Here is a 65,717-nt window from a genome sequence, read left to right as displayed (position 1 = left end):
GCATGCCCATTTTTCCTGCTTCCGATGCATCAGTTTTTAAGTGACTGTTCACTTGCCTAATTTATAATGGCACTGCGTTCTTTATTCTTAGTTATTTCTATCTACTGAATTAAGCAGAAAAGACCCATTAGTCCAGCTGTCACAACGTGACCCTAGTCAAAGTTTCTTAGATCCTTAGGCTTGCCCATTTTTTTGACATTAAGGTATTACTTACATAATAAAATAATAAATGGGCATTAAACATTTTCATAAAGAGGGAAATTTCTGGACTTGTAAAACATTTGCAAGCCAGAGTCATACAAGCATTAATGCACTGTAAATGTTATCTAGAGGTTATATAAGGAATTATCTAAAAAGTAAAAGCAAACATCTTAATGTCAAAATATGCTCCAAATTATGCATTCCAAAGGAGGTGGCCAAAAAAAATAAAACGCACAAAACCCAGATAAGATATTCCTTACATTAGGAACTATGTTCCGTATACAAAGGAAGATCATTCTACAGGTTTATGTTTCACAGTAAATGTTGCACATGCGTGAGGCATTCTGTTCATATTGCAACACACCATTCTTTGGAAGAGTTAACACAGTCAAAGGCATTTATAAATATTTAAATACAAATAAAAGAAATCAAATTATCTGTACAGTTTTTCAAATAAAATTGGTTCAGTACATTCAATATTCTTAAGTCCTAAGATAAATGTCTTAGGAATGTCCTTATAAAACAAAGCAAAAAAGGTTTCTAATTGAAATGCATTTGCTACTAAAAATTTGGAACTATATATTATTTCATATCAATTTAATACAAACTTAAATAAGTTAAGTGCCTGTAACAGTACTACTCCAAAACAATTCCACTGGACTTGCATAAAGCTATCATGCCTGCACACACACTCAGATATACATGATACATATGTATGTACACTCACCTAAAGGATTATTAGGAACACCATACTAATACAGTGTTTGACCCCCTTTCGCCTTCAGAACTGCCTTAATTCTACGTGGCATTGATTCAACAAGGTGCTGAAAGCATTCTTTAGAAATGTTGGCCCATATTAATAGGATAGCATCTTGTAGTTGATGGAGATTTGTGGGATGCACATCCAGGGCACGAAGCTCCCGTTCCACCACATCCCAAAGATGCTCTATTGGGTTGAGATCTGGTGACTGTGGGGGCCATTTTAGTACAGTGAACTCATTGTCATGTTCAAGAAACCAATTTGAAATGATTCGAGCTTTGTGACATGGTGCATTATCCTGCTGGAAGTAGCCATCAGAAGATGGGTACATGGTGGTCATAAAGGGATGGACATGGTCAGAAACAATGCTCAGGTAGGCCGTGGCATTTAAACGATGCCCAATTGGCACTAAGGGGCCTAAAGTGTGCCAAGAAAACATCCCCCACACCATTACACCACCACCACCAGCCTGCACAGTGGTAACAAGGCATGATGGATCCATGTTCTCATTCTGTTTACGCCAAATTCTGACTCTACCATTTGAATGTAGACAAATGTAAGGTACTCCATGTAGGGAGCAGAAATATAAAGTACAGGTATTTTATGGGACCTACTGAATTAAAGGTAGCTGATTATGAGAAAGACCTTGGTGTGTATGTTGATGCTTCCATGTCTCATTCTCGCCAGTGCGGGGAAGCAATAAAAAAGGCCAATAGGATGTTGGGGTATATCTCCAGGTGTGTGGAGTTTAAGTCAAGGGAGGTAATGCTAAGATTATACAATTCCTTGGTGAGACCTCACCTAGAATATTGTGTACAGGTTTGGTCACCATATCTTAAAAAGGACATAGCGGCCTTAGAAAAGGTGCAGCGTAGGGCCTCAAGAATGATTCCTGGTCTTAGAGGAATGTCATACGAGGAAAGGTTATTTGAGCTAAATCTGTTCAGCCTCAAGCAAAGGAGACTGAGGGGGGACATGATCCAGGTCTATAAGATTCTAACAGGTTTGGGTGCTGTTCAACCGAATAGTTACTTCAGCATTAGTTCAAATAAAAGAACTCGTGGCCATAGGTGGAAAGTAGCGGGAGAACATTTCAAACTGGATTTAAGGAAGCACTTCTTTACACAGCGTGTAGTCAGAGTATGGAATAGTCTTCCTGATAACGTAGTGCAAGCTGAATCCTTGGGTTCCTTTAAATCAGAGCTAGATAAGATTTTAACAACTCTGAGCTATTAGTTAAGTTCTCCCCAAGCGAGCTCGATGGGCCGAATGGCCTCCTCTCGTTTGTATAGTTCTTATGTTCTTATGTCTCAACAGAAATCGAGACTCATCAGACCAGGCAACATTTTTCCAGTCTTCAACTGTCCAATTTTGGTGAGCTCGTGCAAATTGTAGCCTCTTTTTCCTATTTGTAGTGGAGATGAGTGGTACCCGGTGGGGTCTTCTGCTGTTGTAGCCCATCCGCCTCAAGGTTGTGCGTGTTGTGGCTTCACAAATGCTTTGCTGCATACCTCGGTTGTAACGAGTGGTTATTTCAGTCAAAGTTGCTCTTCTATCAGCTTGATTCAGTCGGCCCATTCTCCTCTGACCTCTAGCATCAACAAGGCATTTTCGCCCACAGGACTGCCGCATACTGGATGTTTTTCCCTTTGCACACCATTCTTTGTAAACCCTAGAAATGGTTGTGCGTGCAAATCCCAGTAACTGAGCAGATTGTGAAATACTCAGACCGGCCCGTCTGGCACCAACAACCATGCCACGCTCAAAATTGCTTCACCTTTCTTTCCCATTCTGACATTCAGTTTGGAGTTCAGGAGATTGTCTTGACCAGGACCACACCCCTAAATGCATTGAAGCAACTGCCATGTGATTGGTTGATTAGATAATTGCATTAATGCGAAATTGAACAGGTGTTCCTAATAATCCTTTAGGTGATTGTATATTGTTGATTGTTGACAATTTAGCCAAATACCGATCCCTGCCGTCATTTGTAAGTTTTTCTCTGTAAGGAATTTTCTCATTCTGCTTTTTCTTCTCCATTCTTCCTAGTGTTTGCGTCCGCGAATACCTTCAAAATGGCAAATGGGGGCGTGTCAGACAGTGCAGACACGTGACTGACAAAGACCGATTGCAAATTTTATTCACCAATAAAAAGCGATTCACTTTAAATGGGTTTCTACAAAATATGTTAAAGCATTAAAACTAGGACAAAATTCTCAACTAACACTAGGACTACAAAAAACAGAAATATGTACAAATACAAGTACATTTTGACCCATTGCACCAAAGTCCAACCACATTTTAGGCGCACAAAAAAGGTAAAATTGTGCACCTAGCACTTTTTAGGTGCACAAATTTGTGTGCGCCTGCATTTTTCAAAGGACAAGCCCTGCAACAAGGCATTTTCGCCCACAGAACTGCCACATACTGGATGTTTTTCCCTTTGCACACCATTCTTTGTAAACCCTAGAAATGGTTGTGTGTGAAAATCCCAGTAACTGAGCAGATTGTGAAATACTCAGACCGGCCCGTCTGGCACCAACAACAATGCCACGCTCAAAATTGCTTAAATCACCTTTCTTTCCCATTCTGACATTCAGTTTGGAGTTCAGGAGATTGTCTTGACCAGGACCACACCCCTAAATGCATTGAAGCAACTGCCATGTGATTGGTTGATTAGATAATTGCATTAATGAGAAATTGAACAGGTGTTCCTAATAATCCTTTAGGCGAGTATGTGTGTATGTATGCATGTATACACACAGACACAGGTTTACAATTATATCTTTGTGGGGACTCTCCATTCATTCCTATGGGGAAAACCCTAATTCCAACATGATGACCTTAACCTGTACAAAGCCCTAACTTTAACCTTAAGCAACCAAACAAAATGTGACACTTTTGGCATTTTTAACTTTTTGATTACATTCTCAGATCTTTGTGGGGACCATCTCACCATATATCGAAAAATGACTGAAGCAGGATGGAAAGCATTCAGGTTTACTTGTAAAGCAGCACTTTTTACATTATTCATTTGTGGAGACACAATCATCACTTGTGGCTTATGATACTAAATTATTAACATTTAATAAATTATTAACAAGAACTGGCCAACTAAAGTGCAGAGGTTAATCTTTTCTCCATAGTGGACACTACAAACAGAGGAAGCATCAAGTGAAAATAGCAGCTGATTACTTCAGCCAGGTGAGGCTAGTCTCCAGATGCTTTGCTCATTTCAGTGGCTAATTAATCTAGTTCCTACATAAGTGCTTTATCACAGTGGTCTGTTCCAGGGCTTACATCAGTATAAATCAAGTACAGTGGTACCCCGGTTCTCGAACTTAATCCGTTCCGGACTCCAGATCGAATCCTAAAAAATTCGAGTTCTGATCGAATTTTTCCCATAAGAAATAATGGAAAACCAATTAATTGGTTCCCGGCCCCCCAAAATTACATCTAAATATGTTTTTTTTTTTTATAAAGCATTTAAACACAAAATGAACAGGATAAAACAAGAGCATTTTTTTCTTAATGGCTTCCAAAACGATAAAGATCTTATCCCAACATTACCCCTGTCCTGCCCCAATCATCTGCTCCTTCCGTGTGCCACGGTCAGAAACATTTACCTCGTGTGGAATCCCCATGTGATCAGCTGTTTCTGGTTGTTGTCATTAGTCCTCTGTATTAAGTCCATGTTTCAGTTTGTTTCCCCAGTCCGGTGATTGAGCGCGTTCGACTTGCTTACAGCGCTGGCTTAAAGCAACGCATTCTGATCCTGACGCAATGCATTACGGTTAGATGCATTGCGACCTCTCACCCGGCTGCACAAACTGGAACCACCTCCGTGACAACACACCTTTGCCCTTATTGGCTGAAGAGTTTAGTTACACGCATGATGTTTGTATCCCAGGCAGTTCCGATGTGTAATCTGTTATTTTTCCCCGAATATCACGTAAAGCACTGAGAACTGGTTTTCAGTTAATTTATCTGGTAAAATAAAGTTTAAATAAATGACATAAATGCTCTAATAGTACACGGAAGTTAGTGCAGGGTATATACAGAAATCCAGAGGTTAAATTTAACACTTTTTAATACCTTTTTTGATGCTTTCTCAATATTTTTTAAAACCCGCACGGCATTGAGTTGCAACCGTTTTTAAACAAGTTTCAAACTGATTTAAAGAAACATGGGTCAACAGAATAAATTTAGTGACTGTGATTTTGAAAACATCTTGCATTTAACTTCTTCAGTCACAAGTCCATATCTTTATCCACTAGGCTATTCATGGCAAGTGCCTTAATTGTTTGGCTTTTTCTTCAATGAGTTTGTCGATTTGCACCAGTTGACTAACTGCTCTCATCCATGCATTCCTGATTTATGAGTTGTGCATCGCATATGCGAAAAGAGAGCGCTGACTGTCATTATCATAAATTTATCACGATGATTTAAACTCTTGGTGTGTTAACCTTGTAGTTGCCTGCAGGCATCTTACGTTAGCAAGATAAGTTTGGTGATAATGCAGCTAGTGAATTACTTACATAAAAACCTACTAGTTGGGGTTGCAATAAGTTATCGTATTGACCAGTAAACGACAAGAAACATAAATAACACAATCAACAAAAATCTGCTGCCAAGTCAATCAGTACTTGTACTGATCGCTTGCTCCATTTTGATCGCGGTTCCCGAAGAGAACTCTATCGGCAATCTATGGCTCATCCTGCTAGTTCCGGATGTAGAGGGTTGAATATCGGATCGTATTTTAAACCACTGAAATTGTCCGATCCCCGGCTGACAAAACTGGCTTTCGGGACATGGAATGTCACCTCTCTGGTGGGGAAGGAGCCTGAGCTTGTGCGTGAGGTTGAGAGGTATCGACTAGATATAGTCGGGCTCACCTCAACGCATAGCTTGGGTTCTGGAACCAATCTCCTGGAGAGGGGCTGGACGCTCTTTTACTCTGGAGTTGCGGCGGGTGAGCGACGCCGGGCTGGGGTGGGGCTATTGGTGGCCCCACAGCTCGGTGCATTAACACCGGAGTTTACCCCGGTGAACGAGAGGGCTGTTTCCCTGCGCCTTCGGGTCGGGGATAGGTCTCTGACTGTCATCTGCGCTTATGCGCCGAATGTCAGTTCGGAGTACCCGGCCTTCTTGGATTCCCTTAGCGGTATGCTATTTGGCGTGCCGCGGGGGGATTCCATCGTTTTGCTGGGGGACTTCAACGCTCACGTGGGCAATGACAGTGTGACCTGGAAGGGGGTGATTGGGAGGAACGGCCTCCCTGATCTGAATCCGAGTGGTGTTCTGTTATTGGACTTCTGTGCAATGCATGGTTTGTCCATAACGAACACCATGTTCGAGCATAAGGGTGTCCATAAGTGGACATGGTACGAACATGCCCGGGGCTACAGGTCGATGATCGATTTTATAATCGTATCAACTGATCTGCGGCCCTCCGTCTTGGACACTCGGGTAAAGAGAGGGGCAGAGCTGTCAACTGATCACCACCTGGTGATGAGTTGGCTCAGGTGGCGGGGGAGGAAGCCGGTCAGACCTGGTAGGCCCAAGCGCATAGTGAGGGTCTGCTGGGAACGTCTGGCAGAGGCTCCTGTTCGCTGGAGCTTTACTCGTGCCTCCGGCAGAATTCCGACTGCATGCCGGGGGAGGTAGGGGACATCGAGTCTGAATGGACACTGTTCCGGACCTCCATTGTGGAAGCGGCCGTACGGAGCTGTGGCTGCAGGGTGGTCGGTGCCTGTCGTGGCGGTAACCCCCGTACCCGATGGTGGACACCAGAGGTGAGGGGGGCCGTGAAGCTGAAGAAGGAGGCTTACCGGGAATTATTAGCCCGGGGGTCTCCGGAGGCAGCTGACGGGTACCGGCGGGCCAGGCGGAACGCGGCTCGGGCGGTCGCAGAAGCAAATACCCGGGCGTGGGAGGAGTTCGGTGAGGCCATGGAAAGTGACTTTCGGTCGGCCTCAAAAAGGTTCTGGCAAACCATACGGAGTATCAGGAGGGGGAAGCAGCTCCTGGTTCCTACTATTTATAGTGGGGGGGGGGGGCTGTTGACCTCACCTGGGGACATCATCCGGAGGTGGAAGGAATACTTTGAGGACCTCCTCAACCCTGCCTCAGATACATCTACGCATACTGCCTTTGAGACATCTGAGGGCACAGAGCCCGAGGGTGCTTGCCCATCACTGTGGCCGGGGTGGTTAAACAACTCCGTGGTGGCCGGGCCCCGGGGGTGGACGAGATCCGCCCGGAGTACCTGAAGGCTCTAGATGTTGTGGGGCTGTCGTGGCTGACACGCCTTCTCAACAGTGCGTGGAGGTCAGGGGCAGTGCCGCTGGATTGGCAGACCGGGGTGGTGGTCCCCTTATTTAAGAAAGGGGACCGGAGGGTGTGTTCCAACTACAGGGGGATCACACTTCTCAGCCTCCCTGGGAAAGTCTATTCCGGGGTACTGGAGAGGAGGGTGAGATCGATAGTCGAATCTCAGATTCAGGAGGAACAATGCGGTTTTCGTCCTGGTCGTGGAATGCTGGACCAGCTTTATACCCTTGCAAGGGTACTGGAGGGGGCCTGGGAGTTTGCCTATCCAGTCTACATGTGTTTTGTGGATTTGGAAAAGGCTTACGACCGGGTTCCCCGAGGTGCTCTGTGGGGGGTGCTTCGAGAGTATGGGGTCCGGGGTCCACTGTTGTGGGCGATCCAGTCCCTGTACGAACGGAGCAGAAGCTTGGTCCGCATTGCCGGCAATAAGTCGGACATGTTCCAGGTGCGTGTTGGGCTCCGCCAGGGCTGCCCTTTGTCATCGGTCCTGTTTATCATATTTATGGACAGGATTTCTAGGCGCAGCCAAGGCGTCGAGGGTGTCCAGTTTGGTGACCTCAGGATTGCCTCGCTGCTTTTTGCAGACGATGTCGTCCTGCTGGCTTCATCTGCTGGGGATCTCCAGCAGGCACTGGGGCGGTTCGCAGCCGAGTGCGAAGCGGCAGGGATGAGGATTAGCACCTCCAAGTCCGAGACCATGGTTGTCAGCCGGAAACGGGTGGTTTGCCCTCTTCGGGTTGGGGAAGACGTACTGCCTCAAGTGGAGGAGTTTAAGAATCTCGGGGTCTTGTTCACGAGTGAGGGTAGGCGAGATCGGGAGCTGGATAGACGGATCGGAGCGGCGTCTGCAGTTCTGCAGGCGCTTAACCGGTCCGTCGTGGCTAAGAAAGAACTGAGCCAAAAAGCCAAGCTCTCGATCTATTGGTCCATCTTTGTCCCTACCCTCACCTATGGTCATGAGCTATGGGTAATGACCGAAAGAACGAGATCGCGAATACAAGCGGCCGAAATGAGGTTTCTCCGCAGGGTGTCTGGGCTCTCCCTTAGGGATAGGGTGAGAAGTTCGGATATCCGGGAGGGCCTCAGAGTAGAACCGCTGCTTCTTCACGTCGAAAGGAGCCAGTTGAGGAGGTTTGGACATCTGGTGCGGATGCCTCCTGGGCGGCTACCCGGAGAGGTTTTCCGTGCATGTCCTACAGGGAGGAGGCCCCGGGGCAGGCCCAGGACTCGCAGGAGGGATTATATCTCTCGGCTGGCCTGGGAACGCCTCGGTGTCCCCCCCGAGGAGCTGGTGGGGTTAGCTGGGGAGAGGGAGGTCTGGGTGCCTCTACTGAAGCTGCTACCCACGCGACCCGAACCCCGGACAAGCGGCAGATGATGGATGGATGGCACAAGAGGAACAAAAGGGGATATTATGGGTTAGCTAGTGTGAGTGGAGGGAATTGTGTAATGTTAAAACTCACAACTAGTCGGAGGCCCTTCCTCTCAGGAAGGTTTACCTCTAAAAGACTGAGGAGAGAGTTAACGTTTGTTGACATCTCCTACTGGAAGTTACCTAGGTTTGTTATTGTTATGTATTTTGAGTTTGTTTCTGTGAAGCCGTTGACAGGGGAATGTGTTATTGTTGACCTGCAGGAGAACTGCAGAGCGAACACTCATAACTATAAATGGAGAGTAATCGACAGGGAGTAAAGATTATATCTTTAAATGTTAACGGTCTTGGTTACCCAGTCAAAAGAGCAAAAATTATGACAAAGATTAAAAAAGAGAAGATTCAAATTAGCTTCCTACAAGAAACACACCTTTCGCGAGCAGAACATGAAAAGTTAAAGAAATTTGGATTCAAAAATACTTATTATAGCTCACATACCAATAGTCGTAAAAGAGGGGTTGCCATTCTTATGTCTAATTCGATAAAATTTGAATGCCGAAAGGAAATAAAAGATAAGGAGGGACGTTATGTTATTATAAAGGGATTGCTAGAACAGGAAGTTGTCACTTTGGTAAATGTATATGCCCCCCCCAGAAAGTGATAAACAATTTTTTAAATCACTCTTGGATCTTATAGCGGTAGAAACAGAGGGGGTGTGTATATGTGGAGGGGACTTTAATCTCATCATGGATCATGATTTGGACACAGCAAGTACAAAGAAACACAAAAAATCACTGACAAAATTAGTTAAAAACATTATGCAAGAAACAGGACTAATAGATATATGGCGGGAACGGAATCCTCTGCGGAGAGACTATAGTCATTACTCAGCAACTTATAAAGTCTACTCAAGGATTGATTATTTTTATATACAGGAGGAACATAGAGACAAAATTCAAAGCTGCCAAATTGGGGTGTCTGATGTATCTGACCATAGTGCAGTTTATTTAAAAATAAAACTGAACAATGAACGGAAAGACACAACGTGGAGAATGAATATAGGGATACTGAATAATAAAAATGTTGTAGCCCAAATTAAGAAGGAAATACAAAATTATTTAAAGGAAAATGCCAATGGGGAGGTGGACCCAGCTATAGTTTGGGATGCATTAAAAGCAGTCATAAGAGGGAAATTGATATCGATCACAAGTAGTCTTAAGAAAGAAAAGGTGAAAGAATACAAAACACTTATAAATGAACTTAGACAATTGGAGCAAAGGGAAAAAAGAAAAATGGATCAAAGAACACAAAAGCAAATGATTACAATTAGAAAGAAAATTAATGACTTACTCCAACAAGAAAATGAACTAAAAGCAAGATACTTAAAACAAAATTATTATGACTCAGGCCCTAAATCAGTCAGATTGCTAGCAAGGCGTATTAGAAAGCAACAAGTACAATCCAGTATTACTAAAATGAGGGATCCAAAAACGAATCAAATGAAATACAGATCAAGAGAAATAGAAAACATCTTTAAAGATTACTATAAAGAACTTTATACCCAAACGTCAGCTTCTAGTCAAGATGCAATCAAAATTTATCTTGAAACCTTAGATCTACCATCAATTGGCACTGACCAAAACAAGTGTATAACAAACCAAATAACTGAGAAGGAGATCCAAACAGCAATAGGGAAATTAAAAACAAATAAAACTCCGGGAAGTGATGGATTCCCTTCAGAATGGTATAAAAAGCTTGCAAACGATTTCCTGCCGCTATTTCATACTACTTTCAATTGGATTCTTGCAAATAACATAACTCCCCCCTCCTGGCAGGAGGCGATAATTACAGTAATACCTAAGCCATCAAAAGAGAAAGAATTTTGCCAAAATTATAGACCGATATCGATTTTAAATACAGACTACAAACTATATACCTCCATTATATCAAATAGAATTAAATCACTTATACCCGATCTGGTAGATGAGGATCAATCTGGCTTTGTGGTGGGTAGACAAACACGACAATATTAGAAGAACGTTGCATATTATACACAGAATACATAAAAATAATATACCTTCAGCATTGATAAGCCTTGATGCAGAAAAGGCATTTGACAGGGAAAATGAAGACCTAGCGTCTGGAGAAATTCGGCTTTAACGCTAAATTAATTGATTGCTTTAAATCAATTTATAAATCACCCACGGCTCATGTCAAAGTGAATGGATCCTTATCAGAAAGATTTGAACTGGAGAGAGGAACAAGACAAGGTTGTTGCCTTAGTCCTTCGTTATTTGCGTTATATATAGAACCTCTGGCACAGATGATCAGGCAGGATACCACAATAACAGGAATAAACATAAAAGAACGAAAACATGTAATAAGTCTCTTCGCAGCTGATGTTTTAGTTTACCTAGACAATCCAGCTAAAACTTTTACACACCTAATGGAAATTCTAGAACAGTTTGGCTCTTACTCCGGTTATAAACTGAATTTACAAAAGACTCAGGTTCTTATGTTTAATTGCTCCCCAACCACAAATCTTAAAGAATTTAAAATAAAATGGGGAGCTAAGACATTAACCTACCTAGGAATAAAAATACCTAAAAACTTAATAAATTTATATAAATATAATTATGAAGAACTAGATCTACTCAGGGGGCGGCATGGTGGTGCAGTGGTTAGCGCTGTTGCCTCGCACCTCTGGGACCTGGGTTCGAGTCTCCGCCTGGGTCGCATGTGCGTGGAGTTTGCATGTTCTCCCCGTGTCGTCGTGGGGTTTCCTCCGGGTACTCCGGTTTCCCCCCACAGTCCAAAGACATGCTGAGGCTAATTGGCGTTGCTAAATTGCCCTTAGGTGTGCATGTGTGGGTGGCTGGTGTGTGAGTGTGCCCTGCGATGGGCTGGCCCCCCATCCAGGGTTGTTCCCTGCCTCGTGCCCGTTGCTTCCGGGATAGGCTCCGGACCCCCCGCGACCCAGTAGGATAAGCGGGTTGGAGGATGGATGGATGGATAGATCTACTCATAAGAAAAGACATTGACAGATGGTCCACGTATCCAATGGGGTTGTATGATAGGATCAATGTGATAAAAATGAATATTCTACCTCGTCTTTTATTTCTGTTTCGGTCCCTTCCAATTAACATTCCGAATTCACAATTTGTTAGATGGGATAAACTTATCTCTAGATTTGTTTGGGAGGGTAAAAAACCTAGGATACGTTACTCAACCCTACCTAAAGAAAAAGGGGGAAGGTCTCTTCCTAACTTAAAGGAATACTATAATGCAGCGCAGGTGTGTCCACTAATTCAATGGTGCAACCCGGGGTATGTAACTCATTGGAAAAATATTGAATTATCCAGTAATAAATACCCCATTCAAACACTGATAGGGGAAAAAAAGATTTTGCCCTGTATAGAAAAAGAAAACCTAGAATTAGACCCCATTACATATTTTACCTTAGAAAATTGGCAAACCACTTGCAAACGACTAGACGTGGGAAAGGAACTTGGCTTATTGAGATGGGTTGGATGGGATGATGAATTTGATTCAGGAAGATTAGATAACACTTTTAAGCAGTGGGCAGGAAGGGGTATGGCAGCTTCATGCAAAATAATAAAGAATGGGGAAATGATTAGCTTTCAGGACATGAAAGACACATACCATTTAAGGAATCAGGATCTATTTAGATATCTACAAATGAGAGACTATTATAATAAAGAAATCAAGAAGGGAGAGGAGGACATTAATCCAATTATTAAAGTGTTTATGCAGGCATATAATAGGGTCTTACCTAGAATAATGTCTACTTTGTATAAAAGTTTGTTACAATCGAATAATCACTTCACCCTCTATGTGAGGACCAAATGGGAGAAGGAGCTGGGTGAAAAAATCCCAGAGGACATGTGGGATCACATGTGGAAAGACCAGCTTAATACAACACATTCACAAGAATGGAGGCAGTTTATTTGGAAAAATCAAATTAGATTCTTTATTACACCTAAAATTACAAGTAAACGAACAAAGATAGATCAGCAATGCTGGAGATTATGTGGTCACACAAACCCAGACCATACACATATTTTTTGGAATTGTAGAAACATTCGTCCTTTCTGGAGTGGATTCCATTCAGCGCTTTGCAAGGTCTTAGGATACCAGATTCCATCAACTTGTAAAGTGTTGTACTTAGGTCATATTCATGGAGTGGTGGTTAAGGGGGACCATTATTTGACTAGAATCCTGCTTGCTGCTGGAAAGAAAGCCATCACTAGGAAATGGCTTAGGGTAGACACCCCTACACAGGACCAATGGGAGGGGATAGTGGATGAAATAAAAGACATGGAAAGACTAACTTACAGGATAAGAATGAAGGAAGAAATGTTTGAGGACGACTGGGATAAGTGGCTGAAGAGAGGGATGATTGATTGAATGGTTTTGGACAGATTGCTCTCTTTCCTTTACTTTTTCTTAACTGCAGGCCCTGTCTTTGTTTTTGTTGTATGCTGTTTATGTTGTCTGTTTGATGAAAATAAAAATAAAAAGTTATAAAAAAAAATTAAAAAAAAAAACACAAATGGACAATTTGTAGTTAAAAAAAAAAATCTAAAATTTAATACCTCGTAAATTTGCGTGTAATACCTTTTAATACTTTTTAATGGCTTTAATTTTTGCTTATGTGATTTACTAACTTGTAATACTTTTTAAAACCCCGCGGATACCCTGTAGTGGTTTGTTTATTGTTAGTTACTGTAATGTTGCGCTGCTTTATTTGGTTAATCGTCGAGTCTGTGAAGAAGGCATTCAAGTAAGAATTGCATTGTAGTATGACTCATTTCCTGGCGCGTACAATTTATATTAGGTCAGCGTTCACGGTTCGACTTCTGATATTCTGATCGAGTTCTAGGTCAAACTGGTTTGTTCGACTTTCAAGAAATTCGAGTTCTAGTGAGTTCGAGAACCGAGGTACGACTGTACATAAGGGGTATTCTTTCATACACACGCGCACACAAGCACAAAAACCTTAGCAATCAAAATAAGGAAGAACAGTCAGAGGTACCTTGAGTTCTTAACCACAACATAGTTGAGTTCATGGCAATAAATGAAGAAAATTAATGCATCCCAAGAAGGGTGTCTTGCAACTGGGAGTACCCAAGGGATATGATTAATGATGAGCTTTTGATTTTGCATTATCAGTCAATGATTTTATTTACACGGCCCACAACGTTTATAATTAATTATTCAACCAATCAGAGGCCTGTGAAGGGACCAACTTGAGTAGAGCTCAAGCTGGACTTGACAAAATACCAGTAAAGTAATTCACCAGCCAGATAACTGAGGACATGACATGTGTTAATTGCAAATAAAATTTGGTTTAATAATCAAAAAAGTATATTAAATAAATAAGTGGAAGTTCCACTGCAGTTAGTGTACATTAGTCATTTGACCCCCCCCCCAAAAAAAAAATCATTCACAGACAGCAAACTGGTAAAGACATCAGATATGCAGTTGCACATTTTGAATTAATATTTCCTCCAAAAGTAAAGTGGTTGTCATTATGGTGAAAGTAAGTGCTAGGTATATTCATGGGTGGAAATGTGTTTCTAATCATATATTTATCCAATTTCTAAAATAAAGTACAGATGTCCAATTGCTGTTACTAAGAAAGCAAGGATGCTGTGCTGAGTTTCTAGAGGACATTTTTACTGGAGATGCACATGCGTCTTATGCATGACTTTTCAAAAAATTGGTGTGACCTCAGCTTCTACAACGAGCTCCTTGACTTAAGAACCAAACAACACATAATTACAAAGCGCAAAGCTACAATTGGATTGGGGGCATCATTCCACTCTCTTCCTTCAAGATTGCTCTAAAATCTGAAAATCCTCTAAGGAAAATTACCAAATGATAAGTCTCTCTTCTTACAGCAAAACCCTGGCCTGTATTTGAAAATGTGGGAATTTTCAAGGCTGCATACCTATTTATGGTGGGAAGAGAAAAGGCCTGAACAACAATCTCTTCTCAGTAGATAACTGAGCTGGGGTCTACTAAGAAAAATGAGTATGTTTAGGTGGACAAACTTGATTAAAGAAACACCCCAACCACACTGCTCCTCCCAGTTATTCCTCCTCAGTTATCTCACTAATAATCTCTTACTTCACCCATACTTCTCTTAAAAACATTCCCCTCATAAAGGCCCATCCATATCCGCTTCTTACAGAAAATGCATCTGCTACCACTGTCAGACATCCTTGCTTTTTATTCCGGAATTTTCAGAGCCATGACTTCTGGCTTGATCTTGAAGTACTGGTTAAACCGCAGTGCTGCATACCTGCATGACAGGGCGAATGAAGACATGAGTATGATTTAATGATTTTCAAACCATGTTCCCCAAATATATAGCCAAAAATCATAATAGTGTTAAGATCAAACACCCCAAAACTAGATAAAATGTTTTTAAATCTTAACTGTATTACATGCAACCCACAACAAACAATTTGTGGTATCACTTTTACAATAAGGCTCCCTATTGCCACTTACAAATGGAAGTAACTCATTAATAAAAAAAAAAAAAAGGTGTATTTTAACTTGTTTATAATTGTCTATTAATGATTTATATGGTGATACAACCTAATTAATAACCTGATTAGTCTTACTGTAAAGTGGTACTCAATTTGTATGGTGTATATTTTTTTTCTGCTCAATTGTTTCATTTTATTCTCTGGCCCTGGACCATTTAAATGCTTTTGTTTATTACAGAAATAAATAGTAATATAATTAAACTAACTACCTCAGAAGCAAAACCGACGTTTTAGACCAGGGGTGTCAAACTCCAGTCATGGGGGGCTGGAGGCCTGTGTAGCTTAGTTCTTTCCTGTTCTACCACAAATGATTCAACTCAAAAGCTGTGTGGTAATTAGCACAAGGAGTTGAATCAGGTGTGTTAAACAAGGAGAAACCAAACCCTGTGCAGGGCTCCGGCCCACCAGGACTGGAGTTTGACACCCCTGTTTTAGACAATGAGGCTTTATAAGTCTTTCTTGAAAGCAACATTGATATGTTACGTCAATGAGTCTGTGAGAATGATCCAGACTGTATCTAACGACAAATCCATATACATTTTCCGCTTTGGCTTTCCTCTTTAATCAAAACAACTTTGTAAATAACAAAATATGTTTAACTAATACATGAGGTGTAAATGTTACTATTATTAGTACCATGGACTGACAGTTTAGAATACATTGCTGATAAAAAAAATGCAATCAATTGCCTAGCCGAGACAAGCTAATATGCTACACCATAGGCTGTGATGTATTATTCTAAACCACTAGTCAATGCCACCAAAACCCACACATTGACACCATTATGTGTAGAATGGTTACCAATTAGGCAAGTATCCTGGTCACTTAGTTTCACTGGGGACCCCTGACCTAGCGTCTGTATGAAACAATGTGCACTAAAATACAGGACAAATCATACCCAGTGTTAATGGTTCAAAATGGAGTCTTTTAGGTGTTTTCACACTTAAGTTCTGTAACTTGGTTCTTGGTCATCTCAGCTGGTGACTATTATAGCTTCCAGCCACTTTCATATGTCGCTTTCACACTGCACAACAGGAACTGTGACCTTTATACTAAATAAGCATGGGAGATGCAAAAAGCTTGCAGGATAAACTTCATACTAGGGCTGGGCGATATCATATCGATATTATATCGCGCATGCGCAATAATCACTAGGGCTTCAGATGACAGGCGTAACATTTGGCCATGCGCCAGCTTTTCAGTGCTATACGGACATTTATTTAAGCAGTTCAGTAGTATGGCTAAAATATTAATGAGGCTTTGTATGACGTCCAAAAGTCATTATAAGCATAAATACGGCATATCCTTATGTTTAATAAATGAGTCAGACTTTGAACTGCAAAAAGTACCACCACACTGCCGACATCTTTTTACAGTATGTTGTTTATCCGCAAGATCTCCTCTTTTAAAAGATGTTGTGGCTGCTCTTCTTCACCGCGACTTCAGTGCATATTGCACTGAGTTATACCAAACCGTAGTATAGCAAAACAGTATTATGTGGGGTGCTCGCATTTGAATTTAAGAAACAAAGTTTATACAGATTACTAACTTTTGGGTATCACAAAAAGCATTTCATTAATATTTAAGCCATACTACTAATCCTCTTACCAAATTATGGGCATAAATTAATGTCCGTATAGCACCGAAAAGCTGGCGTCCGGCCAAATGCTTCGTCTGTCATCTGACCAGGGCGGTGATTATTGCGCATGCGCGATATAATATGGATATGATATCGCCCAGCCCTACTTCATACGTACATAAATTCATATGAAATTACATTGCTACCCCAAAACAATGGAGGATGAACAAATCGTTTTGTTATTTGTTAGTTACTGGGGTAATCATTGGGACATGGTCATTTTTGTTACATGACAACATTTTAGTTATACAACATTTTTATAATTCTTATTAAATCTGGCCAGCAGATCGAGCTTTCGTTTTCCACAGATTAAAATACTATATACACGTAACTTTTTTCTGCTAATAAGTGCTGCCAAGTTTCACCGTTGGCACTGGTGATATTAGACAAAAGTGTATTGGTTATTGATCGAATTTTTGGACCAGAAATATGGAGATAAGCAAAATATTTATTAAATGTTTAAATGACGTAATTGAGGTACAAAAATAATTCCATTGGTTTTTTTGCTCTGCTATGTCTATCTCTTTTCCCCACATCTCCATGTACCTTCCAATTAATGTCGGTGCTTGTGGTCAACGAAACAGCAAGTTCATTGCTATAAGCATCTACCCAGTAGTTAGAATAGTTAGTGTTCAAACAAAAAGTACCTGCTATGAAACAGGGACTAAAAAAAGAACTGCCTCCAAGAAACTACAATCAGACAAAGTTCCTGTGGTGTGAACACAAGAAAAACTCCTGGTTTGGGAAAAGGATCTAGTTCCTGAAAAAACTTCCTGTGGTGTGAAAGCGCCCAAAGATTTGCATTTCACAATCTGGAAACGAATTCAGTGTCAGTCAACTGAGGATGAAATATTCTTCGTTGTTTTTGTCTTTGCACCCTTCTCCATCTGTTCCACTCTTGCAGAAGCACAAGTACATGTATTGTACATGCACCTATGTTTTAACTATTTTTAATTGAAAATTATTTTTTACATAAAGTTTTTAGTGTTTTTTTTTTTTTTTTTTTTTTTTACACCGATTCACCTACTAGGCGTGTTGACACTTGAATCTAGCCTAATGGTAGTATATTTGTATATACTAATACATTAATTCAATATAATTATATAATTATTTACATGCATGCTGGATTGAATCATTTATTTCTAGGTGTATTATAAATGCAAAAAGCTTTGTTTTCTAAAAAAAAAAAAATTTAAAAATGCAATATTGCATTTGGCTATATAGAGGTACTTGACTTGATACAACCCACCAGAGCATGTAGCTGGAAATGTGCTTAGAAGCACTTAAGTCACTGGTAGAATGTGCATATGGGTCAATTATACATGACACACCCATATGATGGTGTTTCTCCACCCATAGTGCGCATCTGACTGACGGAAGCCTATGCTGATTGTACATTTGGCCGTGGATGCTATTGGCTGCGGTCGGCACATGCATACAACAGTGACATTCCCGCAGACTGGGGACCTGTTTCAGAAAGCAGGATTTCTTGCTTAGTTGAATAACTTGTCTGATGTAAGGTAGGCTGGGCTAAATGTAAGTGAAGGAAGATAAAGTCTATTTAAACTGGGGTATCTTAAATCCAACAAGTTATAAAGTTAAGTAAGAAATCCTTCTTTCTGAAACAGGCATCAGGAGAGGGCAGATGCATTGCAAAAAACAGAAATACAAGTAGACTAGTGAAACAGGTAAACTTTTTTGAAAGGCTTGGGTGGTATTAAGGTAATACAGCAAACCATGGCATTTTGAAATCCTTCAGACAAAATTAGCCGGGACCTGACCCCCAACTTGGTTTTATCACCAAGATTTTAAAATGCCAGAATAGTGCTGCTTTTGACAATACTGTTTATTGTGGTATAATGTCTAGAGAGAACAAAAAAATAGATAAGTGGGTACCCTCTGCACCTCCTCATACATCTGCACATCATAACTGTTACAACAAGTATTCTTCCTCTGCGTTTTCTTGGTTTACCTCTTATCACTCAACCCTGCACTGACCAAAAGCGCATGTGGAAAAGTCAAGTGGGAACTGGCCTTAAATGAAAGAAGCTCATGTAGTAGTTCTGAGTTCACCAGTATGTTCTTTCTTTTTAATGATGAACCAAAGAGTTGACGTTGACCCAGGGAATACAATGTTTATTGCTGCCACTAAACAGTGTCACTACAATTTTGGTGCCATTTGCCTTAAGTCTCAAAGATCCAGATCTTCATCCATACAATGTTTGCAAAGTTTGAAAAAAATCTGTGAAAATGTTTTGAGTCATTCATGCTAATAAAATAAATGTCTGTGGCAGCTGTGGCAGTCTGATCCCAAAACCACATGTATTCCCTGTCTGGGGAATACAGTTAAACACAGAAGGCAAGACCCTTACCCAAGGAAGTCAAAATCAATAGTGGAATACTTGGCCTGGATGACAGCCCAAAATCCCCAAAAGAAATGAGATGCCTGCAAAGAGAGAATAAAAAAAAATCAATAAATTTAAATTTTCAGTTGCCTTCATTCTGTTATTGAAAAGAAAAATGGGACACACTAGCCCGGTAATATTTTCTATTTTCTCTTTGCCAAAGTATTTCTGCAAACAAAGTAATTAATACCAAATACTAATTGATTTCCTTCAATTCCTTGAACCATCTTGCAAAAACACTCAGTGGAAACAATTTTAATACTCAACTAACAAAAAGCAACTTGATAAAAAAACCAGTAAATATAAATAGCCAACTTAAAACATGAGGACACCTGGTATGAATGGCAGTGATATGAAATCTGTATATATAGAAGACAGATCACACAAAAATTTACGATATCAAAGAAGCATATGAGATGCCCTAATGACTAATCAGACATATTAGATCTTTATTGGCAATCATGCACTCACCAAGGCAAATTTGTTAACTTGGACAAAGAGTGTTTCCAGCTCACAGTCTGTCACTGCCTCCCGCTTCTTGGTAAAGTGCTTATAGGCATGCAAGTAAGTGTTCAACCACTCCAGCTGCATTTCCCTGTTGGGGTACAGGCGATAATCCAGCTTGCTCATACCTGACATGGGGAAGACATCCACATATTGGATGCATATTGCATGTGGTCAGTGACTGAATATAAAAATTCATAGTATTCATAATGTAAAATATTGCTATCTGTAGTTTATTTTCACATACCTGCAAACTCATTGAAATGGTTCCCAATGTCAAATGCCTGATAGTTGTAACTTGAGTATTCATAGTCTATAAACCTAACATGACCTTAAATGAAAGAAGCAATCACTATCACCTTCGTGGCACAATTATACAGTAGTATGAAAACAAAAGAGATTTAAGATGAATTTGCTTACCTTCCTTAGCATTGTGAATTATATTTTTGCACAGTAGGTCATTGTGACAGAGAACAACAGGGGACCCCAACTGAGAAAGGTGCTCTTTCATCCAGGCCATTTCCTGTTCCAGTACAGCTTTATCTGGCAATTCCTGTTTAATTCTACATGACACAGAAAAATATATAATTTATGCTTAAAGTGGCACAAATAAAAAGTGTCATTAGAATGCTCACATCTGTTTTTCCAAAAATGTTGGGAGTGTTGAACTATCTCTGCATGTTCAATAGTTTCAAAGGGGGCTCTAGGTCTATCCAAGTGTTGCTCTACACTAGCTGAAACCATCTGGAAAATTTACTAATCAATCAATATATAAAATCATTGCAAGCTTTACATCACAAGGGTATGAGGGGAAAATGTTCTAAATGTATTTATTTTTATTTATTTCCTTAGCTAAACTTTATTTTTCAACAGAAACAAATCTATGTTCTATAGTGTTATAAATTTTGTGCTGTATATGAATTTAATACCTGCAGAATCCCCTGTGCAAAGGGACCCATTGTGGTCTTGAGCATAGAGGACACTGAAATGACTAAAGCTGCATGTGACCAAGTATTTTTTATTAAAATATCTCTTCAGATTTGATGACACATTTTGAAAGTGCAGCTGAAAAATTGGAAACATTTTGGCACATAATAATAGTTACCTGGTGTTTGAAGTGTGCTCTATGAACTCAGTAGCCACGAGGGAGAAATACTTGCGCATCTTTATCCATAGGTTAGGTTTTGGGATGCAGCCATTGTGGGCATGAATGGCATGGATGCGAGCCATCTCTGCTGCAATCAACCTATCAAGAGGTAAAGGAGGTACATAATGCTTAACCCCTACCTTCACCTGTAATGTATCATTATGCCCAACATATCAGCTGAATCATCATCCTGAAGAAGCACACTTTTTTAGCCATAACCCAGGTTCACCTCTTTCTTGGGCTGAGTGAAAACACTCTGGGCTACAACAAGTGATGTCCCAAGCCTTGTCAAATATCAGAATCAGGGCCAATCCAGGACTTTTTTTAATTGATCCATATAAGCTACCAAAACCTGATCCAAATCTGGATCTATTTACTTTCCCACATCCGTATAATTTACATTAGTTGTGCAGATGGACTGCAAGAGCCTGACTGGGACGTATGTTCTGCGAAAAAAATAAAAGAAAAATGCAAATCATAAAATGAAAATACAATCTCCACTTTGCCATTTAGTTTTCAAAGTCTATGGACAAAAATGAATGCATGAAACTTTGAGCAATTGTAGACATTGATTGAATAAGAAGCCACATTTCCAAATGAAACGTGGAGGTCTTATTCATCTTGGGTAAGGCAAATATGAAATGCATAGTACACAGCAGGGACGCCACTCTCCAGAAATTAGCCTGGGCCAGGTCTTATAGGCTACCTAACTGGAAACATGGCAGTCTGCATGAGGCTAATTTCAGTGATTCCTTACAATGGCATACCTGCATAACTGTGAGCTACAGTTTAAAAATTCAATTCATATTTTCAAAATGTCAATCATAAACTGTGTAGCATGTGCCACTGTGAACACTCTAAGAAAGTTGGGAATAACTTAAGCCATAAAATAAGAAGCTATGAATAAGAAGCTAGATGAGTAGCTAACTAAGGTCACATGTGACTTTAGTTCGGATAACATGGGCGATCATGTGTAAGGAACACCAGGACAACAGAATTGGCAAACGCACCGAGAAAGCGCAACAGTGATCTATAACTCTGCCCACTGCTCCATTCCAATTAACATACACTCACCTAAAGGATTATTAGGAACACCATACTAATACGGCACTTGACCCCCTTTCGCCTTCAGAACTGCCTTAATTCTACGTGGCATTGATTCAACAAGGTGCTGAAAGCATTCTTTAGAAATGTTGGCCCATATTGATAGGATAGCATCTTGCAGTTGATGGAGATTTGTGGGATGCACATCCAGGGCACGAAGCTCCCGTTCCACCACATCCCAAAGATGCTCTATTGGGTTGAGATCTGGTGACTGTGGGGGCCATTTTAGTACAGTGAACTCATTATCATGTTCAAGAAACCAATTTGAAATGATTCGAGCTTTGTGACATGGTGCATTATTCTGCTGGAAGTAGCCATCAGAGGATGGGTACATGGTGGTCATAAAGGGATGGACATGGTCAGAAACAATGCTCAGGTAGGCCATGGCATTTAAACGATGCCCAATTGGCACTAAGGGGCCTAAAGTGTGCCAAGGAAACATCCCCCACACCATTACACCACCACCACCAGCCTGCACAGTGGTAACAAGGCATGATGGATCCATGTTCTCATTCTGTTTATGCCAAATTCTGACTCTACCATTTGAATGTCTCAACAGAAATCGAGACTCATCAAACCAGGCAACATTTTTCCAGTCTTCAACTGTCCAATTTTGGTGAGCTCGTGCAAATTGTAGCCTCTTTTTCCTATTTGTAGTGGAGATGAGTGGTACCCAGTGGGGTCTTCTGCTGTTGTAGCCCATCCGCCTCAAGGTTGTGCCTGTTGTGGCTTCACAAATGCTTTGCTGCATACCTCGGTTGTAACGAGTGGTTATTTCAGTCAAAGTTGCTCTTCTATCAGCTTGAATCAGTCGGCCCATTCTCCTCTGACCTCTAGCATCAACAAGGCATTTTTGCCCACAGGACTGCCGCATACTGGATGTTTTTCCCTTTGCACACCATTCTTTGTAAACCCTAGAAATGGTTGTGCATGAAAATCCCAGTAACTGAGCAGATTGTGAAATACTCAGACCGGCCCGTCTGGCGCCAACAACCATGCCATGCTCAAAATTGCTTAAATCACCTCTCTTTCCCATTCTGACATTAAGTTTGGAGTTCAGGAGATTGTCTTGACCAGGACCACACCCCTAAATGCATTGAAGCAACTGCCATGTGATTGGTTGATTAGATAATTGCATTAATGAGAAATTGAACAGGTGTTCCTAATAATCCTTTAGGTGAGTGTACATTTGCATGTTGTGAACTGGAAAATGAAAAGACAAAAAGGTTTTTCAAATTTATTTTTTAATTTTTCACATCTAACTCATACATGAGTGGAAAATTAAAACACAAATGGTGTTATTTCAATTTAATTTTCATTTTGGCAGGATTTGTTGTGCATAGAATTTGAAAACGGCAAAGTGGAGACTGTACTTTCACATTTAATTGCTTTAATTTTCTTTTCTTTTTTTTTTGCAGAAAATACTTCCCATAGCCTGAGGCACATGGCTGGAAACTACAAACTATCGAGATGCAAGTCATGTGGAAATTCATTAAACTGGAAAGTCAAAGTAGCCCAACAGCTACCTGCAAAGTTTGCAATGCCATCCTTTCGAGAGGAGGTAGCAACAGACTGTTGTTTCATATGACAAATCTAATGAAATACTTGCATAAACATCATAGGGAAGAATATTGCGAAATCACAAGGCTTATTCAGATGAAGGTACTGACACCTACTGTATGTGCATGTAGTTTAAAATATTTATAAGATGGAATCAGTATTCTGAGTCGGCAGATATAAATATTGAATAGATCGGACTGGATAAAGGCACCAGAAAAGTGGACTGGGACATCCCTAGTTACAACCACCTCACACCCATTATTAATAATACTATTTTAGTTTCAGTTCTACATATAAAATGTGCAGAGTGTGCAATTTTTTTTTTTTTAAATCAAAATTATTTTTGCTCATATGTGCAAGAAGTGGAAAATTGAAAACTATACACCCCATGCTTCCATAATGCTATCACAAAAACATAAAAAGAGAAAAACAGTAAAAAGTCAGCTGTACATCAGGATTTAACAATATCAGAGTGTTCATTTTAGGATGTAATCCCCCTATTCAAAAGCCAAGAAGTTTAATGGTACCTCTGTACCCTGCCGTCTTACCGGAGTAGCACAGGGTCCCTCACATCCTGCGTCCCCAGCGCATCTCCCTCCATGAATTCATAACAAATGCCATTCTGGAAAGTGCAGTATAGGCGGGGAGCACAGCCATTGGCATGAAGCACCTGGAAACTCTTCAGTTCATTGTCTCTGTCCACTATAAGCTCAGTCTTGTTGCCATAGACCCGTACGAGGACCATGTCCTCTGGGGATTCTTCCAAGAAGCAGCCAACAAGCTTATTGGTGGTCCCATCGGTAAAGAGCTGGAAAACAATAGTAGTCTGGGCGTAATTGAGCAAAACACAAATCTGCATCAAAAATGCCATCAGAACAATACCAGGGAGCTGCAAAGCATGACAATCACAGTTTACACGTGGTCTTGAACTAGGGGGAACACTGAATAGAGCTAATGAGTTAAGGCCAGTGTTTTATTTCAAATTCCAATTCAATTCTGACAGCCTTCAAACGATAGCCTCTTGACTGCCTCCCCATCCAGCACATCTTATCACCAGCATGATGAGTTTCACTCCCTTCATCCTCACATTTAGCTGATGTGCAAACTACTTCTCCCCTTCCCCCCTCACCTGTGCCCTCATCCATCACTACCAGACTGGCTGATCACAGTCGGTGAGACTACAAGTCTGCATCAAAGATGGCTGTCAGCAGCATATGGCTAGCCCGAAAAAACTATTGCTTCACCCTGCCTGTTCACTCTCTAAGAACATGATGAAGGACTTTGTTGCTGTGAACAATAAGCTGGACATAACATCAGGAAGACAAAGAAGATCCATTGTACTGGTAAGGCCCTCTGTCCAATAATAATACAGGGAGAAGATGGAGAGGTGGTGCCTATCTACAAATACCTAGAAGTGGATCTCAATAATAAACTGGACAGAGCAAAAACCACAGAAGCACTCTATAAGAAAGGACAGGTCAGGTTACTTCCAGAGGAGGCTTGGGTGTACTAATATCTGTAACAGACTTGCCTAGCCATATTTTACCACTAATTGGTAGCGAGTGCCATTTTCCTAGATACTTAGACTTTATCACCAGACTAAATTCAAAAAAGGGCAAAAGTCCACACCTGTTCTCAATAAAATCTTACCTATGTATTGTGTTTAGATCAGCTAATGTTTATATAAACAAACTGCTGATTAACAAAAATGCCTTAGATTTCATCATAAGGCACTGAAATAGGTGGTTAGGGTCAACATAAAATTCCATGCATGCAAAAGCTTGCTGTTCCTTATAAACACCCTTCCCCCTCCCAAAAAACAATTGTATTTTAACTGCAATCTGAGACTTCCTCCAAATGGGATAATAACTCCCATATACTCAAACCAATAAACTATTTCTTGTAAGGAACACAAATATTTTCATGCCAAGAATGCAAAAATGAGGCAGTCACCATGTAGGCAGGTCCACGAACCCAGCCTCAATTAGACAATACCTTCTTTGTTGGCTTTTTATTTATAATTTTAATACTAAAACTGAACAAATACAATATGGTTAAGCTTTTCACACATTTATTCAGAAAAGTAGATATTACATGTAATCTTTGAACAACTCTTTATGTATTCAAAACAATTTTACTCAATTAACAAGTACAGTATTCTCAAGATGACAATAAATATTACATTTTCCTTCATCATTTAAATCATATGGAAAAAATGTTGGAAAAATATTCAACAACAGGTATTTTTCAGCCAAGCTGGTATGTTTCATCATTTATATATTTTTAAAACATTTCTAAAATCAAAGCTGAGACAGAGAGGGATGGGAGTGTGACCTTCCAGGAGAAACTATTTTGGAATGGTACTATCTAAGCTTAGCATTTACAGTGGCTTTTTCCTTTGCCGAATCACACCTTCTTGAGCTGTGGTGTAACAGACTGTCCCTGTCTCTCATGCAGGTAACTTTAATCCTGCTGAAATACAGATAGTCCTATTGTAATATGACACAGAGCTCTAATGTAGACTGGCCGCGCTCTGCAACAGTGGCTCAGCCCCCATTTACAGCACAGGAATCATGGAAGCTGATCAAGCAAAGGCTCTAAACACTAACGTGACAGACAAAAGCAGTACTGTTTATACATACAAATGCCACTTTAAGAAACCTGAGCTATTTACATCTGCACTGCAAAATTCATACTTATTATTCATTTAATGATTGCTCATGTGAATTTAAAATTAATTTTTAATTGTGTGAATTAAAAGTCTTTGCAAGAAATTTTGGGAACTTACCTCTTCAGTTAGAGCAGGGGTACTCAATCTTATCCGCAAAGGGCCGGTGTGTATGCAGGTTTTTGGAATAACCTGTAGGACAGCTGTTCAAACCCAGGTGTGAAGACTTTTTCAGCCAATCGGTCCTCTAATTAGTAATCTAATCAGGGAGTTGCAGCGAAATCCCGCATACACACCGGCCCTTTGCGGATAAGATTGGGTACCCCTGAGTTAGAGGTATAGGGAAGTGAATAATGATGGCAAAATAGAAATGAATAATAGAAAATATAACAAAAATGTATATTTGAGAGAGTTTACACTTAAAAGGTCAGAATATTAGGCTAGATGTTAACCATTTTCAGTAACTACTGAAATTGCATCTCACAACAGACGAATTGTATCTAGCTAGGTCAGTCTAGAATACAATATATATTTTTTTACAAGTAAAGCACAGGTTCAGGACAGGGCATGTTCACATATTTAGCCAAATTAGCCTACTGCAGACATCATTCTACAAGTAACACAAGTAGGACATTCAATATGCAGGCCAGTAACGTGATAATTCGGTGCACGCTAATGAAACTGGTTAGGGTAAAGAAATAACAAAATACGTGAATAAATAATCAAATAATATAAGATGACAATAGTGAAAAATAAATACATAAATTCTCTATTTACAGTAGTTATCACATCTATTTGTAAAAATGCACCGGACCGATAATAAAAAAAGAAACGCACAAATTTTGAAGACATTATTTTCTTTAGGGCGTAGTTTAAACACGTTAGCTTACTTCTTATGCGAATAGACTATATATATATATATATATATATATATAATTCGATTACCTATATGTATCACCTCTGAACCCTAACATCACATCGTTACCATTTGAGTTCTGACGTAGATGCTGCCGAAAGGCAAGGTATCTGTAAGAGGCTGATTTAACAGAAAATATTTTTCCGATTAAACTACATTTTGCTTGGTGGGCAAACGTATAAACGATATTTATATTGACATTAAGTACAAATAAAAGGAAACAAAATGCTGTAATAAAGGTACTGTTCATGGTTTCCATAACTGGCACAAGGCGGCAGGCTGCGACATTAACTATGTTTTAGAGGATGATATTCGAATACATGAGGATAAATAAACTGTATTACTTTAGCTGGGCTGAAAATTACATGAATGCAGTAGAAACGACATGCCGGCTTCGAATGTTGGCATACCGACGCATCAGTGTGAAGCCACAAAATTATGAGCCTACCTTGGTTCTGATGAAACTGATGTCCCATGATGGTCGAAGCTGCTGAATCAATTTCATTGCTCCATTTGTAACGTTATGCTCATCAACAAAAACTGGGATTTTTCTGATTGCCGGCGAACCAACAGGCACGTGGATCTCCGTTTCCATACTGCGGTTTCTCCTCGTCTTTGTATTTCTGAAAACTGTGCTCCGCTGTGGCATGCAAGAGACGAGGCGGGTGTAGTTATAACATCACTTTAACGAGAGGGAATGAGTGTGAGGGAATCTTTCAGACTGGTGCTTTATTACTCTCGGTTATACCCGGCAAACAGAGGTTGGCTAATGCAACAAAGTCCCTATGGAGGCTTATCGTACGTCTTCTGCCTGCTTGGCACCACCCTCATCGAATCACCCGACAGCCAGTTACTATAGACGACAGGGAAGGTAAACGCCCCCTTCTTTAGTCTCGGGTTGAGAAATGGCGAGATATTTTCCATCCAGTGCTGAGACACTGACTCCCTCTTTTTCCAGTCTTCAGTTTCATGTTAAAAGCCGCAGGTGAATGCAACTTCGATCTGCTTCTAAGAGTGCAAACTGTCGCTTTTCGTTACTTTACAGATAGAAAAAGGTAGAACTGGTGCAATAAAAAACTACTCAGATTGTGCAAAACGTTTAAGTAAAATAAGGTGCATAAAACACCTATTAAAAACATCAAGCATTATCAACAGCTAATATGCTAACCCAGCCCACTAAAAAATGCGCATGCGTAAAATCCTTAACATCATGGCGGGTAATGCTATACTGCGCATGCGATGTTTTAGTGCAGAGTGTAGTGCAAACCGGAAATATGTCTTTTCGTGATTAGGTGGATATTCCATCAAGATTACAGGACTGCCAACTCTCACGCATCTGGCGTGACAGTCACGCTTTCGGACTCTCACGCTCGCGCAAGAAATCTTACGGCAAATTTATATTATTACATTATAAACCTAAAATTAGCTGCATCAAAAACGGTGGGGTAGTTTGCAAACCCTACAGACTATTTACAAGGTAATAAAACTGTCACATAGGTGTAAATGCGTGTGCGGACTTGTCTGAAATCGAAAATCTCACGCCAGCCGGCAGACAAAAGTTGACAGCCCTGAGACTACTATACCATACCATACCATACCATACCAACTTTATTTATAAAGCACTTTACAAACCCACACTGGACCAAAGTGCTGTACAGAATCAAATAAAAACAAAAACTAAAAAGCTTAATAGCACATATAACAGAAATAAACAAAAAACATCAAACAAGATAGGAGCAACAACTGTAAAATACGAACAAATAACGCAAAAATAGAGTAAATAAAATAAATGAAATAAGACAAATGAGTCAACTGCCAGAAAAGTCTTATTCCAATATTGCGCAATATTACATGGTAGTTCTTTTCCGTTCCCGCGGCTTATTTCCCGCTTAGAATCTGATCATTTACGATTCTGCAATAGCGTACTCCGCCACAGCAGTCTATTCGTGCATTCCATTTGCCTCGGATTCCGATTTTCGGAATCCGAGATTACGTCACATCCGGTAAAAACTCGGAAAAACCGAGTTGGATACGTTCCATTTGCCAAAGAAGTAGCAATACCATCGACCCATATGAAAAAGCAAGATTTTTTGCTTAGCCGGACAACTTGTCGGATTTAAGGTACCTCAGTTTAAATGGCCTTTATTTTCGTTCACTTACAATTAGCCCGAACTACCTTAAATCCGACAAATAATCCGACTAATCATGAAATCAAATTCTAGACCGGTTAATTGGTAGCCATTGTTAGCCATATCAATTGATAACACATTACGCGCGGTGCTTCACGTATAAAACTCCGTAGCAACACGTCCACAGATAAGTTGGACGGTATAGTGTGTGCGACCGATTTAATGAGCCAGAAATGAGAAGTAGTGCTTAAACAGGATAAAACTACAACTTTCCCTTCTGTTGATAAAGGGCGCAGCCATCTTCGATTCTGAACTCGGGATCCTCTGCGTTATCCGAGATCATTCTCGGATCTCCGAGAAACGGGAGCGCGCATGTCGTCACTTCCGGCTTTGAAACTCGGAATCCAACTCGGAATCCGAGTTCCCAGGGCAAATGGAACGCACCATATCACTTGATAGCACATTACGCGCGGTGCTTCACGTATAAAACTCCGTAGCAACACTTCCACAGATAAGTAGGACGGTATAGTGTGTGCGACCGACTTAATGAGCCACAAATGAGAAGTAGTGCTTAAACAGCATAAAACTACAACTTTCCCGTCTGTTGATAAAGGGCGCAGCCATCTTGGATTCTGAACTCGGGGAGTCGGGATGCTCTGTGCTGTCCGAGAAACGGGAGCGCGCATGTCGTCACTTCTGGCTTCGAAACTGTGACTGTACGGCCCAATCCCAAACTGGTCCCTACACACTCCGCCTCACCACTCCGCCTTCGTTTGCGCGTTCCCGAGACCCGTCGCCATGTTGAAGTGTGTCTCAAAGCATCAAGGGCTATGGGGGAGTGGTCGATTATGCCCTCCTTTAGCGAGTCAGCAACGATGGTGGCTCGCGCGATTCCACTACCACTTCCATATCCCACAATTCCTAGCGCACAGGAAACAGAACAGCGCGATAATTTAATAATTGGATTCTAACAGCACTGTGAAAAACATATAGAAAGTCTATGTTACATGTTATAATTCATCGCTGCAGAAAAAAAATTAGGAAAGCAGTTATTTATAGCTGGTCAGTACAGATAGATTTTATCGTGATCCGATTACGAGAGATTTTGTGTACTTATCAAACTAGAAACCACGCGAAGAAACATTCGTACGCAAACTCGATCAACATCACACCAGCAATAACAATTTATGTTTCATATTTGCCTGTTTTTTCCTCTACAGCTCTGGATCTGGTATTTGGTACAGAAGTAATGCGTAATGTTTTATGCGTGTAAACTAATTAAGTTTACACTCATGGTAGAAATTGTACAATCGTCAATATGACATGTGTACATACTTAAAATTGCTCGTTGCAATAAGACGATGTAGCCGTCGTCTTCTCGCATTAGATAAACTTTGTGCTTTTTTAAAATAACTGATATGTCATTAAAGAAAATACAATACAGCTTCTTGACGGATCCATTTCGTCAAATCACTACGTAATGCATTTCCTCTTTCCGGTAAAGAAGACTGTAAAAACGCGCTGCGAGGGCAAGTCTGTCTCAAATCTTTCTTGTGACAGTTTCCTTCAGTTTAAGTGCATAGGGCGTGTTGTGAGGGTGACTCGGCGGGAGTGTGACTCGAAATGAAGGCGGAGTATCGAGGGTATAGTTTGGGATTGGGCCCAAACCTACCGAAAATGTAACTTACGCTACTACGCATGCGCACATTCATCACGCATGCGTCCACGAAACCACATTTTCCGCAGGAGCATCTGGCCCCAAGAGCATCTGGCTGCAGATCTCCACCAGGAGGATCTCCACAAGTGATTACGGACATGACGTTATGCACGACGTTATGTTTTTTTTCTCCAAATTTAGCTTTAAATTGGTTACTTAAGGTAAGACTGACTGTCTACTGAAAAAGAAAAAATATTTATAAAATTATAAATAAATTTATAAATATTTGTCTTGTGCGCACAAGTTATTTTTTTTCAAGGAATAGATTAGCTGCGTATAGCTGTCATGTTATAAGAGGTTTATTTCAGGACGCCGTACTACGTTTGCTAGACCTGGCATTAATGATATTGACACAAATACATACAGTAAATTGGTTAAATTTGCAGACGACACCAAGGTGGGCGGTGTAGCAGATACTGATCTAGCAGCAGAGAGGCTTCAAAGGGATCTGGATTTAATTAGCGAATGGGCTGATACTTGGCAGATGAAATTTAACACAGATAAATGTAAGGTAATCCATGCAGGGAGCAGAAATATAAAGTACAAATATTTTATGGGTTCCACTGAAATAAAGGTAGCTGATTACGAGAAAGATCTAGGTATGTATGTTGATGCTTCCATGTCCCACTCTCGCCAGTGTGGGGAAGCAATAAAAAAGGCCAATAGAATGTTGGGTTATATCTCTAGGTGTGTGGAGTTTAAGTCAAGGGAGGTGATATTACACTTATATAATTCCTTGGTAAGACCCCACCTAGAATACTGTGTGCAGGTTTGGTCACCATACCTCAAGAAGGACATTGCTGCTTTAGAAAAGGTGCAACGAAGAGCTACGAGAATGATTCCTGGTCTTAGAGGAATGTCTTATGAGGAGAGGTTAGCGGAACTGAATCTGTTTAGCCTTGAGCAAAGGAGACTAAGGGGGGATATGATTCAGGTCTATAAGATTCTAACGGGTCTGGATGCTGTTCAGCCAAATGACTATTTCAATATTAGTCTAAATACTAGAACTCGTGGCCATAAGTGGAAATTAGCGGGAGAACATTTTAAAACAAATTTGAGGAAGCACTTCTTTACACAGCGTGTAGTTAGAGTATGGAATAGTCTTCCTGCTAGTGTAGTGGAAGCTAAAACCATGGCTTCCTTTAAATCAGAGCTAGATAAGATTTTAACAACTCTGAGCTATTAGTTAAGTTCTCCCCAAACGAGCTTGATGGGCCGAATGGCCTCCTCTCGTTTGTAAATTTCTTATGTTCTTATGTTCTTACAACAGCCTTGTAATTAATATTACTGGAAAGAGTAAATATAATGCTGCCGCGTACTACTTTGACATTAAGGCAGAGGTATACAGTCCATATGAATGGTCGTGACAGAGGTGAAGCGATATGAACAATATTTTTTTCTTTCATTATCGGTAGTCAATAATAAAACAGGTATAAACAGGTAAAATAAATACAATAAATAGGTGTCAGTAATGACAAGAAATGCTAGGGGAACTTGGTGAGGCGAACAAATCAACAAACCGAGTAAAGTGGTAAACATAGTAGGCTATGTCTTGATGCAACCGAACCAAACATCAATATTAAAGATGCACAAAATATAGCCTGCGTGCAATAAATTGTGACCAAGTTATATAAGTTATTATGTAGTACTTTTGATTATTTGAATATGATTCGCAAATTGACGGAATATAGGGTTACACTGTTAGCGATTTCTGTAAATTTCACAGTATTTAACTGTAAAATGAACTGTATTTTACTGTAGGACAGCTATACAGTATGCTACTGTATTTTAAAGTTGCATTATGGGAAATATCCCCTTGGCACCATTAAAATACAGTATTTTTTTATTTACTGTAAAAAGAGCGCGAAACCTGACCAAAAGAGCGCGAAACCTGACCAATCACAGAAAGGCCTTTATTACTGCCTGGAAGAAGAACACCAAGACACAGATGCAAGGACCTGACAGCTGCAAAGGTGTGCAGAAATATTCCTGTGTTTCTTCTAGATTTCGTCTATATTTTTGGGTTTAATTAATTAAAAAGTAAATTAAAACAGATCAAAACTTGCGTCTGTGCGTCACTTAATGACGCACAGTAACGTTACCTCAGACTATGGTGTAGAGGCGAGCTCAGAGAGCTAACGTTAAACAACTTTGTGGCGGAAACGCGATTTAAATTGAAGAAAACTTAACTTCTGTGAAATAAATGAACATTTCTTTATTTTTTTTCCTTTTTAAGGAATAAATCAGCATTGAAATATAAGCATAAACGGTCTCTGTCCTACGTTTGACCACGTTGGGTGCAGGTGAGTGTTCATCTAACGTTATTAACTTTAGCTGACAGACCAAGCTTTTGTGGGTTTAGTTTGTGATATGATCGCTTGTTAACTTATTTCCCCATACAAATGTACAGCATGCATTTATTGCTAGCATAAAACCCGCGATGTTCTTATGCAAACACTGTGGCGTCTCTGTGGAGACATTATACGCCTTTATTAATCATGCAAAAGGGCACAAAAACATGGCGAACTTCAGGTTTTCGTGTGCAGTTTCTGAATGCCCATGCACGTTTCAAAGCCTCTCTGCACTTCAGTCGCATATGTACCGCAAACACAGAAAGGCCGCAAAAATAAAGAACAGATCTGAACAACATGATTTAAATTCTCAATGCAGCGTTGAAGGTTGTACATTCGTGACGACTAAATTCGCCAGGCTTTGTGAACACCTGAAGTGGCACATTCGAGATGGTAAAAAAGTTGAATGTCCGATGATTGGCTGTAAAAAGTATTTTAGAGTCAAGTCATCATTTTCAGCACACCTCAGTAGAAAGCATAAATGTGATTTTCAGAAATCCGTCTGTGCAAATATTACTGAGATCTCTGTTGCTGTGCCAGATGTGAATGATCTTAGGGAAGGCTTTGATGATGTGGAATTTCAAGATGGTCCAGCCATTCAGCTTGACAAAGACACATTTCTGACTAATTTGGCTTTATTTTATTTGAGGATGCAATCAAAAATGATTCTGCCAGCCACAACAATTCAGATTTTAATTGATGAGTTCATGGAGGTGCATACAAATAGCATGACACACGTCTTGTCCAAAGTTCATGTAGAATTGGCAAAGCTAAAAATTCCAGACTCTCAAATAAATGAAATAATAAGTGGGTTATCTAAAGAAAACTTACTTAAGATGTATAATGAGGGATATTTTAAATCAGATCAGACACGGAAGTCCTTTTTCAAAAAACATTTCAATTATGTAGAGCCTGTGCAAGTGTACCTAGGCTGTGATGCATCTGGGAAGGAGCGCTATTTCCAGTACGTACCAGTAAATAAAACTCTGAAGGCATTTCTGAACAATGGATCTGTTAAAGAACAGTATGATGAGGCCAAGGGGCACACACCACAAAATCCTCATTTACTGCAGGATATAAGGGATGGGAGAAAATTTCAAGAAAATACTCTTTACAAAGAGTATTCATCAGTTGTGTCTCTGATTTTATATCAAGACGCATTTGAGGTAGTTAATCCCCTTGGCTCTGGAAGAAAAAAGCACAAGCTGGTTGCTATGTACATGACACTTTCAGAAATCTGTCCTCATAATAGATCGTCTATTGATCCTATGCAGTTGGTCATGCTTTGCAGAGAGGAAGATTTTAAGTTTTTTGGGCAGCAACAAGTTTTCAGTCCTCTTTTGAGTGATCTCAAGGACATGGAGGAATTTGGAGTTGTACTGGAGGATGGAGAGACAGTCAGGGGAACAGTGATAGAATTCAAAATCATCGTTGGCGATAACTTGGGGTCGCACTGCATCGGTGGTTTCACTGAAAATTTTAGTAAAAGTACACATTTCTGTCGTTACTGTCTTGTAAACAGAGACATGTTTAAAAGCAAAGGCACAGAATTACGTCCAACAAGAACAAAACAGAGTTACAAAGACAGTTTGTCAGTGTCTGAAGGACAAGAAATTTGTGATGGTGTCAAGTTTGACTCTGCGTTCAACTGCCTAAAACACTTTCATGTGTGTGATCCTGGGCTTCCTCCATGCTTGGCACACAATCTTTTTGAGGGGGTCGTGTCATCAGATCTGGCTTTATATATAAAACAACTTGTCACTGTAGGTAAGCATTTTAGCTATGTCCAGCTAAACAGGAACATATCGAGCTTCAAGTACAGTGGAAGTGACATGAACAATAAGCCATGTGAAGTAAAACCTGATGGTTCAAAGTTGTCAGGACATGCAGCCCAGAACTGGTGTCTGCTTCGATTACTTCCATTATTAATTGGGGATCGAATTAAAAATCCACTTGATGATGAAATTTGGCAGTTGTGCTTGAAGTTGAGAGAGCTTGTTGAAATCATATGTGCACCGAAAATCCATCATGATCAAATAGCCTATATGAAATGTCTAATTGAAGAATATGTGCACTTAAGAGCTGCTTTGTTTCCAGATGCACCACTTAAACCAAAGCATCATTATTTGCTTCACTACGCTGAACTCGGACCACTGGTTAGGCTATGGAGTTTACGATTCGAAAGCAAGCACAGCTATTTTAAACAGTGTGCCAGAAAATTGCGAAATTTTAAAAACCTAGGGAGTTCGCTAGCTGACGGACATCAATTATTGCAAGCCTATTTGAGTGCTAGCTCCATCTTTTCCCCAAATATGCAAGTAGGTGAAGCAGATGAGTTTCACAGTCATGTATACAACACCTGCATTCAAGCAGCTGTAAGGATGCAAGGCCTTCTTGACTCCACATTTGTCACATCAACTGCTACATACAAAGGAACCACATACAAAACGTCGACGGTTGTTGTGGTAGATCACACAGATGATGTGTACACATTTGGGAAAATTGAAATGATTCTGATACACTTCTCAGACTTATTCTTTGTTGTTGAAAAGTGTAAATCAGTAACAGTTATTGAGCTGGGTCTGCATTGTCTGCAGCAAGAGTCAAATCCTGAATATTTGTGTGTAAACGTAGAGAATCTAGCTGACTATTACCCCCTGCCAGTGTACAAACGATTTGATGCTAATTTTGTTGCACTTCACCATTCTGTTTGTCTAGGGTAAAAAGGTAAAAGATGGAAGCTGTCATTAGAAGTGCCCTCCCAATGCTGGATAAAGATCAACTGAATGACTTGACATCAGAATTAAGAAGAATTGGTGTGAAAACAGATGATGACCTCCAATATGTCACATTAGATGACGTCAAAGACTTCCTTTCACCAATAGATTGCAGGAAACTAATTAATTTCTTCAAAAGCAGAGGTTAGTCATTTGTATACAGTTGTGCCCATAAGTTTACGTACCCTTGCATAATATACTAAATGTTAATAATTTTAACAAAATAAAAAGGAAACTCGAAAGCTGTATGTATTTTTATTTATTTAGTACTGTCCTGAATAAACTATTTAACATCAGAGATGTTCATATATTCTCCACAAGACAAAATTTTAACTGAATTTATATAAATGACCCCATTCAAAAGTTCACATACTTTTGAATCTTAATACTGTGTGTCGTTTCCTGAATGATCCACAACTGTTTTTGTCTTTTGTGTATTGTTCATGAGTCGCTTGTTTGTCCTGGGCAGGTCATCTGCCTGCTGTTCTTCAGAAAAATCCTTCAGCTCCTGCACATTATTTGGTTTTCCAGCATCTTCTGCATATGTGAACACTTTCCAAAAGCGAATGTATGATTTTTAGATCCATCTTTTAACACTGAGAAAAATTGAGGAACTCGTACATAAGTATTACAAAACATGAAAACATTTACAGATTCTTAAGAAGGCAACACAATGCATTAAAAGCAGTTTTTCTCATTATGTTTACAGATTATGTTCCTCATTTAGTATTGCACTTCAGAAACTACATATATATTAACATGTCTGCCAGTAGACAATATAAGTACAATTTACAATGATCATTCAATTCAAAAAGTTTGTGTTCCTTTCATGACCATCAGTGAATGTTTTCATCTTTTGTATTAGTTATATATGTGTCCCTCATTTGTTCTCATTGTGAAAAGATAGAATTCAAAATCATACATTCACTTTTGGAAAGGGTTCAAATATGCAAATGCTGGAAAACCAAAGAATTTGCAGGTTCTGGGGGATTTTTCTAAAGAAGAGCAGGCAGATGAACTGCTTAAGGGAGTCACGATGAACAACAATCACAAAAATAATCATAGATCATCCAGAAAACAACACACTATATTATGATTCAAGGGTATGTAAACTTTTGAATGGGGTAGTTTTTGTAAAATCAAGTCCTGTTGTCTTGTGGAATCTATATAAACGTTTGTTATGTGAAATGGCTTATTTGGGACAGTACTGAATAAAAATATGCAATTTCTGTGATCCCTTTTATTTATTTATTTTTTTAATGATTAACAGTTTTTATAGTCTGCATGGAATATGTAAACTTATGAGCACAACTATATATGTAATATACCAATAGATTGCAGGAAAGTAATTAATTACTTCAGAAACAGAGGTTAGTCATTTGTATATATGTAAAATACCTATAGATTGCAGGAGAATAATTAATTTGTTCAAATGCAGGTGTTAGTATTTTATATATGTAACAAACAGTATTAAAAATAGATTATGTGGGCTTTAAGGCATGCCCATGATCAATGAAGAAGAAATATGTACATTTTTCAAATCATTAATGTGCTGTTATTAAATACTTTGTCATTTTTTTTTTTTTTCTGTTAATCAATATTTTTGTTCAATATTTCATTTAGGTAACGAAAATGTTCTAGCTACTCCCAACCCTTCAACATTCACTGTGCAGTGTCATGGATCCAGTTCAGTTACCAGTCAGAGTCCCACATTCATTCCAGTCCCAGTTCAAAGTGCAACATGGTTGTCAGATTTTCAGATACCCTGGGGTAAGATGACACCAAATTTACAGACATGTCTTGCTCAAGGAAAGCGACCTGAAGCCTCAGATAGAAGACACATGGTTAGGGTGATTGTGGATTCTATCAGAGAGGTGTGTTTAAATCCAAGCAAGCAGCAATGTTCACAAATTGCACAGTCAGTCATCCAAAAGTATCCACACAGTTTTAGTGACAAAACAGAAGAGGGGGAGTTAATCGGGTGTGGTTACTACTCTTTGCTGTGTCAGCTGAAGACAAGGGTGGAACATCTTAACCGGAACAATACAATGGCTCGACTTAGAAAACCTAAACGAACAGAAGGTGAAATGGATGATAGCCAGCCCTCAACATCTAAATCGGCTAAACTGGATAGCTATGGTTGTGTGAACTGGAACCCTGCTGAATTTCCTGAAGGAGAACATCTTGAGTCTTTAGAGTTAAAGAGAAATGAGATGCTTAGTCTCTTTTCCCAAGAAGGACCTCGTGCAGCTGAGCGCAACAAGGTCCAAGAATTAATGAAATTGACATTTGTTGCACAACGCCACAGCATTAATGCCAGCCCTCCATCCAGTATTTCAGATCTTCAGGCAAGGTGGCCTTTTCTCTTCATGAAGAGATTCTTATGCGCTCATTTCAAGGAACTGACTGGGATTGATCTTGACCTCAGATTAAAGGAATCCCTTTGTACCAAAGGGGAAAGGATTCTGTGCTTCTTCAAAAATCAAAGTTCCAGGTGGGGAAAAGAAGTTCGAACTGTCCTCAGAGAGATTGACAGAGAAGGCAGAGATGTTGACCAAGGCCTGGCAGCTGTACTGTTGATGATGGCCCACTTCAAAGAAAAGGAGGAATCGCTGTTCCTTTCAGCTGATGTAAGTATATTATTATTATTATTTTTATTATTATTGTGTTTTTTCGTTGTTGTTTTTCATGTATATAATTGAAATAACTGACAGTTACAAAAACTGTGTTTCTGTGTGTTTAGGTCACAACAACTCCAGCAGATGCAGAGACCAGGCTTTCACTTCCTTATGCTCCAAGGTTGATCATGCTTGGTAAGATACTTTAATTCATGATTTAGCAACATTTAAGGGATGGTCCATAGCTCTCCATGTGTAACATTTTGCTTAACATCTCATCAAAAAGTTTTAAAAAACAAGGATAAGTAAATGATTGTCATTTCTTTGGTAAACGTACCCTTAAAGGGATAATTCTCCCAAAAATGAAAATTACCCCATGATTTACTTCAAGCCATCCTAGATGTATATGACTTTATTCTTTCAGATGAACACAGTCTGAGTTATAATAAAATGTATCCCGGCTCTTCCAAGCTTTATAATGGGAGTGAATGGAAGATGATATTTTGAAGCTCAAAAAAAAAGTCTATCCATTCACCATAAAACAGCTCTACACGGCTCCTTACTAAAGGTCTTCTGAAGTGAATCGATGGGGAAAAAAAATATCCATATTTAAAATTATAAAGCAAAACATCCAGCTTCTGGCGGACCGTAACTTACAAAGATTGTGTAACGTCTCTCACAGTTCAAAATGCTTACGCCATGTCCAGCGTCATGCGTTGCATTGGTTTTGAACTCAGAGAGGCGTTACGCATTTTTTGTAAGTTGGAATCTGCCAGAAGCTGGATGTTTTGTTTTAAGTTTTAGATTTGGAAATTTCTCTTACAAAATGTTAGTAACCCCCAGAGCTATGTAGAGTAGTTTTATGATGGATGGATGGATAGATGGAAGCACTTTTGCTTTCTGAGCTTCAAAATCTGATCTTTCATTCACTCCCATTATAATGCTTGGAAGAGCCACTTAAAATTTCATATTAACTCTAATTGTATTTGTCTGAAAGAAGAAAGTCAAATACATTCTTAAGATACATTATTAAATACATATCTTAAGATGCTTGAGGGTGAATAAATCATGGGTTAATTTTAATTTTTGTGAGAACTATCCCATTAAATCAGGGGCTGGGAACATTGATTTTAGCTCCAACCCTAATCCAACACACCTAAACAATCTAATTAAGGTTTTCAAGAAACAGGTAGGTATTATTATTATTATTTCATTTTTTTTTTAAATTGTAATAAATAATTATAATATTTTTTTTATTATAACAGTATTAGGTATGGAGCTAAACGTTCCACCAGGATTAAGGTTCCACATCCCTGCTTTAAATTAATGAAAAGCTCCAACATATTGTTACTGTAATGAAATCAAATGTAAAATGTTTATATATAATAATAATAATAATAATAATATTTTTTTATTATTACATTTGTTTTGTTTTTGGTAGGGGGTTCGGTTCTATGCAGCAAAAAATGGATGCTGTCAGTTGAAGGCAAAGTCTTTATTCCTGAGTCTGACCTACCAGATTTGTCTTCTGCGTTTGCTGTTCTTTTTGGTTCCTATTATGTGCTTAACCTTGAGTACCAAGTGGAAGCAGCCACTACTTTGGAGTTTATACAGAGGTAAGTACATCTTATAGTATTCTATAACATTTGGTTATACTTCAGTAATGTTATCAAAAGTACTGATTCGGTACCACACAATACAGAATTTTTAAAAACGTCCATTTCCCACTCACATTTGAATGCTGTTGAACCGATTCTTAAACATTGCTGATTGGCCATAGTGTTCACATGCGCAATAGATAGGTCTGTAATTGGCTACAATGAGCAGAGCTTCACACTCCTGACCAAGCGCTCACACAGGAGCACAATGACAGCGTTTGAAAGCAGCATCTGTCAGAGGATCCCTAATACATCTGCATATAGATGGATCCACTGACAGACGTGGCTTTCAAGTGCTCCAGTTGTGCTGCTGTGTGAGAGCTCAGTGAGAAGCATGAAGCGCTGGTAATTGTAGCCAATCACAGTCATATCTGTGCAATGAGTTAAAGAAAAATATCCATGTTTAAAAGAAAACATCCAGCCTCTGCTGGACTGCGTTCTGTATTTGGCTTCGGAAGAATGTTTAATGCCTCTCGCAGTTCAAAATGTGCCATAGGGCGTAATACAGGATTTAATCTTTTTTTCTTTTCTTTTCTTTGTCCAAAGGTTTTTTTTTTTTTTTAAACAAACTGATCATAGGCCTCTGAGCTTATATTGCTCAAAAATGACTGAGGAGGGGGAGGGTTGGTCATTTTTGACCACAAACACACTTACTGGTTAAGTATTCAAGCACACTAGTATGATAAATAATGACGAAATTTGCATCATGCGCACAGTGCGCAGTCCCTCGCGTATGCATAAAAAGTGAAGTATACTTTGGCCTTTAAACCTCTCAAATCATAAGGATGACTTTTATGCTTCTAACACTTAAGAATTTGGTTTGAATGGATGGATAGATGAAAAAAGAAAAGAGAAAATATATTTTTTTTTTCTTCTTCTTGATGATAACATATCAAATGATGTAATTACTTATTTCTTTAATGTGAAGGTTCTTTGTGAGGATAAACCCAGACAACAGCAAGTGCTCCTCAAGGTTCCAAGTCAGCAAAAGAAGTGGGAGGATTGTTCAAAGAAAGAACTCAGGCCTGAACCCTCATGTGTCCTCCTTCATTAAGGAGTTCTTGGATTTCAGCTGGCAGAACTATTAAGCTACAAAGAGCAAATACATTCTATTCAGGCAAGATTTTTTTTGAAGTACGAAGAAAGAACTAAACCCTCATGTGCTTGAACCTCCTGGCCTGAACCCTCAATCCAGAAATCCTCATTTGTCTCTGTATGGCAAAACTCAACTTTTTTTGAATGTTCAAGTTTTAAATATTGTTCTTATGACTGAATTTGTTCATGAATCCCAGATAGCAGCGGACTGCGGGGCGGATCCGCCCTCAAGTCGGCAGATCCGCCTGACAGTCGCATTCAATTTTATTAACCTGCCAGAGTGAGGCCCCGCCCACAGAAAACACCCAGTCCAAACACGGACTCGTTACAGAGGCTGGGCGGATCCACACGCCTAAAGGTGCTTTCAGACCGAACGCGGCATGCGCTGCGCTTTGCTCTGAAACCCATTATTTTCTATGGCTTGCGCGGCGCAAGAGCGGCGCGGCGCTGCGCCGAGCAAAGCGCAAGCGTGGCGCAGCGCGCCGCTGCGCGCCACTCGGCGCCCTTGTGCGCGCACCGCGGTCAAAGTTGAAATTTGTTGAACTTTGACCGCTGCGCGCCGTGGCGCATTTTCGCGCGACCAATAGAATCAAAGCATAAACGTGGGCTAGTTTTTTTTTTTTTTTATTGTTTTAAACGCGGGCTAGTGTTCGGTCTGCCCCTTCGAAGCACACACACACACACATACACACACGATGGAGGAAAAACTGATTTTACCAGTGTCTGAGTGTCCAGAAATATACGATACCACACTCTCGTCTTACCGGGATGTGGGGAGGAAGATAATATGTTGGAGAAAGATTTCTCTAGATATAGGCATGCCAGGTGTGTTTTGTTGCTTATTGTTAGCAGTATATATGACTGAAATAGCATGTGATGTCTACAGGCTAATTTAGGTTTATTAATTGAAATAATGAGGTATGGTTTTCATAGGTATAGGGCTTACCTCCTTGAAATGACCCTTTGCTGTTTGAAATGTCTTAAAACATATTTTATCTTTAAACTTGACATATTTTCTCCACTTTAATAGAGGACAAATGTAAAAAGACTTGGAAGAATCTCAGGGACAGGTATATAAAGGAGAGGAAGAAAGTCAGGGAGAAGAAGAGTGGTGCAGGGGCAGAACATAAAACAACCTGGAAGTTCTTCCTGATCATGAGCTTCCTGGAGCCTTATGTTAGGGAGAGGGCCACCTCCTCCAATATGTCCCCACCCTCAGAAAGTAGACCCTCCAGTCCCCAGGCCACCTCAGCTCCTTTGCCAGCATCATCAGATGGTACCCCTTCTGATGAACCTTTCAGTCTTTATTTGACTGAAGTGCTCCCCACCACCCAGACTACCTCTTCACCTCTGGCTGAGTTGGCACCTGAGCCTTTATTTCTGGCCCCTGCTGCATCCCAGAAGCCTGGCCCATCCCCCTGCACCCCAAGGGCTTCCACAGCACCCTCTATTTTGGGGTCAAGGCAAAGAATGAAAAGGAAGAGGGATGAGTTTGAGGACAAACTTTTGAAAGCTATTGAACAGCCCACAGATGAGGACGAGCTATTTCTTTTAAGCCTAGCCCCTCGTTTGAGAAACCTGCCACCAGAAAGGAGAAGTGAAGTAAAAATAGAGTTCCTTACAATTTTACACAGGGCAGAGTTTTCAAAGTGAGTTCCTAAAGTAAATTTGTTCTTGAGTGTTTATCATTGTTATTGTTATTTATTCATGTTCATGATTGATGTTCATGTTAATTGTTGAAAGAAATGAGTTCATTATTTTTTTTTATATATTTTGATTATTTAGATGTAATGTGCATCAGCAACATTATTATTATGGTTATTATTAAAAGGTGGTGTAGCAGACAATCCATGTTGCATTCTTCTGGTGAGGTGATTTTTACTAACTTAGTTGAGATCAAAATGAGATTACATACAGTAGGGATGAACTTCCTTTAACTATGAATGCAAAAGATAGTCTTCTTGACCAGCCCTTTATATGAGTAAGTAAGTGGCTCTTAAAAGAGCCTTTGTTTTATTGTGAAGAGGATGAGCAGCAGCAGCAAGTGGGGGTTGCATATCAGGCTGTAGTGTTTTGCCAGGGCACCCCTCCAGCGGCTGAGGAGAAGTAGCCCTTGAAGGCCTCCCGTACAGCTATGGCCTCTTGGGTGGAGTTGTTGGTGCCCACTCTTCTCACAGGTTGAAGTGAAGGGATCTTCTCTTCTTCTTGTGAGATGCGAGCTTCTGTTACACAATTCCACCTCTGGAAGTTTTGAAGGGCCACAGTTGCTTTCACAATGGCATCCACATTTACAGGGCCCACTCCAATTACCCGGTGGTAGATCCTCCACTGTGCAGCAAGAATGCCAAAGGCATTTTCAACAACTCTCCTGGCACGTGAGAGGCGGTAGTTGAAAATCCTCTTTGGCTCGGGGAGGTTTCTTCCGGGATAGGGCCTCAAAACATTCCTCCTTGTAATAAAATGAGAATAAGAAGGACAGATTAAAATTTAACAATATACACCATCAAGAAAGTGCATGAGTACAGGTCATGACCAACAATTACCTGAGGGGAAAAGCCTCATCTCCCACAAAAACATGAGGCATGGGTCCTAGGTGGTCAGCACCTGGGAGAGGAGAATCCTCAGGCAAATCCAGCCTCCCTTCACGTAGGGCTTCTCCAAAGGTGGAGGCAGCAAGGGTCCCTCCATCACTGCTCCGACCAAAAGCTCCAACATCCACCACCCTAAAAAGATACCTTGCATCCACAACCGCCAGAAGTACAATCGAGTATGTTCCCTTGTAATTAAAATACTGGGAACCAGAATTATGTGGTGCTTGTACTACCACATGCTTCCCATCCATTGCCCCCACACAATTGGGGAAGTTCCACCTCTCCTTGAAGCCATGAGCAATCTCCTGCCAATCAGAAGCAGATGGTACTGGCAGATATTCATGTACCAGGCTGTCCCAAATGGCTTTGGACACATCTGGCACAATCTCTGCCACAGTGGAGATGCCCACCCGGTAACTGGAGGCAATGGTGGTGTAGGAGTCACCGGTTGCAAGGTATCTGAAATGAATGACGTCAGATAATTTAGCTATGCATCCAAACGATTTTTTAAATTGCATGGAGCATTTTTTCATCTTTACATATTTATTATTACATGTCATTTAGCTGAGGCTTTTATCCAAAGTGACTTACAGCAGAGGTTTACTATTTTTCCATTTTAATGTGTGCTTCCTGGGATTTAAACCCACGACCTTTGTTGCAAGCTATAGGCATGTCTGTAGTGAAAACCATTACTACATTTAGATCACTTTATGCTAACATATATAGCATACCCATAAACAAAAGTGGACAGTATTTCGGCGGGAAATCTGAATGCCGCCAATTTAATTCAAAGCATTATTAATGCAATTCAATTAGATACTGTACTGATATCTTTTTTTTTTTCAACTAAAATACCAACCTCAAGCAAATTGCCAGACGCTCCGTTGGAGGAATTGGCTCTCGGTAATTTGTCTGCATCTTCGTGATGCTAGGTCCCACTCTGCTTAGCAGGCTGTCGAACTGCTCCACGCTGAGCCGAAAGTAGACCTGGAACCGGTCGCTGTGAAAACGGAGCTCCTTTACCAGCCTGAATTCCCCAAGCTGCTCTCTGGATAGGAGGGTCTCATGGACCCACATCCTATTCTTCCTACGTGCTAATAGAGCTAGTGCTAGTGCTTTTCTTCTATACATTGTCGTGACTGACAACATGGCCGGGACAACAAAACAGGAGAGTTTAGAAAACCACGCCTACTTTTTGCGCTGAGCTCCGCGGCAAGCGCGGCGCGTTGAGCGCAACTCGCTGTTTTTTGAGAGGAGGCGCAAACCTCGCGGCGAGCGCAGCGCATGCCGCGTTCGGTCTGAAAGCACCTTAACGCGCGTTTTTCATTTTGAAGCTTCGCTGAAGATTCATCTGCAGGCACAAACGCAGTGAAGTAAATGCCGTTAAATATACTTAAAGTTACTTAATTATTACTTAAATAACTTAACTAAACGTAACATCAACTTCATTAAAATACATTTTTAAAGCTCAAATTGGTAAACGGGCCGCTACATTATCAGACAGGTACGTTAACGCTAACATAATTGGCTAAGGGGGGGGTAGCTGAATCTCTGTGAGGAGGAATTGGGTATCGTGACCGCTCCGAAACTGCATGGGATCAGCCACAGATTGTGGCGGTAATAATTAAACAACTGAACGCGACTTTTTGATTTAAAATTTGTTTAAAAATGTAAGTTAATTTACGTACAGTGTGGTAAACTGGTCGTGATTTAGCACATTAGCCTGAAATATATCAAACGGTGCTGCCAGCATTCCTTGACGTACAACATGAACATGTCTTTTGTGTTGTATATTTCTTTTAGATAAAATGAATAGGAAGACTGTGCCTGTGCCTCAAAATGTCTGAGTGCCCAGTGATGGTTTTTGTTGTTAAAATAAAGCTATGTTATATATGTTTAAATATGAAGTTCTGATTCTTAAATAAATTATGTTTGTACAATTTGAAGTCTCATTTTTTAAATGAATCAATATATTGGCGGATATGGGGCGAGTCTGTACCGGATCCGGTTTGAATCCGTGATTTTTAGCTGTTCCGGATCCGTCCCGTTGTGCAAGTGGACTCTGTTCCGGACCTGTTGTGCGGATCTGTTCCGGAGCTCGTGATACGTCTGGCGCGGATCCGGCGCGGAGTCATTTTTGCTATCTGGGATGCATTTGGTTGTTTATGTTGTGCAAATAAAAGTTCTTAAGTATTATTTTGGTGTGATGTTTTTTAGAAAATGCTGTACATATATCACAACCCCTTGATAAGTAAAGTAAGCTATAAAATGACCTAATGTATAATAAAAAAAAACATTAACCAAATGTGCAGGAAGTAGGGTAAATAATGCCCATGTCCATAACTAAGATTTTTAACTAACATTTTTTTTAGCTTCCTTTCCCTTCATTTTAGCCCAGCAGGCAAAGGAAAATGAATTCCCTCTTGAAACACAAGGAACAACGGACAGGTTAAGAATTGAAGTACACAGGTTAAGACTTTTTTTTTTTTTAAAAAAAGGATTAAAATATGGGTACACAAGATTGATATACACCCCAATTTTATTACGTTTTCTAAAGAAAAGGCATCTATTCAGCAATACCATTGGGAAAAACTATATGTAAGATTACTGTCAGGCACTAAAAGCAACGCGCACACAGATGCAAATATTACAATCTGCAAAGCAAAATGGTTTAAATACCACAATAAAGTGACGGCTGAACTACAAATATAAACATCAATGACCCATCTCACAATACGTGACCAATGAATGATGATACAGTACATCCACGTCCTGAATCACGCAATTACGGTCTGCAGTAAAATGTGAATACATGCGCAGTATCGAGCCTGTGGAAGTGTACATTACGCATGAGTAATAAAGAAGTGCCAGAAAATGGAGAAGGGTCTGGCTGCAGACTTCCACCAGGAGGATCTCCACTAGAGGGACGGAAACACGTGATCTCCACAAGCGATCCGAACATGATGTTATGCAAACATGCATGGAGATGGTACGAGATATCACATAATTGTCACACACAGCCCGGACTTTAACTCGACCGAACAGAAATCGAGTCTTTTAAAGTATATACTTATTATTTTGGTGATCGATTAAAATTATATTATTAACATTGGAAACGGACGTTAATAATGTATTTTAATTCTACAAGAAGGGATGTTAATAGCATGTTATTTTTATTATTTCGGTACGTGTGAAATTCTCACTTTAATACGGAGCCCTCGAAGTCCCATAGGGTGATTTTTTTTTTTAAATCGTGTGGCACAAGTTATTTTCTTGTGCTCAAGTTATTCTGTGCGCACAAGATAATTTACTCTGTGTTTGAGGCCGAGAGTAATATGAAAACTATGTCTACCAAAACTATGTCTCAACGTCTAAACAAATCAAACTGGAGAGTCAACAATTAAGTAACACCATGAACTCATTTTCCATTTTTTTTATGCTCCAAACTGTTTCTTTGGCATTAAGGGTGAATTATACAGTCCGTGTTTATGGTCGCGACAGAGGTGAAGCGACATGAATTCATGCGACATGACAATATTTTTCCTTCGGTCATTATCGTTAATTATAATAATACACTATGATACACAGGTACAGTAAATACAATATATAGGTGTCAGTAATATCAAAAAATGTTACTTGAACTCGGTGAGGTGAACAAATCAGCAAACCAATTAAAGTAGAAAACATAATCTGTTTTAACGCAACCGAACAAAACATGAGTGTCAATATTAGTAGCAGGGGCGTAGATTTAGGGTGGACGGAGGGGATGTGTCCCCACCAATATCCTCCGACCATTGAAATGTCCCCACAAATAATTTAATCCACTTAAAAAAAAAAAACAACCGTGCTGTCAACATTAACCTAGACACGCAGAAAGGGATAAATCACGTTCTCTCCTTGAGTCCTCCCGCCCCCAAAACACATATGAACATTTTGATTGGCTGTGCATTTCCCTGCTATCATCTGAGAGGCTGTGGCTGCGTTCAGATACAAGCAGCGCCAAATGCAGTGGATTTTTTTCCCCGTGCAAGAAGGTGTGTTGGGTGACACATGTGAGGATGGCGGCAGCAAAAAAAAAAGAAGCTGGACATAAGGAGCTTTTTTTCAAAGAAAAGTGTAAGTCACTTCAAGTTCGCTAATGAATCCATCAAAGTCCATCAAAGTAACGACAACAGTTAACGTTAATGCTAGTAGGGTTTTTTTTTACCGCTTTGACGCACATTCATTATAGCAGGGCAGGCTATAGTCTGTGAATACGGACTTAAAACTAACAGCAGATTAAACAGCTAAATGTAAAAGTATAAATATGATCCCTGTCAGTTCTCCTAATCTAATGACGACTATTTGTCAGAAATCAGTCTTGTGAAAGAAATTGATATGCTACATACTAATATTGCCATGGCTAGAATTTTATTGACAGTTCACCAATAGACAATCCACTTCGCACAAATAGTTTTTATAATGCATTCACTGACTTGGCAAACATTAATGATTTGATTCGAGATTTGCACGCAAAGACTCAGAAAAAGTGAAATAAAATGATTGCTGTTTAAATGGCATGTGTTTATCCTGTTTTGTCAGGTGACAGAACCTAAACAACTGTGCTGTGCATCAGACAGTGATGGAGAGAAGGGGTCACAGGTGATGTTGAACGATGACTTGATATTATTATACCTAGTTGTCCTGAGATTTAACAATGTTACCAATAATAAGCTGAGGCGTTCTCTGTCAATGCTCATAAGGAATCCCTCAATGTTTTTTTATTAGGGGACAGAAGCAGATCAGCCATGTTGTAGTTTAGGTGAAGAGGCAAGGTCACAGGAGGTGAATCTGAATGTTGATTATATATAACATTATAATATGTGTGTGTGTATTATACATGTTGATTATACTAATATTTAACATTATGAGGAGTGATAGGCTGAGGATGTAAGTGATTCATTAGTGTTTTTGGCAAAAGTTTTGAACTCACATGTCTCACTTTTTTGTCACGCTATTTCATCAGGTGGCAATCCTGTCAGGTACTAGTGCAGTCAGAGGGGAAGAGTTAGGGTCAAAGGTGAGGCCTATTAAAGGCATTGTCCAGCCACCAAAAAAACTTTACTCACTATTTACTCCTTAAGTGGTTCCATTCCTTTGACATTACACTATTCCTTAATTTAACTTAATGAATTGCATTTCAAGTGGATTAATATCAATCGAAGCATTGCTAGTATTAATGTAAAGTGATTTTGCATTTTGCAGCATATTAAAAAAACATGCATTCCGTGGACGGAGTTGGGGTGGTGGGGTTGGTGGGTGGGGAAGGGGATGGGGGGGGGGGGGTGGAGTCATAGGTCCCCACCAATGTCCAGAGCAAATCTACGCCCTTGATTAGTAGGCATACACTGTTAAAAATTTCCTGTAGAATTTACAGTAATTTACTGGCAGCAGTTCGCCAGTAACTTACTGTAAATTAAACATACAGCAAGAATGCTGTATTAATATTTACAGTACCAGTTTATATTACTGTAAATGTATTTACAGTAAAGTATTTTTAACTGTAAAACACTATTATGACATTATTTTCTCCAGTAATGTATTTCTTTAAAAAAAAAAATATTTGTAATTCATTGTCCATTTGTCTTACAGTAAAGCTGCACTCTAAAATACTGTATTGCCTCAGTAAATGATAAAAAATAAAAACATTACACCATTGTCATTGCTTAATTGTTCGACTGTATTAAAAATGATGCAATAACCTTCCAGTATTTCTGCAGACTGAACTTTCAGTTTTCTTCACAAACTTAAATCTGCAGTAACATTTATACATAAGTTTCAGCATTTTCAGTTAATGAACAAATTCAGTCCTAGGAACAATTAAAAAAACGTACTAATTCAAAAGATTCTCCTGCATACGATACATTTGCTCACTGTAGCAACTGTTCAAACCTGTAGTAACATTTAACACAGGAGTTTCAAATTACAGCATTTTACACCAATTAATAAATACATTATTTTTTTTCTTACAAATTCAAACAACTCTTTAAGCAGAACATTTGCTTGTAGTAGCAACTGTTCACATAACAGCATTTTAAACCAATTAATGAATAAATTCAGTCATAAGAACAATTTTTTAAAATATTACAAATTCAAAACATTCTTCTGAATAGAATGTGTTTGCTCATAGTAGCAACTGTTCAAACCCTTTAGAAACATTTATACACAAGTTTTACATTACAGCATAAACCAATATACCCTTGTCCATTTAATAATTGACTGACTTTGATAATCCCATTATCAAACCAAGACCGGTAGAAAATACTCCTATTTTTATAAAGAATGTCTTTATTGTTCCAAATAAAGTATCGATGTGGTGAAAAGTTGTGACTGTAGAACAGTAGCCATGCCTTAAACGCCTGCTTATGAAAATCTGCTAATTTAGCTGGAATTTTTTCTATTGAATAGTTACATTGTAAAAAGAAACATACACCACCTAAAGAACTTAAAAAATAATTAGGGAAAATATTCCATAAACTATCTTTATTTAACATAAAATCAGTTATCCATTTTACTTTAAATGTATTATTGAGCTCCCTGAAGGTCAACACCTCGAGACCACCATGTTCTTTTTTATTACATATTACTTCTTTCCTTAAATAATGCGCTTTTTTTCTCCATATGAAATCAAATAGCATTCTATCCATTTCTTTAAGAATATTGTCTGGAACACACAGAGACATTGAAACATATATAGCCCTAGAAATACCCTCTGCTTTTGATAGTAAAACACGGCCAAATAAAGACACATCTCTCATTAACCATGCATTAAATTTCTTTTTTATCTTTTCCAAAATAGGTTTAAAATTTAATTCTTCTCTTTGATGAGACTCCTTACAGATTACAACTCCCAAGTATGTAACCACATTTTTAATTGGTATACCCCCTAGTTCCGACAGAACACAATTTTTAAGAGGGAAGAGTATAGACTTGTTCTTGTTCACTCTCAGGCCTGACACCTCTGCAAAATCATTCAGACACTGCACAGCTGTGTCTATTTGCTCCTCATCCTTTAAAAACAGAGTAGTGTCATCAGCAAATTGACTCAGTTTAATTTGTCTCCCGAACACCATAATACCATCAAAGCTTGTTTTTTTTAATGAGTTGCTAACACCTGCATTACTAATAAAAATAAAAATGAGGAGATGGGGCATCCTTGCCATATTCCTCTGCATATATCGAATCTTTGACAAGTACCGTGAGATAACTGAACCACACTATTACATCCATTATAAAGGGTTTTTATAGCTCTCAAAAAATAAGTCCCAAAGCCAAAAAAGTCAATCACCTTAAAAATAAAAACATGCTCAATCGTATCAAACGCTTTGTAGAAGTCGATAAACAGAACGAAACTGTTATAAGGAATAAAATGTTCATAGTCTATCAGATCAAGTACCAATCTAATATTATTACCAATATATCTACCCTTCAAAAAGCCTGATTGCTCTTCATCAATGACAGTGTTTAAGCTCTTTTTAAGCCTTTTGGCAAACACTAGTGCAAAAATTTTCACATCGTTGTTCAATAAACTAATCGGTCTTCAATTTTCTATATATACTTTATCTTTATTAGGCTTAGGGATAAGTGTAATGATTCTCTGCTTCAGTGATGTAGGAAGTTCACCTGAAATCAATGATTCCTGAAATACTGCCAGCAAAAAAAGAGCAAGGTTATCCTTAAATGTTTTATAAAATTCCCCTGTGAGACCATCACTCCCAGGGGACTTATTGTCTTTTAAGTCGTTAATACTGTCTACAATTTCCTGAATGCTTAATTCCTTGTCACATGAATTTTTAAAGTCTACACTAATTTTTTTAATATCAACTATTACACGAGACAGAAAGTCATCCATATTTGAGGACTGAAACTTGGAACTGTATAAGTCTCTATAAAACTGAGCTACATATCTAGATAAAGCATCAGCATCCTCTGTAGGAACATTGTTAATTACTAATTTATTTAAAGAAGACATTTCCCTAATCCTTTTTTCTAAATTATTTATTTTATTTTTTTTGCCCACCACCACCCCCCCTCTTCGGAGGACAACTTTATTTTACATTACATTCAAGAGTAAAGATTGTGGCCGCTCCGAACTCACCAGTACCGTGGAAAAGGAGAAAAACAGGGGGGGTACAAAAACAGCAGCGTAACAATAACAGACATCAATCACCATGGGGAGAGGGGGAGAGAGAAAAGAAAAAAAAAAAAAAAAAGGTATACAGAAATAATAACACTAATAATGTAGGCGGGATGGAAAAAAGATGAAGTATAGGGGAATACAGAATACAAACAACCATAAGAAACATAACACTCATCAAACAACAAGAATTATAACAACATCAGTGATACTAATAATAATTAATACAAATCGGTATTATATATATGTAGCATACACACACGTAATCGTACCGTTATATATGTATATTTCAATTCCTAAATCTATAACATACCCTAAAAAGTCATAATAATAATGATATTGATCGCTCAACCAGTCTTGTATGCATGTGCAAGTGTAGGTGTGACCTGATTTGTCATTGGATGTGCTGGCATTTAATGCCGTCAGGGGAGGCGGCAGCACCCCCCCCCCCCCCAGGCCCAAGGCGAAGGCAGGAGAACCAGGCAACCGAAGCCACCCTACTGCCCCCCCGGCACAAGGGCCCACAGCCACGCATCCCAGAGACAACCACCCGCCCAACCCGAGAGGGAGCCCGCGAGGGACTAAGGGGGCGCCAACCCCCGCACAGGGAGGCCCGCAGAGGGAGGACGGGCGGCGAGCCCCCCAGCCCCACCCGCAACCACCCCACCGGGGCAGGCGGGTCCAGGGCCGAAGGGCCCCACCCACCGGGACCACCCCCCCCACCCCCCGGCGGACGGCCCCCCACACACCGGGGGAGCCCCAGCCCCCCCAGCCCGTCCCCCGGGAGGACGGGCCGCCGCCCACCGCAGCGACCCGGCACGCCTCCCCCCCAACACTGCAGGATGATCCAAGGGGGGCCCATACAAAGAGCCCCCCCCCCACCCGGGAGCGGACCCGCGGCGACCGGGGAGCGGCAGACACCCCGCCCAGCCCAGACCGAACCCCCCAATCCGCCTAGCAGGGCCCAGAGTGTCCCAAGATTCCCCGGACCGCCCGCCAGGGCCCCACCACGGCGCAGCAGAGCCAAGCACCACCCGGCCCGCGGCCCAAGAGAGGAGGCCGCCCATACCCGCCAGGGCCACCCGAACCCCCCCATGATGGGTCTTCCCCCCGGCGGGCCACCCCACCAGCACAGGGCCAGAGACAGAGAGTTAGGGGGGGCCCCTCAGCCCCCATCCCCTCCCTGACCCATGTTGGTGTGAAGTGTGCATGTACATGTGTGAGAGAGTTGTGTGTTTATGTCTACAATGCATTAAAATTAGTGGGTGCAGTTCAGGTATGAGGGCCCCACCACTGGCAGATGGCAGAGTCCCCCATCACCCTCCCCACACCCCCAAGGCCCTAATGTAATATGGACTGCGTATATGACTAAGGTGCAAAAAGTGGGCGAGCAGTTGAGGCATGGGCACCCCACCGCTGGCAGACGGCAGAGCCCCACCTGCCTCAACCCACCTCCTCAGCCCTAGTGTCATGTGGTGTCTAACATGTAAGTAAAAATTGAGGGGCAGTGTCTCGGCGCACCTCCCCACCGCCCCTCAAGGCCCTAGTGTTGTGTGAAATGTGGTGTTGGACCCAGGGGAGCAATAAGGGCGTGCCAGGAGTGGGCCCCCCCCGGCACCGGGGCCAGATCCCCGACTGGCCCCGATTAGTCCCCATCCCTGACCCCGCACAGCCGGCAGGGACGGCCAACCGAGGTGTTCAGGGGCGGCACAGGCAGCCCAGCAGCAGGGAACGCCCCCCCCCCCCAGGCGCAGACCGGGAGAGACCCACCCCACCACGCCCGATGAGACCCCAGCTAGCGGCCAAGGACGGGACAACCCCAGACCCCCCCGGCAAACGGGGAGCCGGACCAGCCAGGCGGGGTGACCCCGGCCACCCCAGGCCCCCCCCCAGGCGAGGCAGAGGCTCCCCCCACCGCCCCCCCCAAACCACCCCACAGCGCCCGAGGGCCCCGCGCCGGAATCGCCAACGGCAGACAACGACCCGCCCCCACCAGGCAACGGGCCCGGGCAGACCAGGCCCCCCAGCATGCGGGCGACCGCCCGCCCGGGAGCCGGAGCAGCGGCCCCAGCAGATAGAGCCCACGCCCCCAAACCCACGCACCCCAGCGCAGCGGCCCAGGCGGAACCCAGAGGCCCCACCCCCCGATCCCCCCCCAGCGCGCCACCCACCCCGCGGGGGCAGAACCCCCCCACCCCCCGCACCGCCCCCACCAGGCCAGGCCAGCGGCCACCCAGAGACACTGACCACGCGCCCTCAGCCAAGAGAAACACCAGAGGACCCCAACAACCCAGCCCCCCCACCCCCAGCCCCCAACCCGGGACGGTGACGGCAAGGCCCCACCACCCCTGACGACATTACGTTAAAAAATTCATTATTGGAGTCCAACTGTCTTCAAAATCGATCAATTGATTTTTCTTACAGGCAGACATCCTCTCCATGGAAACATAATCCCAGAGTAGATTTTTGAACAGATTTATGTTTAAATTCTCTTTTGACTTCCAGTTCAGAAGGATTGTTTTCTTAGCAATGGTTAGTACTGTGAGAAGCATGCAAGATTTATTCATGTCCATATTAGTGTCAGTGAGGTCCCCAAGCAGGCAGAGTGAGGGGGAGGGTGGGATGGGATGCCCTAGGTGTGTCGATAAGTCTTCACAAATCCTTTGCCAGAATTCGTTGACCGGTGTGCAATACCAGAAAGCATGCAGGTAATTATCTGGTGCATCCGTCTTACAAGTTAGGCATATGTCAGTATCTCTGATACCCATCCGGAACATCCTCTGCCCTGTGTAGTGTGTTCTGTGTAAAATTTTGTATTGTAAAAGCTGCAGGTTGGAGTTCCGATTCATTCGAAAGGTATTCAAGCAAATTTGCCTCCAGAAGTTAGTGTCTTGATTGATAAGTAAATCCCTTTCCCATTTGTGGGTAGGGAGTGAGAGCGTTGTATCAGATTCTGCTAGATGCACGTAAATGCTAGACAGTAGTTTTTTAGTTGGAGTTATTAAGAAGTTTGCTATTTTAGGTGAAAGCTCCAGATCTAATTGCTTACGGCACCATCTATTGTGTATTATTGATTTAAGTTGAAGATATTCTAAGTATTTGTTTTTCTCAATGTTATAAGTTTCTGTAATTTTGTCAAATGATATCATGCAATTGTCTTGGATTATATGTTCGAGGCGCTTGATTCCTTTATTATGCCAAGCCAGGAAGTTTATCACTTTTTTATTTAACAGGATGTCAGGGTTGTTCCAGATGGGTGTCAGTTTGCATGGGACCACTGAAGTTTGGTTTATTCTAAGAAATTCCCACCAGGCTGTCAGCGATGTGCTGATGTTGATGCTCTTAAAACAGCAATGTCGTTTAAGTATATGACTGATAAATGGCAGGTCCTCGACTCGAATATCATTACAGAAAGTTTGCTCAATATCCAACCAGTTAAGGTCTAAGTTATTTTGCGTAGTCCATTTTAGGACATATATCAATCTATTGGCAAGAAAGTAGTTGTAGAAATTGGGAAGCTCCAAACCCCCACAGTTTTTGGATTTCTGTAAAGTTTTTAAACTTATTCGTGGTGGTTTGGATTTCCATAGATATTTTGAAACTAAGGAGTCCAATGATTTAAACCAAGTCCGCGGAGGTTGACTCGGAACCATTGAGAACATGTAGTTAATTTTTGGTAGGATCATCATTTTGATTGTAGCTACTCTTCCCAGAAGTGATGTGGGTAGATTGTTCCACCGTGCAAGGTCATCTTCTATCTTTTTAAGCAGCGGACTATAATTTAATCGCGTCAGATCTGACAGCTTGGCAGAAATGTTAATACCCAGATATCTAATGTTCCCAGATTGAAGTGGGATAGTTGGATTGGACTGGAAGTCACAAGATATTGGAAGAGTAGTCGACTTGTTCCAATTAATAGAGTAATCTGATATGGAGGAGAATTTATCTATAAGTCTTATCGTCTCCGTGAGGGAACCCTGTGTATTTTGAAGAAAAAGTAATACATCATCTGCATAAAGACTAATTTTATGGGTTATACTTGCTGTTTGAATACCTTTGATATTATTATTATTCCGAATTGCTGCTGCCAATGGTTCAATAAATATAGAAAATAGTGATGGAGAAAGTGGACAACCTTGCCTAGTGCCCCTTCTGAGAGTGAAGCTTGGGGAGATTTGATCATTCGTTTTTACACAGGCTTTAGGTGAACTGTATAAAATTTTAATCCAGGTTACGAAGTTCTCACGAAATCCAAATTTTAGTAAGGTTGCCATTAGAAATTTCCAGTTGACCCTGTCAAAAGCCTTTTCTGCGTCCAATGACATGATTATGGCTTCCTTATTTTGAATGTTGCAGTAGTCTATTACGCCAATTAGTCTCCTCATGTTGTTAGTGGACTGTCTGCCTTTAATGAAACCCGTTTGATCTGGATGTATTATATAAGGTGTCACTTTTTCAATTCTACTAGCCAGTGCCTTGCTGATGATTTTAAGGTCCGCATTTATAAGTGATATTGGTCGGTAGCTAGAGGGGAGAGCAGGATCTTTGTCAGGTTTGAGGAGCAGGTTAATGTCTGCACAATTCATATTTGGAGGGATGCTGCCAGTTTCTTTAATTTCTATAACCATTCTATGGAAGAGTGGTGCTAGCAGAGGCCAAAATGTTTTGTAGAATTCTGCTGGAAATCCATCTGGACCTGGGGCTTTCCCGTTAGGCATACATTGTAGTGCATCATGAAGTTCCACTATTGAGAGAGGTAACTCTAATGCCGTTATTTGTTCATTATTTAATATTGGTAGGTTGATGTTATTTAAGAACTCTTCTATTTCAGAATTGGTTGGATTAATATCAGGTGAGTATAATTTTTTATAGAAGTCCCTAAATATCCTATTTATCTCTCCTAGGCTATGAGTTGCCTTCCCATTGGGGTCTGTAACTGAAGAGATTGCTGCCTTCTCCTTATTCTGTTTTAGTTGGTTTGCTAAAAATTTACTTGATTTATTACTATGTTCAAAATTGTCCAAGCGTAATCTCTGTATGTAAAACTGAGTTTTTTTGTCTCTTAATTCTTGCAATTTAATTTTATTTTTTCTCAGGTCATTGAGAAGGTGTTTTTCTTGGGAGGCAACATGTGCCGATTCCAAAGTTTTAATTTTCTGTTCTAGTTCAGTTTCGAGTGCTTTTTCTTTCTTCTTTTTATGTACTGAATATGAAATTATTCTGCCTCGTATTACAGCCTTTGCTGTCTCCCAGAGAATGCACGCAGAGATACCTGGCAGGTCATTTGTTTCAATAAATGTTGTCCAATCTTTTTTAATAACTTCTAGAAACTCTGAGTCCGTTAGTAATGATGTATTCAGTCTCCACCGTTTAAAAGGTGGTGCACTAACTTTTACAGTGACCGTCATAGTGACAGGTGCGTGGTCACTGATTGTTATAGGGTGAATTTGTGTGTCAGATATATCTTTCATAACTGTATTGCTCGTAAGAAAAAAGTCTATCCGGGAGTAAGAATGATGGACTGGTGAGAAAAACGTGTATTCTCTGAGCGTGGTGTGAAAAGTACGCCAGACATCGCATAGGCCGAAATCATTCATATATTGTTTTACTGTTTCAGATGATTGGCAAGTACGGTAACTAGCTGCTGTACTACGTCTGTCAGATTCTGGGTTAAGTACTAAGTTGAAGTCCCCTCCCAGTATAAGTTCTGTGTCTGAGTGCGATGATATTTCAGCAAAAAGGTGGTGGAAGAAGGAGGAGTCATCACTATTTGGACCGTATATATTGGCAATACATATCTCTTTGTTATATGCTGAAATTTTAATAATTATGAATCTACCTTCTGGGTCTGCGATAGTGTCTTTACAGTTGAAACATATTCTTTTGTTGATTAAAATTGCTACACCTCTCTGTTTTGAATTATAACTAGCTAAGTATACGTGTGGAAATTCTGGTGAATTTAATGTACACTGTCCTGTTTTGGCTAAGTGAGTTTCCTGCAGTAGGACAATGTCTGCCTGTAATGTTGTTAGATATTCTAAGATTTTATGTCTCTTAGCAATTGAGCCAATACCACGCACGTTCCAAGTGACAAAGCGTAGTGAATTCATGCTGTCCTAACTTAGACCCCCTGAGTGCAATCTAATGTTAAAATGGATGGATGTGTGTGTATGTGAAAGACTCTGTGTGAATGAGTCTGAATATGTCAGGATTAGTGTGTGTGCAAATATCAATGTGTGAATGCCTCCATGTGTGTTATTAAGGTGAGGAGATCTGTCTGAGCTTGAGTGGGCATGTGTATATGTGAGTGTATGAATGCATACATGTGTGATGTTAAGATGAGGGGGTGCGTGTATGTTTGAGTGGGCATCTATGCATGCGAGTGTGTGACTACCTACGTGTCGGTGTGGGTGTATAGTATCTGGTAGACTGCTTCCAGATAAAACATTTTTGAGCGTCAATATCGATATGCAACAATTAACATAACAACCAAATTGACAATGATGGCCATAACAATAACAACAACAACAACAACTGCGACTGTAGTGAGACATTAAACAAGGGGGTTGAGGAACAGTAAGGGATATAAAGTGAACCAGCCTTAATAGTCTTTAGACAAAGCCGTCTAGTGTGCGGCGTGCGCTAAAAACCTGTATTAACTGCCAAACTTTAAAGTCAGTTTGTTAAATGCGTGTTACCTTAGTCGGAAGTGGTTTCAGTAGAGCCAAGCAGTGGTGTTCTGGTCGCGAAATAGTTGTCCATTAACATACAGTCTGTCTACCGCGATGACAGCTCGGGCTCCCTCCGCAATGAATTTTTTCCTGAGCTGGAACAGGATTCTGCGACGATCCAGGATTTCTTTGGGAAATTGGTCGTTGACGCTGAAGTCCGTTCCTCTGAGCTCCCTGCCTCGGCTTTTCACCAGTTCCTTTTGCTTGAAATGTTCAAACTTGGCCACGATAGGTCTTGGACGCTGAGCTTCTTTCCTCACCCCTCCTATGCGGTGGACCCGATGAAACGTGATGTTGTTGACGGTGTCCCGAGGAAGTTTAAGTTCTTGTTGCATGAAGTTTCTGATGGTAGCTTCTGCGTCTTCCTCTGCGCGCTCCGGAATTCCGGCGAACACTAAATTGTCCCGCATACTTCTTGCTTGAATATCAAGCAGGGACTCTTTCATGCGCTTATGTTCTGTGGAGAGTTTCGCCATACCTTCCGTGAGGGATGTTACGGAGTCTCTGAGAATCTTGTTTTCAGATGCTAGCGATTCCACCTGTTGTTGACTGTACTCCAGAGATTCCCGTAATGCTTGAAATTCCTTGTGTAGGATTTCTACAAGTGCCAGTCGGGCGTCAAAACTGGAAAGTTTGTTGTTAATGGACTCTAGGATATCTCCGTATTCCTTATCAGGCGATGAAGGGCTACTTGAGGGGCTGTTTGAGGTACAGTCCGAGCGTGTTCTCTTCGTGGACGGAGTCGCTTGGTTCTTCTTCATGATGAGTCGTTCGTAACACTCGTCCACGTAATCCTGTAAATCTTCCAAGCTTTCTTCGTCCAGGATGTAAATGAGTGAACTTATTTATCCGATAAAGTACTATAAATACTATTATTAATATTTTGGCTTGGTTAAGTTGGCTATCGAAGTAAGTTTTGTTTTGTTTTTTTTTTTTAGTAGGACGCTGCCATGTTGGATTACGCACAGCTCTCGCGCTAAATTAAAGAAATATTTTGTATTTCTTTCTCCAGCCTCCATCCATTTTTGTCTTGATTTTACAAAAGCTCCTTTAGATTTTTCCTCATAAATTTTGTCTAATTCATTTTGCAATCTTAATAATTTTAGCATGTCTTCCTCAGATAAATCTTGATCATCTTTGTTAGTAATAGACATAATGTCTTGTGTTAATTTAATTTCCTTTTCTTTATTAATTTTAGAAATAAGATTACTCTGATGTATAGCCAATTTTTTTATTTCATTAATTCCCAATAATTTTTGTATGTGTGTAAAATATTTGATTGTTTCCAATACTTAGCAATAATCTGTTTAACTTCGTTTTTAAACATTTCATTCCTCAACAGTTGGTTGTTAAGTTTCCAGTAACCTCGACTTATTTTTTTATGTTGGGTCCCTAGCAAATTAATTTTAATCACAATACCTTTGTGATCTGTTAAAATTGAAGGTTCAATTACAACTGACTCCACTTTCTCTTCCAAATCTTTCAAGACTAGCCAATAATCAATACGGGATTTAAGAGAGCCAGTCTTATTGCTCCAAGTAAACAAACATGCATATGGGTTTTTACATCCCCAAATGTCAATAATGCCCAATCTTAAACAAATATTACTTAACTCACATTCACCACTAACAGATTTAGGGGGCCACTTATCTAACATACCATTAAATACTGTATTGAAGTCACCCCCCCAAATTATTTTAGCAGAGGGATATTAATCTGACTGACAATATTTTCGATTTCTTGGAAAATTAAACTATTCTTCGATTTACTGTTGGTGGCATAAATGTTGATTATAGTGAACTTCACCTGATTCACCTCCACTAGGAAGTTACATTTTTGGTAGGTGTAACATTTTCGGTAGTGACACACCCTGTGGCTGCCCGATCTGCGGACGCATGCGCGACACCAGTTACACAGCGTGTAGGTAGAGAAGTAGTCGGTGATCTCTCACCTAGGGATATAAGCAAATTGCGCCGTGTATCCCCAAGTTATACGATCAAAGGTATGTTAATTTATATCTGCTTGTTTCACATGGTGTGAAATCGAGTTAGGTACCGGTATATGTGTTATTATTGAATCTGTATAGTTTTCTTGCATAGAAGTTCCTGCATAGAAGTACAGTGGTACCTCAGTTCTCAAACTCATTAGAACTCGAATTTCTTAAAAGTCGAACCAACCAGTTTGAAATAAAATTACCTAGAGCTCGATCTGAATCTCAGAATTCAAACCGTGAACGGCGACCTAAGATAACTTGTACACGGGGGAAATGAGTCACACAGCACGTCTCTCAGCAGAAACAAAGGGTAACGCTTCAGTCTCAGCCTCACATTCACTGTGATAGCACCGTGCATGTTTACACTAACTGAATACATATATTTAGACAGTAAAAATACATTTAGACAATGATAGACAGTAACAGTAATTATTATTTAATAAAATACATTTAAAAATAAAGATTTCTTGTTAATTATTTTAATATTAATAATAAAGCATTAATACATTTGTTACAATCCAGTCTAGGGTTGGACCGCAACAAAGTGAAAGGGAAGGGGGGATTGGGGAGGACAGGACAACTAGGGCTAGGAGAAGGGAACACGGGACACAAAGGGAGTCTTTTTTTATATTTTTTTATAGTTTTTCACAAACACAGTACAAACACTAGGTGTAACGAACGTCAGGAGTGACAAAGGCCAAAGAAACAAACAAAAGCACATCTACCGAGTAACCCAAGCTGAACTACCTAAGGGAACACAAAGAAAATGGTGAAACGAAACAACAATGCCTAAATCTACCTCCCTGACCAAACAAACAATAATCCCCACGTTAACGAATAAACAAAAAGGCAGACACTCCCTACACACCTAGTGAACACGAAACACAAAGCCAAAGCAAAGGTATCAAAAGGGAAGAACCGAGAGGCGAAGTCGAAACACAGGCGAAAGTCCAAAACCAATCAAGCAATCAGAAACCAAGGCGAAAGTACAAATAAGGGCGAGGCGAGAATCAAAAGTCGAGGGCAAAACAGTCATACACAGTCAATCAAACAAAGCAAAAGCGAACAAAGAGCGAGCTAGCAGGCGAGAAGCAAGTAGCGGGCCGACGAAGGCACGAAGCGGCAATCTCTTCAGCCGATGAACCGGAAACTGCTCCGAGGGCAAGGGAGGTCCAGAGGGCGGAGTCGAGGGGGCGGTTGACCAATCGGCGAGTGGGCAGGACGTCCGAAGGACCTGCAGGCATCCTCCTAAACTTACGGCACGTAACACTTACGGCACGTACCCGAAACTTACGGCACGTATCCCTTACGGCACGTAACCCAAACTTACGGCACGTAACACATTTAATTATAATTATATTGTCCTGCCGAGAGGGGACGGAACGGAGACAAAGGCGCAGACGTCAGGGTGTTGGGGAATACAGGGTTTAATTACAGGTAAGGCAGACAAAAGGCAGACGGACAATACAATAACCAGACTGGGGAAACAAATTGAAACGCGGACGAAATACAGAGGGCTAATGAAAACAACTAGAAATAGCTGATCACACGGGGATTCCACACGGGGTTAACGAGGGGGCGTGGCACACAGAAGGAGCGGACGATCGGGGCAGGACACATTGTTTTTTTTAACTTTATACATTGTTTGGATACATGTATTTGTTTTATTATACATTTATATCTTACTTTACAAATTACTGTTTTGATAAATGTGCTTAGATGTGTTTAGTACAGTATATGCTCTTCTTGTTTTATCCGGTTCATTTTGTGTTTAAATGTTAAAAAAAAAACATATTTAGGTGTAATTTTTTTGGCCGGGAACCAATTAATTGGTTTTCCATCATTTCTTATGGGGAAAATTCGATCAGAACTCGAACATTTTAGGATTCGATCCAGAGTTCTGAACGGATTAAGTTCGAGTTCTGAGGTACCACTGTACTGGTGTTTGTGCAGCCGTGTCAAAGTCGACATCGATCCATCCAAAATTTAGGTTATTTTAATTTTTAATGTTGTTGAAAATGTCTTTTGCCATCTTGATGACTTTGGAGACTAATGAATTGCCATGCAATTCTTTATGTTGATTATTAACTTTTATTATTATTATTTATTTTAGCCCTGCATAAGTCTCTGCATCTCAGTACAACCAAATCAGTCAATAATTCAGTGAATAATTATTTAAAGCAAGTCCACACTCTATTTTATTATGCATGTATATATGTTACAGTATGTGCGTTAAAGTTTTTTTTTCTATTAAAGTATCTGAGGGGGGGCATTATGGAGCAGCGCAGGAGGTAGACGTGTTTTGTACCTTCTCCACATCCAAGTTGATAAAACTGTAAATTAACAGTCTCTAAACCTGTTTTACTCGGGCTAAAAGTTACCTCGAAAACTATAGAATTTTGTACTTCATTTGAAAGCTTTAACTGCATTGATGCCGCCAAAAAAACTACCGCAAGGCGGTAAATCTTTTCAGCAATCGGTTAGCACAACTGACAATATGGCGCTGGCTGATCGAGTAGAAGGACTTACTATGGAGGGAGAAGGGATGCCGATAATGCTCGAAAAGATTTCGGACAAGATCCTTGGTGCCCTTAATGAAAGATTTGATAAACTTGAAGCGACCTTTCAAGTTATGCATGCGGCGCAACGAGAGCTGAGTGACAAAATTGACGCGGTAGAGGGACAGACGAAGGATCACGAGTCTCGAATTTTTTCCTTGGAAACATCTTTGAATACCTTGTGCAAGGAAAACAAGACGCTAAAGTCTAAACTCAACGATCTTGAGGGCAGATCACGTCGCAACAACATTAGACTTATCGGCATTCCAGAAGGAGTCGAGAAAGGAAGGCCTACTGAGTTCGTGGCAGAATTGATCAAGCAGCTCTTCGAGGACTTTTCTGTTCCTCCAGTCATTGACCGTGCACACAGGGTACCACAGCCAAAGCCTTCGGAAGGTGCCAGACCGCGCGCGATCATTGCACGGATCCACTACTACCAGGATAAAGATCGCATCTTGTGACTTCGGCGGGGACGGAAGCTTGACTACCAGGGACACAAGGTATTTATCTTCCCGGACTACACTGCGGAGGTAATGGATCAGCGTCGGAGCTTTGGTGAAGTAATACGGTCATTGCAAGAGCTGAAAGTGGGTTGTTTTTTGCGCTTTCCTGTGAAGCTCTGCTTCACTCACAACGGAGTTTCAAAGGTGTTTACATCTCCCGCGGAAGCTAAGCTATACGTGGATAAAGAACTGAAACAACCTGCGCTGATGGATCAGAACTAACTTTGAGTACTGGTCATACTTTTTTTGCCCGATCTCTCAATTTTTTGAAAGCGTAAACCTTTGGACGATAGAGACAGTTAATTGAGTCATTTTTATTTTTATCAGATACGACTTGGCTGTGGAGATTTTCTTTTTTTTCTCTCTCTCTCTTTTCCTTTTCCTTTGTGGGCGTTCTGCTTGCTGTTTGTCGTAACGGTATATAGTAGCGCTAAATTGTTATTATACTTCTTTGCATACTTAGCGGTTTAACCGTTAGAGGGGGCCATAATGCTTCGTTTGGGGAAGTCATTTGAGGCACGGGGAGGGGGGATAAATAGTTCTGTAATTGTTGGACATGTTCTTTCCCTCTTTTTTTTTTTCCTCTTTCTTTTTGTGGGGCTATTTCATTCCTTACCTTTTGTACAATAGCTAAATGAACGGAAGCGATCGAACTAATAGAGGGAGCAATACATTAACCATTGCCTCTTGGAATGTTAAAGGGCTCAACCATCCCATTAAGAGAGGCACAGTATTTGCTTTTTTTAAATCTCTAAAAGCTGATATTCTCTTTCTTCAGGAAACACACATAGCTGCTGGGCAAGAACGTAAACTTAGGGCAAACTGGATATCCCAGGTATATCACGCACCATTTAACAGTAAAGCCAGAGGTGTAGCAATCCTTTTTCGGAAGGGTATTTCATTCCAGCTTGATTCAATGACTGCTGACTCCCATGGCAGGTATATTATGATCTCAGGACAGCTTAACTCTCGCTATTTTGCAATGTTAAATCTATACGGTCCAAATACGGATGAACCAAATTTTTTCAAAAAAGGTTTTGATTTAATTCCATGTAGATGTACAAATGTTATTGTTGGAGGTGACTTTAACTGTTACTTAGATCCATATTTAGATTGTTCATCCGCTAAGCCACCTACCACCATAGCTTCTGTTCAAATTTTAAATAGGCTAATTAAAGACAGGAACATGGTAGATATTTGGAGGCTTCAACACCCTACAAATAAAGAATTTTCATTTTACTCTCATGTACATAAATCCTTTACTAGGATTGACCATTTTTTGGTTTCCTCTGAGCTTGTGCCTAATATAATCGAAACACAATATTACAACAGGCTGATTTCGGATCATAGTCCAATCTCTATTCAATTTAAGGATATTTCGCAGAAGCAAATCTATCATTGGTGGATTAACCAATATCTTCTAAAGGATTCATCTTTCAAAAAATTTATTGGGACCAAGCTTGATGATTTTTATTTTACCAATGATAATGGGTTAGTCAATCTTATGGGACACCTTTAAGGCAGTCATGAGAGGTCACATTATTTCATTTGAAGCTGCCAAAAAGAGAATTAATAATAACAGATTATCGGAAATTGAAAATTCACTTCCAATACTTGAAGAGACATATAAAAA

The 65,717-nt window shown here is 40.4% G+C and overlaps 2 protein-coding genes across 4 annotated transcripts; one reads left to right on the top strand and one right to left on the bottom strand.

Annotated features, from left to right (window-relative positions):
* Positions 1–14,015: 14,015 nt before the first annotated feature.
* Positions 14,016–28,387, bottom strand: LOC140592344 (ethanolamine kinase 1-like). 2 transcript variants are annotated; one of them, XM_072715784.1, is made up of 8 exons: positions 27,636–28,385; positions 24,152–24,411; positions 20,898–21,038; positions 20,213–20,355; positions 20,040–20,123; positions 19,760–19,920; positions 19,256–19,329; positions 14,016–14,994 (listed from the first exon to the last, which is right to left on the bottom strand). In XM_072715784.1, exons 1-8 carry the CDS (start codon positions 27,834–27,836, stop codon positions 14,922–14,924), a joined length of 1,137 nt encoding a protein of 378 aa, XP_072571885.1. In that variant the 5' UTR covers positions 27,837–28,385; the 3' UTR covers positions 14,016–14,921. The 2 variants fall into 2 exon arrangements, with proteins under 2 accessions (XP_072571885.1, XP_072571886.1); XM_072715785.1 differs by lacking the exon at positions 24,152–24,411 and having other exon boundaries at positions 27,636–28,387.
* A 2,672-nt stretch (positions 28,388–31,059) lies between these two features.
* Positions 31,060–42,062, top strand: LOC140592214 (uncharacterized). Of its 2 annotated transcripts, XM_072714933.1 has the most exons (8): positions 31,060–31,194; positions 32,894–33,006; positions 33,270–33,336; positions 36,103–36,305; positions 37,785–38,791; positions 38,905–38,974; positions 40,221–40,395; positions 41,366–42,062. In XM_072714933.1, exons 4-8 carry the CDS (start codon positions 36,119–36,121, stop codon positions 41,523–41,525), a joined length of 1,599 nt encoding a protein of 532 aa, XP_072571034.1. In that variant the 5' UTR covers positions 31,060–31,194; positions 32,894–33,006; positions 33,270–33,336; positions 36,103–36,118; the 3' UTR covers positions 41,526–42,062. The 2 variants fall into 2 exon arrangements, with proteins under 2 accessions (XP_072571034.1, XP_072571035.1); XM_072714934.1 differs by lacking the exons at positions 31,060–31,194; positions 32,894–33,006 and having other exon boundaries at positions 33,259–33,336.
* Positions 42,063–65,717: the final 23,655 nt, after the last annotated feature.

Source organism: Paramormyrops kingsleyae, chromosome 8 (genome assembly GCF_048594095.1).
Source record: "Paramormyrops kingsleyae isolate MSU_618 chromosome 8, PKINGS_0.4, whole genome shotgun sequence".
Classification (NCBI taxonomy): Eukaryota; Metazoa; Chordata; class Actinopteri; order Osteoglossiformes; family Mormyridae; genus Paramormyrops; species Paramormyrops kingsleyae.
The sequence above is the reverse complement of the archived record's forward strand: the minus strand, read 5'-3'. Positions and strand labels throughout refer to the sequence as shown.

What these genes read in the sequence shown, in the direction of transcription:
- LOC140592344 (XM_072715784.1), bottom strand. Translation starts at nt 27,836, where the DNA reads ATGCCACAGCGGAGCACAGTTTTCAGAAATACAAAGACGAGGAGAAAC. An exon ending in CCATTTCAATGAGTTTGCAG is followed by an intron (nt 19,921 to 20,039) that starts GTATGTGAAAAT and finishes TCCCCATGTCAG; the next exon opens with GTATGAGCAAGCTGGATTAT. An exon ending in ATTGATTTTGACTTCCTTGG is followed by an intron (nt 14,995 to 19,255) that starts GTAAGGGTCTTG and finishes CCTGTCATGCAG; the next exon opens with GTATGCAGCACTGCGGTTTA.
- LOC140592214 (XM_072714933.1), top strand. Translation starts at nt 36,119, where the DNA reads ATGGAAGCTGTCATTAGAAGTGCCCTCCCAATGCTGGATAAAGATCAA. An exon ending in CGCTGTTCCTTTCAGCTGAT is followed by an intron (nt 38,792 to 38,904) that starts GTAAGTATATTA and finishes CTGTGTGTTTAG; the next exon opens with GTCACAACAACTCCAGCAGA. An exon ending in ACTTTGGAGTTTATACAGAG is followed by an intron (nt 40,396 to 41,365) that starts GTAAGTACATCT and finishes TTTAATGTGAAG; the next exon opens with GTTCTTTGTGAGGATAAACC.